The sequence below is a fragment of the Pelodiscus sinensis genome, chromosome 2, assembly GCF_052426305.1.
Source record: "Pelodiscus sinensis isolate ZL-2025 chromosome 2, ASM5242630v1, whole genome shotgun sequence".
Taxonomy (NCBI): domain Eukaryota; kingdom Metazoa; phylum Chordata; order Testudines; family Trionychidae; genus Pelodiscus; species Pelodiscus sinensis.
This window is the reverse complement of record NC_143053.1, coordinates 249,750,655-249,822,553: the sequence shown is the minus strand read 5'-3', so window position 1 is coordinate 249,822,553 and position 71,899 is coordinate 249,750,655. Positions and strand designations below refer to the sequence as shown.

At 48.3% G+C, this 71,899-nt stretch overlaps 1 long non-coding RNA gene across 1 annotated transcript; it reads right to left on the bottom strand.

Moving 5' to 3' along the window:
- Window positions 1-42,482: 42,482 nt before the first annotated feature.
- On the bottom strand, window positions 42,483-63,402 carry LOC142826864 (uncharacterized). Its single transcript, XR_012901133.2, has 3 exons — window positions 63,020-63,402; window positions 46,279-46,348; window positions 42,483-43,291 (listed from the first exon to the last, which is right to left on the bottom strand). It is a non-coding gene; the product is annotated as an uncharacterized LOC142826864 (long non-coding RNA).
- Between the last annotated feature and the right edge of the window lie 8,497 nt (window positions 63,403-71,899).

The following is a 71,899-nucleotide window of genomic DNA, read 5'->3' as shown; positions in this document are numbered from 1 at the left end:
CCAGAGTATGTAATTGCTAAAATCCAGTCCCTAACAGGACCAAGTGAATTTCTAATGGATGTCAAATAATCCTTATCCTCAGCATTTCTGATTTTGGTATGCTTGCATCTAATTCACTCACACAGACAGGCTGGGTCAGTGAGTTCTGTTTACTCCCATTCTACAGAAGGAGACATCGGGATTGTCAGTGCGTTTTTACCTTATGTAGTCACTTACACCAGTACACAGTGGTTGTAAAGTGCTACCTACCACTCTGAGCGGGTGCTACTCTACACGCGCTTGGCACAGTCTGTAAAATAAAAAGTAGCAGAGACTCAGAGGAGAAGCCATCAAAAGGAATTCCCATTGATTTCAGGGATCAAGACCTCAACTGGCCTATGCCTACCCAAACAGCACATCAGTCAAAAACTGGACACACATGTTTCTCTGTTTTCTGCTGAAAGACCTGACCATGCATGTAGGGGACTTGGATGGAGAAGTTTGATAGAAAAAAATCAGCATTTGGTTCCTTCCACATTGATCATGCTGACTCTAGCTTTGTCTACACTGCAGAATTTTACCAGAAAAACAGCCATTTTCCGGAAAATCTACACTTATATCCACCCTGCAATTGCGTTCTTTCGACAGAAAGTCTAAAGAACACAGGGCCGGCCGGTTCCTACAGCCGTAAACCTCTTTCTACCAGGAAGAAGCCTTTTTCTGAAAGAGCTTTTTCAGAAAAATGTGTGTGTGGACAGGGAAGAGGGTTTTTTTTTCCAAAAGAAGAGGCCTCCAGGAAAAACCACAGGTACCCTGGTGGCCACTCCATCCACTGCAATCAGAACTTAAATGTGAGATAGTGTCCAATGAATATGGATGCTATCTTTCGAAAAAGCACATTGCTTTTTTGTTGTGCTTTTGCTGTGTAAACAGTCTCTTTCAAAAGAAGTTTTTCTGGAAGATCTCTTCTGGAAAAGCTTCTTCTGAAAGAAGCCTGCAGTCTAGACATAGCCTCCCATTTTACCATGATCAAACTCATTTTCAAACATTCATATAAAGAGTTTAAAAAGTAATCAAAATTCAACAAACATTTGCATAACTCGTCCTCTGAATAGACAGGGGCTTTTAATCAGAGCTGGCTGGAGAAACATCGATACACCTGTATTTCAGTTCCATAGAAACAGAAATGCTTTGCAAAATAAGACCAGTTTTGCCAGCATTTTTGTTTTGGAACAAAGCAATTAAAATGTTTTTGACATTTTGACATTTTTGAAATGAAACACTTTGATTTTTCATTTTCAAACAGCTTTTTGTTTCAAAAGGTTTAAATGTTATATTATACAGCATAATGTGAAAAGAAAATTCAAAATGCATTTTGTTGAAACACTAAAAACTCAACCTACCTGAATCTAAAATAGTTTTCAGAATTTTCTTTCATAGTGGATTTCAAAATTTTCAGGCTTCATTCCAATTTGGGATAAAACCTAATTTTGAAATCTCAAAATCATTTGCAAAATAGATTTTTCATTATCCACAAACTCTAGCTTCTATTTTCAAATTGGTCAACACTGAACTTTTCAAGTGCATTAAATTCATAGCAACATTCTTCAAAAATAGTGTAGGGGGGTTTAAGTGGGTTTTTTTTAAGTGCTATTAAGTTGGAATCCGAGGCATACTAAACTAAATTAATAATCCTTATGTGCCATTGTACTTGCAATTACTGTTTTGTATGTGCAAAAGCACATTTAACTCATGAAGTTTCAGCATATGCCATTGAACATGTAGCCCAAAGCATTATTGGCCTTTTTTACAAAGTGGTTTCAACCCAACTTCCTTTCGAGTATGTGCAAATTTTGTATTTCCAAAGATTGAGTTTTTGCCAAGAACTAACTCGGGCACATGGGTAATCAGAACGTTAAGAGATGGTGAAATTCACCTCTGTGCAGAGTCCTAGCACAATTCTTTGTGTTAACCCTCTGCATGAATCCTGGGGTCGGCTCTTCATAGGATGAATTTCACCCACAGGAGATCATTTTCTAAACACCAGGGTTGATAACAATATGTAAACGAAAGTGCGGATGGTGAACTGTCATCAATGGGGTGTTTCTGGATGGGCCCTGCAGGGACCTATTCTTGGCCCAGTGCTATTTAACATTTCTTTATTAATGATTTGGATGAAAATACAAAACCATTCCTGGCAACATTTGTGGATGCCACAAAGACTGGAGAAGTGGTGAATGAGAAAAGGGGCAGGTTAATTGTACAGAATGATCTGGATCACTTGTTGTGTTGGATTCAGTTGAATGAGCATTTTAATAAAGCCGAATGCTAGATCACACATCTAGGTGCACAAATGGTGGGTCATGCAAAATTAGAACTGTGTCATAGAATTCACTGATTGTGAAAAGGACTTCAGAGTCATGGTGTTTACTCAGCTGAGTTTGCAATGTGATGCTTTGGCTAAGAGAGCTAGGCCTGCCAGCCAGGGAGGAAGGTGTAAAGAGGGCAACTGCCTCAGGGCCTGGCGATTCAAAAGAGCCCCAGATTTCCAGCTGCTGCCACAGCTAATGTGACAGTAGCAGCCACTGGAGCCCCAGGCCCTTTTAATCACCACCCGCATTCCACTGAAAGTGCTCTGAGCAGCTTTGAAGGGTACCTGGGGAGGGGGGACCTTAGCACAGCATGCTCCAGGCAGCACTGCCTGCTGACTGCCCCCAGCCTTGCTCCTTCTGCCCAAAGCCACGCCCTTTCCAGGAGGGCAGAGTTGCCTCCCCCACGCTTTGCCCGTGGGCCCCCTCCTGAAGAGGGCTAACATGAGCCTTCCACGTATAAGAAGGGGGATATCAAGGAGGAGGAGGGAAGTGGTATTACTTCTGTTTGAGGCATTAGGGAGCCCACTACTGGAATGCTGCGGCCAGTGGTAGTGGCCACACTTTTAAAGGTTATTATAACATTGGAAAGGGTTCAGAAAAGAGCCACAGAATAATTCGTGGTCTGAAAATCAGCATTGCAGGGAGAGATTAAAATAACCCGATCTGTTAGTTTATCTAAGAGATAGTAAAGAGATGACTTGGGGCTCTCTTTTCGAAAGAGGACATGCAAATTCCACGGGAATTCGCATATCTTCTTCCAATCTCACTTTTGAAAGTGGATGTTTCAAAAATGAAAGTAGTCTGGACAGTTTTTTCGGGAAAAAACCCTTTTTTGAAAAAACCGGGTAAAAAACTCATTTTTTAAGGAAGAGCATTTTTTTCCCGAAAAGGGTCCCCCCCCCCAAAATGCATCCAGACTACTTTCACTTTTGAAAGATCCGCTTTCAAAAGTGAGATTGGAAATATCCTCTTTTGAAAATAGAATGTAGTGTAGACATAGCCTTGGTGAGGGGTCTACCCATACCTATTCAGGGAGAAAACTTCAGATACTAAATGACTCTTTAATCTAGCACACAAACATATACTAAGATCCCATGGCTCAAAGCTATATATTTTTTTAAAAAGTGAAAACTTAATGGTGAAGGTAATTAACTGTTAGCTGATGAGTTACCTAGAGTTGCTGCGTTCTTTGATGTCTTTAAATCAAGGTGAGATATCTTTCTAAATGATGTGCTCTAGAGCAGGGGCGGCCCTAGACTTGCTGCCAGCAATTGGTGCCCTAGGTGAACCATGCAATCGGTGCCCCCACCTCCAAACCCCTCAATATTGCGCCACCATTTGGCTCCCCATTTAACTTGACTCCCTAGGCGACCACCTAGTTCGCCTATATGGATGGGCTGCCCCCTGCTCTAGAGTTATAAAATCATAGAGTCCCAGAACTGGAAGGGACCTTGAGAGGTCATTAAGTCCAGTCCCCTGCTCACGGCAGGACCAAGAACCTTGTGGCCATCTCTGACGGAGGTTTATCTAACCTGCTCTTAAATGTCTCCACTGATGGAGACATTGTTCAACCGGAACTTGTGGGGCTTCACTTAGGACTTCCTGGGTGAAATTCTGTGTCCTATGTTATGCAGGAAGCCAGACTACATGGTCGAAATAGTTCCTTCTGACCTTAAAAATCCACATACATATAAATAATGGGATGACCTATGTATGTTTTTCAGAAAAACAAGTGACAAAACCTTGATATATTATTACTCATGCTGACCCTAAAGAAATAAATCTCTGAATTGTCAGGAACAATCCAATATAAAAAAATCTACCACCTAGCATTATTTTATTAAACATTATTACCATGTATTATTTATTTATCGAGCACGGAACATATCAATAGTGCTTCACAGGCACATAAAAGACTGTCCCGAAGACTGTACCCACAAAACAGACATTAGACAGGATCACAAAGAAAAAACAGTTTTTTGCCATTTCAACCAGAAAGGACACTGTCTCAATGACCTAATCACATGAATCCTAATTCAGAAGACTTTCAAATCTGCACTTGAAAGGGAATCCTCTGAACTGGCATTCATGCTAAAATTCGACACTCTCCGCGGGGGGCTGAACAAAGACCCCAACTATCTTACCCATTACAAAGATAGCTTCCCCAATTATCACCTCTAATACCATTAACTCACAGACATCTACCCTTCCCCACCTCTAATATCATTAACTCACAGACATTTACCTTCCTTTCCCCTCCCCCTGCATCCCCCTTCTGTTCTGAAATGTGATTTGTCCTTTTCATATGTGTTCATTTTTTTAAATTGTATCCTTTGGTATATATGGTTGTGACTATTTTCTTCCACTATTTGATCTGAGGAAGTGGGTCTGGCCCACGAAAGCTCATCATCTAATAAACCATCTTGTTAGTCTTTAAAGTGCTACATAGTCCTGTATTTTGTTTCAGCTACACCAGACTAACACGGCTACATTTCTATCACTGTCCGGAAGAGTTCAGTTAAATTCAGGCAGACAAATCTGATACTCTGTAGCAGCACTATGGGTTAATGATCATATTTCCTTTTTTGTTTTCTTGCTTCCTTTTAGATTTTATTGCACTAAAGTCAAACACATTTTAAACTCTGGACTTCCAGTTAATCTATCTAAAGGACTTATATAGCCTCTATTATCATAGTAGCTTGAGAGCCTCACATTCTTTCATGCATTTATCTTCATCATATCCATCTTAGGTTTGGAATTGGCACTAAAATGAGTTAGAAATTTTCCACTGATATGTTTTCCTGATGGAAAATGACTTTTCAATTAAACAGATTTCTCAAAACATTTTCTATTCCCTGGGAAAAACACTCCTCCCCCCACCTTTTTGGTTTTTGTTTTGTTTGTTTTGTTTTACACTGACAACTTTTGGTTGCAGACATTGGAGGGGGGGGGGGGGCTAAAATGCAGGAAAATAAATATATTTTCCTGACCAGTTTTAATTGGCTGCCATCATTATAATGTGTGAGTACCTCCCAGGTAAACAGGTTGGTATGAGAAAGCCCTTAGTGGACTTTTTTATAAACCTCAATTCAACAGAGCACTTAGGCGTCTGCTTTACTTTATGCAGAAGTGAAATCCTGGATGAAGTTAATGCCTCCTGTGTCCTCTCCTGCCCAGCACAAAGGGAAAGGAAAGGAAAGGGGCAGGAGAAAGTTGTGCTCCACCATGCAGGTCCTTCATGGGGAGACCTTACCCCAGTGGCACATGGTAGAGCAGCGTCAAGGCTGTTCTAACAGAAGCTGGGCCCAACAGCACAGTCAGGGCCCTGTCAATGGCCTCCTGTGCTTAGAGCATCTATCCCAAGCATTTTTTACTTGCACTTTTGGGTGCAAATGAATGCAGAGATCCTGGTGATATGATAACAGATCCAGGATCCTTCTGGTACCAAATCCCCTCCTATTTAATTTCTCATCTTTCAACACATTGGTGGTCTCATAGGAATTGATCCTGTGCTGCCACAGAATACACCCAAAAGTGCTAAAATGCATATGGCATGTTGGGGAAGAGGACAGAGAGCAGCAAATGATTGTGATACGAGACATTCCAGTCCCAAGTATAGTGGGGGAAGGAGGCATCATAAAATGACAGTTTCAGGTAGTGATTGTTCCTCATTCAAATAAAGAACATTTCTCATCATCACCAGCAAAATCCAGAAACCTGATGTATTTTAACTAGAAGCAGCTTCTTTGCCACAGAAGACTGCATCTCTGGCTGGCATGTTCAGCAGAAGTGGACATTTGCCATCCTTCCCGTTTCATGATTACGAGGCTTCCCAACCACAAGAGATTCCATTCACACATCAACCTGTAAAGAGTGTTTCTTCTAATAATGGCAATTCGTGGGTAATATTAATTGATTATTAATTATTTCAGAGTACCAAAGTGTGCTCCACTCCTCCCTCCCATCCCTGCAGTATACTTAGAAAAACGGGTCCCGGACCCAAAGAGTTTCCAATTCAATTTCCAGTGGGACTCAGTGATATGGGAACAAAAGGATGGAGAAGGGAAAAAAAAAGGTTGCATCAATAAAGATGTGAAGCTACGTAGCAAAGGTTAGTGTACAGCATGGTGGAGCAAAGAGATTTTAAAAAAATAGCATAAATAAGCATTTTACCCAATTCATTTTTTGTAGCACCAAGGCAGAAGGGGGGTCTTGAAGAGGCATTGAGATAAGGGTGGGGGAAGGGTAACTGTCTGAAAGAGTAGGCCTAAAGGAAGCCTAGTGCAGGGGTGGGGAACCTTTTTTAAAATCAAGGGTCAGTAAGAAAAACAACAACAACAAAAACCCCAGACCCAAACCACCTGACTGACATGGCCTCCAACTTCCTCCCCACATTCCCCTCACACACCAGAGTCCAGGGGGGCCTGGGCTAGTAGGGGTTCAGTGTGTGGGAGGAGGCTGCTGGGAAGAGGGCTTTGGGTGGAAGGGTGCAGGAGCAGCCTGGGGATAAGAGGGGACCCTTACCTTGCACAGCTCCCCAGGGATGCACATGTCTCCGTGTCCCCTTCCGCTCCCAGGCACAGCCCCCTGCTGCTCCTATTGGCTGTGATTATGGCCAATAGGTGCAGCAGGGGAAAGCCTCCAGGCAGTGCTTTGCTGCAGTGCCAGTATCCCAGTGAGGGGGAAAGGAAGAGAGTGCGGCAGCGTGCAGAGCCACTCCCTTCCCCCACTGGTAGAGCCCATGGGTTAGATCCAGCTCTGGGCTTGCCTGACTCCAGCCCGTGAGGCTCGGAACTCACTCCCCCCACCCACACTGGTGATCTTGCTCCTCCCCCCCACTCTACCGTGGGGCTGGAGCACACAAAATCTACTAGTCTTGGCCCCGCTAGGCTCTGGTGAGTGTGGGAAATATCCTTCTCCTTTCAGTTGGGGACCATGACAATGAGGGTGGGTTTTTTAAATTTTATTTTATTTTTTTGCTTCTCACTAGAGTGTGCTCCCTGACTGATTTCTCTGTAGGTCAGCAGCCCCTGAGCCCAGAAAGGTTTCCCATCCCTGGTTTAACTGCATTAAATATTGTAGTGCATTCAGCTTCTTCACTAGTAGGAGCTAACTAAATGCTCGAGATAAATAAAATGTTCCATGTCTGAACTGTGGTGAAAATCTTGCATTTTCCTCATACTTGAAATACTGTTATTGCAACTATTATCTTAGCCCTGAGGACATAACACTACCAGTAACATAACCTGGGTTCTCCCTGAGCAGAGTGAGAATGCAAAAACGGTATCTGGAATCCACCCAGCTGCCTGTAAGTCATCCGATGAGTTGGTATTCTCCAGTGCCTTTTGATTTTGTTTGATTACTAGGATTGACCATATGATAAATTATCATTATTATTGTACGTGTTCCTGTAGCACCCAAAAGCCCCGAGAATGGGACTAGGGCCCTGTTGTGCCAGGTGCTGTACAAACAGAGCAAAAAAAGATAAAGAGATCACAAACTAAGTAATCACATGACCCTCGATAGGAATTTCTACTGGCTGCAGCAATAACACTCATTCCTGGAATTAGCCAGGCACAGCTGGTGGCCGTGCAGTTGCTCAGCTCTGCAACCAAGTCCCTCGAGATTCCAGGGAATGAATGTTCCCTATGGAACCTTAATTCCCACCTGCACTTCAGGATCTTATAACACATTGTACAATTCTGCAAAACTCCTTATTGTCTCTCCGTTCAGCTGGAGCTATGGGTGTTTCTGAGTTGGTGTTTCATTTGCAGGGCTCTTTAGACCCCCTTCCGCCCCTCCCCCCCAACCTCCTGGTTCATGTGTAATTTAATTAGCCTTTTTAAAAATAGGTCAGACAAATTGAACGTGGTATCTTGGATCACTGAGATGTGGATTACTGGATAAATGAACACTTGCCAGAAAACCCTGTTCAAACACTTTCTGTGCAGTGAATAGGAAACTCCTGCATCACCAGACCATGTAACCAAGTCTTTGCTCAGGCTTTGAAACAAGCAACTCAATGTGTGTGCTAGAGCCACAATTCTACAAAGACGTACACATGTGCTTCATTTTGTTCACATGAGCAGTCCCGTGGGTGTGTAAAGTTAGGCATGTGCCTAAATCTTTGCAGGATCAAAGACTAGGTTAGCATGTGCAGTCTCTTTGCTCTGGCAATAACTCAAGTGTAGACAGCAGGCAAGCATATGAGTTTAGGTACATGCTCTAGCAGGAGGATGCTGAGAAATATGCTGTCAAGCCAGGCTGATGCTGTATTGATTTTATAGTACTGTATTAAATAGGTAGTTGTGCTCTCACTAGCATCATCCTTTAGGAAGGAAGCATTCTGACTGCAGCACAGAGGAGTTGTGAGAGTGAGTGTGATTGCGTTAGAGAAAGGTTGATCTCGTGTTGCCTAGTGATCAGCACCCAAGAACAGAAACCAGGAACCCCCAGATTCTAATCCTCCCTCACACACCTGCTTGAGCAAATCAAGAAAGGCAAAACTCTCTCTTCTCAGCATGTTTCTGAAGTATCCAGCATAGGTGCTCTGATCAGAGCCTTTGGGTGCTACATAAATGACAATAAACCTCCCTGCCTAGGTCCCCTTCCTATCTGTAAACTGGGGGATAACAATGTTTACTAGCATACCATGCCATTGTATGTATTAAAGTTAAGTAATGATTCCAAAGTGCTAACAATCTCCAGAATACTAATATAAATGCTAAGGACTGGGCCAAATCCTAGAGTGCTTCAAGATTTAGTCCTGGGTTAGTAAAAAACAAATAGTTATGAGGGACTTTAGCACAACTAATGCAGGTGCAGCATGTAGCACTTTCAGCAACTCCTGTGCGATACTGCCCCAGGGAATGCCTTGCCTTGAAATACAGGGTTTTAAATTACTGAGATGATATCAGTGTCTTTTAGTAGCAATATTGACATTATTCTATCATGAGTCACCAAGTGCTACTGGCAGCTGGCACTCCAGAACCATTTACAGTAAGAATATTATACACCATTGAAGAGACATGACTGGACATATTTTAAGGACAGCACCACCATTATGTGGCAAATCAGACCCAAATTGTGTAGCTGGATCTTCTGAATTATGCCGTACGGCTCCTTCTTCCTCCTCTCCGTACAAGCCCCCTCCCCTCTTCCCAATCAGTGCAATGAGTCCAATGTCCCTTGTTATTTATTAAGTCTCAGAGCAGTAGCCATGATTGCCTGGAACTTTAAAAAGTGAGTCTCTCAGGTGCCACAGGACTACGTGTTTTCTTGTTATTTATGTTGCTGTTCAATGCTATTTGTATTACTCTGCCCACAATGTTCAGTTTTCAACATGCTGCATGTATTTTTATTTTGGCACCTGAATTATAGTGCACATGCTCCCATTTTGAGTGTTGAGAGGTAAAAAGCAGCCAGGAGGGGCAGTGGGCTGCACTCATCAGGGGTTAAATGCTGTGTGCTGTTTGAGTGTTATCAACACACCTACTTAGCATCCTAAATTTGCATGTCACTTTCCAAACAGGGAGGTGCCGTGCTGGGCCTCAGGCAGCACAGGACTTGCAGCCTGGTTGGAGGGTGGCTAAGCTGACGTTCAGCTACCATTGGTTGCATCAGGGACTTGAGCAGCCCATGATGTAGCTTTGGCAGCCTGGTGCTTGTACAAGTTACAACAACTTCCCAGTGTTGCAGCTTAAGGCCTTCCCCTGCTTTTACCTTAGTCCTGCCCTGCATCAGGGCTTGTGGGAAAGTCCAAGGAAGATCCCTGGCTTGCTTTCATAGTGTCTGAGTCAGGGAATCCTTCCTGATTGGTTAGGGAACTTTGAGAGTCTCTATGTTGCTCTAGCCCTTTAACCTCTCAGGGAGGGGATGAAGGTTACAGTCCAGGATCTGATTAAGCAAACACTTAGGCAAGTAGGTGTGAAGCCCCTTTAATATCAAAACTAAGAGTAAAGTTATGTGTATGCTTGCAGGATGAGATCCCTGGACATATGGAAAGACAGTATAAAACTCTGCCTGTGAAGTGCAACATTCATTTTGGAGCACTAATCAACTCCACCTTTCATTGTTTATCTTGAAACAGCTGAAAATGGTACGCTTTTTGCATATTATACTTGGGGAGAGATAGCTCAGTGGTTTGAGCCTGTTAAACTCAGGGTTGTGAGTTCAATCCTTGAGGAGGCCATTTAGGGATCTGGGGCAAATCTGTCAGGGATGATACTGGGTCCTGCCATGAGGGCAGGGGACTAAACTTGACAACCTCTCAAGGTCCCTTCCAGTTCTATGAGATAGGTATATCTCCATATGTTTATTTTATCTTGGGCATGCTGCATTTGAGCCAGTATAAATCAGAGGACATCTTACCCATGGCTCAACAAATACATCCTGAGCCAAAACAAAATGTAGAAATGTCTTATAATAAAGACCATGTTGTGAGAACCCAGCCTTTCCTGCAAGTGATATGTTACATTTAGGGATTTGGGCTTCCCACAGGTGTGCCAGCTCTCATGATTTTATTGTGAGCTTTGCCAGACTTGGTGTATTCCCTAAAGTCTCAGATCCTGAAATCATGTGATTATATGATTATCTCAGTTTTTAAAGGAAGTTTCTGACCCTGGTGGGGAAAACAAACCCAACACAGATTGGAAAGGTTTATCAACCCTGGCTAGTACAATCAGCCTCATCTGCTACACCCCTATCTAGTGTCAGGCCTGGGGGAAGGAGATGAAAAGGGAAGACTCAGGCATTTGGGACTAGTTAGGAAGGAGAGCAAATCAGAGGGTCTTGCTGGGGGAGAAAAACTTGACAGGAGCCAGAGAGGACTGTAGGCACATCAGAACCCGATTTCAGGGAAAGCAGGCCTGCTGCTAAAACTCTTCGGGTATTTCAGGGACCTGCTGATGATTGGTAACCCGGATCGTGTCAGGGGGTGCAATGGAAAGCAGGACCCACTTCAAGTAAGGGTGGGGACCAAGAACTAAGCCCAGCTGGTTTTATTTTATGTTGTTTGGTTTGCAATTGTGACTTTGGAACTGTGACTTCTGCTATCGCGGAAGGGGGTGAACGTTTGTCGTGACCTGGCCAGAAGGCTGAACTATGCCGGCTGTAAACCACTAGCATGGACTAGAAATCCTGGGGAAACTGAGGTAGAGCAACTACAGCACAGTGCTCAGCAACAAGGAGTCACATAGGGATCAGTGACCCAACAACAATATCTTTCCCAGTGGCAAAAAAAAAACTTGACAACATGTTCCTTAAAGAACCCTGATTTTTAAACCAATCTCTGATTTTTGGGGTGTCGGACTTGTAATTTTTTAATCTGCTGGGCTGGCAATACAGTGAATGAAGAAAGCACTTAGCATGTGTGTGGCTCATGAGCAGAGCCATGCAGGGAGCTGGAAGTCAATGAGATTATTCATTTAAATTTTTACACATACTTAAGTGGTTTGTTCAGTGGGGTTAACCCCCACGAGTAATGCTACCAAAATGGTCCAGGTAATAATGTTGATTAGCCACCATCCTTAACTCTGTTTCTGAGGACGATTTATTCCAAAGGAAGGATTCAGAAACCTGACAGCAACGATTAGAGAGTGAAACTTCTTATAGAACCACAACAAAGGGTTCCCATCAACATGTCTACTCTCAGCATTTTCTTCAACACATTTTAAGGTGACAGTTTTGATCTAGGATGCTTAAAGCAGATAAGCTTTGGAACAATCATTCCTTTGTATTCTGGGCACTGACCAATCAGCCGGTATCTTGACCCTTCTAAATTTAAATAAGGGATATTTGAAACATGGCTGGCTGTTCATGAGCTATCAAAGTCAATCTGGCTTAGCATTACTAAGCCACAGTGTGTACCTACAACACCCCAGAGAGGCCCAGCAGAGGAGCTTTAATGAGGTCCTGGTGAAGGTGGCACCAGGCACTAGGGTCAATGCTGTCCACTTTCCATGCCCCACAGTGGGAATTGTACCTGAGTCTGTTCATCTCACATATGTGAAGCAGTCTAGGCCCTACCCAAAATGCTTAATGAAGGCAGGTCGCAAACAACAGCAATATGTTCTTGCTCCATAGCCCCCCCAAAAGCCCTCCCCCCAAACCAGTTGTGAAAAATTCATGCTGGGTTTTGATCCTTTGCAGAGAAGATTGAAAAATGTGATTTTTTTTTTTCAGTGAAAGAAAATGGTTCTCTCACAGCTCTGTTAATGAAGCACATGGTCAGGAACCATGCAGCAAGTGGGAAACTCCAGGAGTTTCCACTTAGGAAATGGTATGGTAGAAAATCTGCAAGTGGGGACTTGTAAACCTTCCCTACTTCCTCCATGGGATTTTTCTCTACAGGATGTGTCCTGGTCTCTCATTCTTTAGCAGTCACAGGAGGAATAAAAAGAAGAGAAAATATCAGAATGGTTTCTACTTCCCCACTATCTGGGTGGAATTTGAAAGAGGCAATGAAATTGAAAGATACAAGAAGATGCTTTTAATGGAAGCCCTAAACCAGGGGTGTCCAACCCATTCTGGGCAAAGAGCCAAGATACCAGTGGATCCAGCGCAAAGAGCCAGGGCAAAGTTGTCGAAAAAAAAAAAAAAAAAAAAAAAAAGGCTCCGCCCCTTTAAGAAACTGCAGTTATACGCATTTTGCGGCTTTTTGGCCACAGCAGGTACCCACTGCCTGCCACCAGCTTTATTTCTGCAGCTTTCATGGGTGCCCCGGATGGCTCCCCTGCCCAGGTCAGCACAGGGAGCCGGGAGGAGAGGACCATTTTTGGGGACACAAGGGTGGCTTTCGAGCCATGGAGGATGGGGGGCTTCGCGAGCCGCACCCATGAGGGAAGGGGACGATCCGCATGCAGCTCGCTAGCCTCGGGTTGGCCATAGCTGCCCTAAACCAATAGCTAGCCACAAAATTCCACTTGCATTTCCCTCTGCCGCTGAAAATGATAGCAACAGGTGATTGCTATGTACAGAAAGACCATTTCAAAAGGCTGTCAAATAACGACACTATAAGGAGGACGGTATTCTAAATAATGCAAAATTATCGTCTATCATGAGCCCTAGGATTAACTGCAAGATTATCAGTGCTTGACGTTTGTTAAGATGCTTTCCTGCCTCCTTGTTCTTCTCTAAGATGAAAGCACCTGAAACATGAATAGCACATTAAGGTTGTTTGGTGAGTTGTAACCCCACGTGGCCTAGTTAAAGCGCTATATATGCTGTACCTGTAGCTCAGAAGAAACACTTTGTGCAGTTGATTTGAAGCGCCTGTGTTCAAGTGACCTACATACTCGACAAATGTGACACTGCATTGCTGAATCAATACATGTCGGGTTGCATTACCTATTATTGACAAATGTAGCTGTTTAATCCTAACATTTTGTATTGTCAGGTCTTTGACTGTCTCTCCTGGCCTTCTTGGGATGAGGTTTTGCTCCACTGACAATTTGTTAAAGGAGAGAGGTATCATTGAGAAATGTTCCTTGTAAACCGCTCTGAAAACGAGGCATTTCCCACGGGGTCTATCCCATGGGTCAGTCCCTGAAGCCCTTTCTCAGGGCTTAGCCAGATCCTGGGTGATCCTGGAGATTGTGGCGGCAGCGTGTGTGGCAGTGGTATGGGGAGAATGATAGCAACTTGGCCTTGAAGTCCATGAGTCCATGCATTCCGTGGCAGCATAGGCAGAACAAGCTACTATCTGTTCTCTTGTCACTTGGCTTTCCAACAGCTACCCTGCCTTTTTGGTGTGGAGCACTGTCCCGTGATGTGCACAGGGTGCTAGGTCCTCCAGCACAGCTGGGCAAGGTGTGTGTGTGGGGGGGCATGCTCCTGATAGGGGCGGGGCCTCTGAAAAAAGGGGCGGGGCTGGAGGCAAGCCTCTCCCCTGCCAGATCTTCAGCACTGGTGGTGATTTAAAAAGTCTGAGGGCTCTGGCCACCACCGCTGCTGCAGTAGCAGTGACGGCGGCCACGAGTCCCAAGCCCTTTTGAATTGCCAGGCCCCAGATGCCCCCTTTGCCTCCCTCTCCCCCTCCATCTGCAGGCCTGACTGCTCTCTTTGAATGGAATGCAGGGTGTGTGGATCATTGGCCCTATACAGAGGTGCGAGAAGGTGAGTTCTCACCTTTCTTTGAATTGATTATCCGCATACTGCTTACAGTCCAGACTCACTCTTTTCTATTGGGGATTGGCTTCACGGATAACTCCAGTAACAACAGAGTAGCTCAGATACCACCAGAGAACATAAATAGCAGCCTGAGCTTTCTCCCTAACCCTGGCTTTATGCCGGTTTCCTTCTAAGCCCTTCTTTGGCCCAGCCTCCAATTCCTTCTGCCTCTGAGATGTTCCTACCCTGCTTGAAATTAACACGATTCATTGGCCACTATGTTGGATTCAAGTATCTGGAACCAGATTCTAGCCCTTGCTGCGGTACTATGATGCCACAATGGCCCTCGAGGAGCGGGGTAGGGCTGCAGCTACTGTCCCAAGCACAACAGGATGAGGGAATGATTGTCTGCTGTCTGGCAGGCCTTGGCTGCAGAGTAACCTATAGGCAATGGTGGGGGAGCTGCCATAAGTCAGAGCAGCCCTGGCATCCTTGCAACTTGTACTGGGGCTGTTTCTCCCCCCACTCCTCACACCACCCCAGTGCAGCCCGATGCTAAGAAGCACAGAGGTGGCTTAAAATCAGCTTTGCCCTCATCCTGAGGGAGCTGCACACAGGCGATGCAGCCCAGAACTGAGTCTCTGTTCTCAGGATGCCTCAGTAGAGGACACCTGCCTCTCTACATAGGGGTTAGCCTCTCCTATCTGTTCAAACAGGATTTTCCTTTAGCTCAGGGGCTCCGGCCTTTGGAAGCAGAGGATCTCAGTTCTAGACACACACACCCCGCCCCGCCCTCAGCTCAAGGGCTTGGAGTGGTCCCAGCATGCCCAGTGCTCGGTGGTATCACAGCTGTTTGGTGGTGTAGTCTAGGCTCTCCTTTGACCACAGGGGACACTTTGCAGGCCTGGGTGGTTTCACCTTCTGTGCATGTTGACTGGAAAGAGGTAAGAGGCACTGCAGGTGGGAGTGTCTGGCTTAGCAGTTAAAGCTCTGGCCAGGTTTCTGTTGCAGCTGCTTTGAAGGATTCCTTGGTTGCCATCTGTTCTCAGTCAAGGGTGAAGCTATGTGTGGTTTCGAAACAGATGCACTGACATTAAAAGGCAAAAACCACCCCAAACCACTTCAGAAAGAGAGGCAGCAGCCGCCCTATTTAAAATGATGCAGCATTCAGGGTGATTCATGTTGCTTGGTGCCATCAGAGTCTCATTCGGTTTGGGGGCTGATAGTTAATGTAAACTTGTTTCTAACAGTTGTCCTCTTATGAGTAAAAATGTCCAGCAAAGCACATCAGGTGGCTGATCCCATTTCCAACTGAAATCAGACCCTGGTCGGATTTTGCAGACTATGCCCTGGCTCATGTGGGGATGGAATCAGAACAGCTCATGGGTGGGTGGGTGTGTCACAAAGTAAGTGAAGTAAAGCTTAAGCTCAAATCGAAGGGGACCTGTGCTTTTGGTGCAGGAGGAGCTATGGCCATATCGTGGTCAATGGCGATGGCTTAGGAGAATCGGATCCACTTTATATAAAGAGGAAGCAGGAGGGAGTCTCTCACTGAAATAGTAACATTTACATAGCACCCTCCTTTCTTGCTGAGATCCCTCCCCAAAGGGATGCTGTATAGGCTGAAGCATCTTCTCCCAGGAGTCCAAGACACACAGCATCTTGGAGGGTCAGGGTCTGGGTTAGATGAATCAGCCTGGTAAGCAGGGGTGACTGGGGGCGGCACCTGGGGGCCCATTGGCCACATGACACCCCTCCCCAGCTCAGGGGAGGGCCAGACAACCCTCCTCTGCCCCAGGCTCCACCTCTTCTTACCCTTGCTCCGCCCATTTCCCCATCCTTACTCCACCCTTTCCCTGCTTCTTCCTTGCCCTTGCTCCACCCCACCCTGCCTCATCCCCAAATCAAGGCAGCTGGGGGAATAGCAGGGCCAGGGGGCCAGCAGCAGGGGTCTGGCACCCATGCACTCGCCAGCAGCGGCAGGGGAAGCAGAGCAACGCGGCTCCAGCTCGCTCTGCTCCTCTGGCGGCAACACTCTACTTCCCTCCAGTGAGAGCAGGGGCAGTCCCTCCTCCCCCCCGTGTGAGGTGTTGGGAGAGCAGAGTGAGCTGGGGCTGCATTGCTCTGCTTGCCCCACCACTGCCGGTGAGTGTGGGCGGGCTGGACCCCTGCTGCAGGTGCTGGACCCTCCCCCCACGAGTCTCCCCACCAGCTGCTGGCTGGCTCCTCCCACCCATGGTGCCCCTGCTTGGCAATTTTTGTGTGTGTGGCTCTATAGTTAATTAGTACAGATATGGCCACTGCCTTGCCCCGGCATAGCCAGCGGAACTCACGCAGAGCGCTACCAGATCAGGAGGGCAGTGACTTATTTGGCACAAGGTGATCAGCTCAAATCATGCCCAGCCGCTTGAGAGCCCCACCTCCACCCCAGTGATATTTCTGATGTCTCAGAGGGCTGACTCAGAGCAATCCCTTTGTCTGGTGCTGCCGCTCCTCTGACACAATCAGCCTGAGCTGCCCAGAGGAGGAAGGAACAAAAAGGGACAGTCACTTGGGCATCGGCGGAAGCTGGAATGGGAAGCATCTTTAATGCAACTCACTCATTCACTCCGCATTTCTAACACACCAGCATTGCCTGGCGAACGGAGTCTTCTGAATGACACTCCATCCCTGAGAAGAAGGAATGGAATAGCCACCTGCTGGGCTAAGCACCCAGGAGGTGGAAGTGGGATGGAATTAGGGGAGCTCCAGGATAGTTTTGCTACGTGTAATAGGCTAAAACTAAAGGGAAATTGAAGTTCGAATATCAGGGCAATCTTCCTAATGGTGAAATCTACTAGGTCAGAGTTTGTTGAAGTGGGGGGGCTTGCAGAACTAGGCAGGATTTGTGCATATGCATGGGGACAGAAGGGCAGAAACAGCTCTCCCGGTCATGCTCCAGAGTTGGTTTTCATAGTCAGAAGTAATAAGTCCCTATCTGTTATGGCTGTGGAGAAAGCTTGCATGTGACCCTGGTGTAACCAACGCAGTGACATCTGCTTGAGATTGCAGAGAGCCTGCAACAAGAGCTCTGAGGTGTGAACTCGGACATTCATCTCAATATTAGTGCGCTAGCTCCATGACTCTTCTGCCTTCTCCAGCATGAGGTTGCTAGGGGAGGCAAAGCGGGGGGAATGGGGGGAAACCAAAGGAAAACCAGCTAGGATTCAGCCTGTCGGTCCGCTGGGTACTGATCTGAGTGGCACTTCTGAGAGCACTGCTGTCTCAGCCCGTCACATCAAAGAAGTGAGGTAGGGGCTTTTTTGTTTTAGCTCCCATCCGCAGGCTGCAAACAAATGGGCTGCCCTGGTCTACACTATGGCCTAAGGTTGAATTAAGATATGGAATTTCAGCTACGTAAATTGCGTAGCTGAGGTTGAAGTAGCTTAACTTGGCTTTTGGCGCTGTCTACACTGCAGCAAGTCAAAGGAAGAACACTCTCCCTTTGACTTTCCTTACTCCTCGTCAAAGCAGGACTACCGGCATCAACCGGCATGCCCCTCTCCCTTGGAATTAGATGTCTTAACTAGATCTGCTAATTCAAGCCCTGGAAGATCGACAATGGTGGCTTCAGACTTCCTCCGTAGCATAGAAATACCCAAAGAGATCAGTGCCATCTCTTGCAGCTGCAGTCAGAGGAATCCTGGAACTGGCAAATGCATCTTTCTGTCCCAAACCACATTCTAACCCAACAATATTCTTTATTAATCCTCAATTGCCAATTGCCAGTTAATAAACACTGAGCCAAAAATCCTAGTCCCAGGACACCCTTGGCCTCTGCAGAAGTTCATATAGCACCAAACTGCTTCAGTTCACAATCTGACCTACATGGCTGGATCCCTTATTTTTATAATGGGCCCATCCAAGACCCCAGGAACTCTGGCTGGTTTATTTGGATCTGCACTTTGTTATTGTTCACTGTGGCATGGTTCATTTCACATAGCGGATGCTGAGTGGGAGAGGACAGGCAATGCAAGCATGTGAAAGTGCAGCAGGAGAGTGGAAGCTCTAAAACATTTACCTGCAGGCGATCGAGAGCCAGGGTTGGAGAAACATCTCAGCAGCCTGATACTAGAAGGCTAATCCAGACTTATTTAACAATCAAGAAGCTGGTGACACTCACCAGCCATAGTGACCAAGTGTCTCTCATTGCTCCAGCTGAGTTTGTTTCCAATCTCTTCCACAGCTCTCTCTGTGATTGTACCTCCTAATAAGACAATTACACCAAGCTGGGCTTGTCTATATGTAATCCACACTTTTCTCCACCATTTTTAACCACCAGCAGGCAGTTTTGAACCTGCAAGCTCAGAAGCTTAGTGGAGGACCCACTACATTTTGAGCAATGAAGCCAGCTGCTACTCATCTTAGGCTGTAGAGCTCACTCTTTTTTAGCTCTTGCTGTATGTGGTCTAAGTGCCACTACATAGGGCAGTGAACCCGATCCACTAGGTGTATGGGTTACATGAACACATGGCTGGACTCCTGGTTAATGCTCGGAAGGAGCCCCAGCACTTGTTAAACTCGTCCTCTTGGCCTTTCCCTGCCAACAACATGGCACAGTCACTTCCTGTTGTCATAGTGTCAGGACAGAGAAACGTCAGCGGCCAAATTATTCCTACTGACGGGACTGAGCAAGGTTGTCCTCTCCCTGTCTGACACCATCACAGCTGATGCCAGCTAATACTTTCCCATGGTGACGGTCACCAATGAAATCTCTTTGGCAGCTCCCCTGCTTCCCAGGAATGCCTAGGAGGGGATAGAGTAGGAGGCAGAAGCAAATTGCATTCACTTTCTATCCTGGACGAGGGGATAATTCATTGCCATCAATGTTACAATTAGTGTTTCAGAAATGGATTTTTGGAAATGAATATGAAAGAGAGACCATGTTCCTTGTTTGAAAGCCATCACGGCTATCCTTTGTGTCAAGAGGAACTAAGTATTTTCCTTTTAAGTGTCTTCCTCTCTCAGTTCTCTCTAATACCTGTTAGGGTTCTCAGCCTTTGGCCATACTGGATCTCCGCCACAATCTTCCTTCCATCTAACTGGGCTCTATCTAGGACTCCTCTTCCATTCAGCAACATGGAAAGGGTCGGGGTGGGGGAAGATCATGACTCCCAAGCTGAGAACCCATGATCTAGTATAGACACAGCGGGAATGGAATGGAGTAAAGCATTTAATGTTAGAACCCTAGAATCATTAGAGGGAGGTACCGTGGTCTATAAAATAGTCATAACATAAAATCATTGACAAGCAGGGCTAAAAGGGCCCTCAAAAGGCCATATCGCCTGGCCTCCTGAAGCAAGACTGGACTAAGTATACATAGAACATCCCAGACAGATGTTTGTCTAACTCAGTGGTGGGCGACCTACAGCCTATGGCCGCACACAGCCCACCAGGGTAATCTGATTGTGGGCCAGGAGACATTTTGCTAACTTTGACTGTCCAGAATCTGGGACCAGAAAAACCACGAGAGAACTAGATCTCACCCTAACCATCTCCCATAGACACTCGCTACAGAGATGAGAGAGGTTTTCCCATTGCTGTAGTAAATCCATGTCCCCTGATGCAGCCGCTCTCTACACCGCAAGCTAGCGTTGTGCACATCAGGGGTATGGTCTGCATAGCTACGTCTCTCAAGCGTGTGGAGTCTGCGCCCTTCTGAGTGATGTAGCTATACCAATGCGAGCACTGGTGACGTGTGAGGGGGGTCTGAGGGACCACAGCCTCCCAAATGCCACAAGCAGAAGGGGCAAGGGGCCAGCGCCTCTGGGCAGCCCAGGACACTAGTGGAGGAAGGGCCTACCGTCCACAGAAGGGGCCCAGCCCCGCCACACTCGTTGACTAATGTGGGGAGAAGCAGAGCAACCTGGCTCCACTCCGTGGCTGCCAGTATGTCACTCAGGGAAGGGGAGGGACCACCATCCCACAGCAGCAGGAAGCAGAGTGACACGGCCTGCAACTGGGGAGCGAAGCCACATTGCTCCACCTCCCCCTGCCACTCGTGGTGGTGCCAGACCCTCACTCGTTTCCCGGGCCGCATCGTTAGGGAGGGTGCTTGGGGAAGAGACAGGGCAGGAGGCGGAGCAGAGGTAGGAAGAGGTGAAGCAGGGGCAGAGCCAGGGGCAGAGAGGGTGCCCCAGTTCTCCCCTGGTGGCGCTGGGAGGAATAATGGGGGGGTAGTCACATGGCTGGTGCTCCGCTCTCCCCCCCCCCCCCCCGGCATCCTTCTTCACCAGTGGCACCTGAACGTACATTCCCAATGTAGACCAGCCCTTAGTAACGCTGTGAGTCATACTGTGCTCGTTTCTCCTGGGGTTCTGAAAGCGCTTTGCAAATGCTCACCAACTGGCATTGCCTACGCTTGGAATCAGCCTGGAGAGCAGCCATCGCCGTGTCAAACCAAATGCAAACAAGGAAAGCTGCTGCTTCCACTCGCGAATCTCACTCCTGTGGCAACCAGCACAGGCTCCACCCAGGCTTCGGCTCCCCTTGGTGATAGCATTAGTCCGATTACAACAGTGATGCTTGCCAGGGTAAATTTCAGAGGCAGACAAGACCGTAAGCCTTCCAACATCCACCTGGAGTGCCTGTTGTTACCTTCATTGGATAGGGGAGAAAATTGAGGCCCAGAAGACAAGACAAGAAAGACAGGAGGGAATACAGGAGTTTTGGCTTCCAGGGTAACCAGTAGCGTATGGTGTGTGGAGGGGGGAGGCCTGTCTGTCCCTATGGAGACGTCACAGCCTTCTTCTGAAAACGGGTTTATTTATCACACTGGAATTATTCAGACCCACGCTCCAGACATAACATGCCTTTGGAAAAAACCCTTCCCTTTTAATTACTCGCTTTATTATCCACAGGCCCCTTTTGTGGCACTGTCATTCCCAATCACGAGCAACACCTCCTGACAAGGACATCGCATAGGGGGACCCAAATATTGTGACACCACAGCCAAGGCTCCCCTGGCAACTTAATGGAAGCCCTGGGCTGCATGAAATTGACAGCAGGGTTTCCATCCGAAAGAAAAGCGCCCGCCATAATATTTCTTTGTGCTGGGATGAGGGCAGGAATTCTTCAGTGGCTAGAGTTCCCCGGCAATAATCAGGGCTGCCTCTAGCCTGGAGCTACAGGGAGAAGGGGATTCCCAGGCTGCATGCTAGGGTGCTGCAGGCTGTATTTTGCACCCTGGGCATCCCACATCTCAGTGCAGGTGCCTGCTGCCAGAATTGACTCACACCACCCGAATGCAAGATCAAGCTAGTTGCAGCCGAAAGGGACATTTCCATGAGACGCAGCTGTGAGGTGGGGGTGGAGGAAAGTTCTTGAGGAATTCTTGCAGAATGTCTCTGGAATAGATAATGGGTGAGTGAGGCCAGCCCCCTATGGAACAGTGCTCGCCCCCCACCACGAATCCCCAGTAGAACCACAGGAGGCCTGGGTATCCACAAGGAGACTGACTGCCCCGCTGCCAGGTCTGGGGCTCTCTCAGCCCTGTGCTCAGGGGCGTAGCGAGGGATGGGGGGCAAAGGGGCAGTTGCCCCCGGGTGCCTCGCTGGGGCGAGTGCAGGGAGAATGGCGTGGGCGGGGCTGCTGTGGCCATGGCTGTGGCTGTTGCAGCCGAGCGGGGCGGTCCCAGACCTGCCCGTGCCATTCTCTCTGCACTCACCCTAGTGTGGTGCCTGGAGCAGCTGCCCTCCTGCCCCCCTCGCTACGCCCCTGCCTGTGCTAACCAGAGCAATCCCAGTTCCAGTTCTTGGGTAGAACACCTCTATTGGAGCAGAGCTGCCACTGAATCCTGAGCCCTGAAGATCCAGGGAGGTTAGCAGGTGGTTTAGGAGAGTCCTGTAGAAATTAATGGAGTCTGTTCAACCTAACCAAATTGCTTGTCCTATTGAGCACTGCAGGCGCTAAAACACTCAGGTGCACTTATGTTCTAGTAGGCCAGGCCTTCAGAAAATTCAGCAGATTGGCCTCAGTACCTTGAAGTCCAAATGATGTTCTGGACCAGAATTAATCCCAGACCAAATAACGGCATGATTTAAAATTGGTAGATGATTTCATTGGCAGCTAGTATAAGAGCCATGATGTGCTCTAAAAGCTGGTCCCGGGACTAATTAGCCAGACTTTACGTTATGGAGATATTGTCCCAGGTGTAATGCTCTCCAGGCTTCTGTTGAGTGAGTTTAATATTCCTGCTAAATCATCCCCACCAAAGTGTGCTTCCAAGGATCATTGTACAGACATGAATCGATCAGAGCACATGCACACAACTGCTCTCTGCTGGATGGGATCAGAACTACTCATGTATGTGTCATAAAGCCTATAATGCTAAGAATGATTCTCCTTTAGCTCACATAACACTCGTACTGTGATATTTGGAGCAGCCATGGTGTGCAGAATAGTGACAACCAGGAAGTCCTGGAATTTTGGAGAGATTTGGCCAAGAAAACAGCTACAGCAGAGGAGGGGAGGGATAGACCAGTGGTTTGAACATGGGCATGCTAAGCTCAGGCTTGTGAGTTCAATCTTTGAGGAGGCCATTTAGGGATCTGGAGCAAAATCTGTCAGGGTTGGTACTTGGTCCTGCTATGAAGCCAGGGGCCTGGACTCAATGACCTTTAAGGTCCCTTCCAGCTCTAGGAGATAGGAATATCATACACTGGTCCTGCCATAGGGTTTTCAGAGACCCACACAAAGGAACTGCATTGCCAAAAGAAGAAGAGGCTAACATCTGCAACAATCCTAAATACAAGGCACTCTCCAGAACATCCTGTTTCTCATTGCCCCCACAAATGGATAGGGGGCAAATCCTTCCCCTGGATCTTTGCAGCCATCTGTGGCAACAGGGATTATGTACATGGCTCTGCAAGGAGAGTGTGGTTCAAGGATCCCATCCAGTTGGTGGAACAAAAACTCAGACCCCCTATAGATATACAGTGCCAGTTTAAGCCCATTTCTTCTTGTGCTAACATTGTCCTTCAGCTCAACTAGCTCTTCATTCTCCCTGGTGTTTACCCGCTCCCCTCCACCAATGTATTTATAGATGTACGATTGCACAAACATAGCCGATGGCAGAAATTGGACCTCCTTGTCCTATTGCACTGTTTACTTATATCATGCATTTCGCATAGTACTCTTGTATAGAGAACAGCACTGTTAACACGCGGCTGTGCGTGAGGAAAAAAGCTGGACACTTTGCTGGTAACAGGAGAGGGAAGGGGGGCAGGAGATGCATTTTATACCATAATTGCGGTATCTGGGTCAGAAGCATGTGCGTCCCAGAGCGCAGACCAACTGAGAGATTCTAGACAGGGGCTGCAGAGAGAGCCAGCTCGGGTCAGCATAGGTCACTTCAGTTTAGATCAGCCACTCTGACATGAAGCCAAGCTTTGGAAGCCAAAAGGCACATGTGCCATTATCTTGACAGCTTTCCAAATAGAGGCTTTAATTTAAACAGAACTTGGGGGAAAAAACCTCCAGGTGAGCCATTTCCTTCTTCCAAACCAAGCCAAAGCAAAACACAGGCATGAGCAGGGCTGGCTCTAAACTGGGGGGCAAAGAATCACAGGCCCCCTCATGCAAAAGGCAGGAAGGGCTCCCCTGAAAGAGTGTCTATGCAGTAAGTTTCTGAAACCTATGACGCTAACTGCCAGGCTTTGACCCCCTTGGCCAGTTTGGGGCTGGCACTCAGAAAGGAGCTAGGAGGGTGACGCTCTAGCGGGATGCTCCTGCGGTTAGGGCTCTGATCTATGTGTTGGGAGACTAGCTTTCAAGTCCTTATTCTGCATTCCAGGCCCTCAGCTGTGCATATAGAGAAGGGATAATAGTCCTCCTCTTTCTCCCAGGGGTGCTCAGAGGCTACACACGTTAAAGAGTGTGGGTGCTCAGAGACTGCAGTTCAGCAGAAAAGGACCTGGGGGTTACAGTGGAGGAGAAACTGAATATGAGTCAACTGTGTGCCCTTGTAGCCAAGAAGGCTAATGGCACATTAGGTTGCATTAGGAGGAGCATTGCCAGCAGATCCAGAGATGTCATTATTCCCCTTTATTCGGCTCTGGTGAGGCCACACCTGGAGTATTGTGTCCAGTTCTGCATTCCCACTACAGAAAGGATGTGTATGTATTGGAGAAAGACCAGTGGAGGCAGGGCCGGATTAAGACCTTTAGAGGTCCTAAGCACTGAAAAGATTATGGTGCCCCCTATATGTAATTCAAAATAAAAACAACACCATACTGTAAAATCTCATTTTTTTGGTGCCCCTGCTTTGCGGGTGCCTTAAGCACGTGCTTAGTCTGCCTATTGGGTAATCCAGCACTGAGTGGAGGGCAACAAAAATGATTAGGAGGTTGGACACATGACCTATGAGGAGAGGCTGAGGGACTTGGGCTGATTCAGTCTACAGAAGAGAAGTGTGAGAGGGGATTTGCTTGCAGCCTTCAACTACCTGAAGGGAGGTTCCAAAGAGCAAGAAGGGAGGCTGTTTTCAGTGGTGACAAATGCCAAAATGAGGACCGATGTCTCAAGTTACAATGGGGGAGGTCTAGGTTGGATATTAGGAAAAACTATTTTCCTACGAGGGTGGTGAAGCACTGGAACGGGTTACCTAAGGAAGTGGTAGAATCTCCATCGCCAGAGGTTTTTAAGTCCCACCTTGACAAAGCCCTGGCTGGGATGATGTAGTTGGGGTTGGTCCTGCTTTGGACAGGGGGTTGGACTCAATGGCCTCCTGAGGTCTCGTCCACCCCTAGGTTTCTATGATTCTATTGCAGTGATGTCATTAGTACCTAAGACAGACCAAGCAATGGCCCCTGGGTTCCCATCCCAGCTCTGACATGGAGTCTTGCCGTGACTTTGGATATTTTTAAATGGGGGTGTCTAAAGTTGGGCACCTAATTAGCAGCCATCAGCTCTTTTGGGGGTGCTGAGCAACCACAATTCCTACTCCCTTCAGTGGGGACAGGACTGGGCCCTTGATCTTTGAGCTCAGCCCTTCCATCTAGGCAGCCAGCAGCTGAGCTATGGGTGGGGAGCGAGCTTGGAGCACAGGTTTCCAGGGAGCGGGCCAGTATTTCCACCCACTTCCAGGGTGAGGCCATGCAAAGCAGGAGCAGTGGCCTGACAAAACCCACAGCCTGTGATTTTAGAAGTCTCAGGTTCTCCCCCACAAACTGCAGACCTGCACCACATCACCCCGCTCTTTGGCAGTCTCTGCTGGAGCTTCCAGAGGACAGAAGGGTGACACTGAGCAGTGATGGCACCCAGGGGATGCAGAAGGAGACACATTTGTAAGAGAGATGCCCACGCTTGCCTGGAAAGACTTATCTTCTTCATGCAACAGGGCCCTGTTAAAATGCACAGCCACCCTATCTCGCTGAGAAGTGCAGAACATCTTTCCAATGATAATAACATTCTCCTATTTGGTCTTTTAACCTCCTGCTCCCGATGAGGGAGGTAAGTATCATTATCCTCATTTCACAAATGAGGAAACTGGGACACAGATAGGTTAAGTGACATGCTCAAGGCCACACAATTAGTCAGTGGCAGAAGTGGGATCAGCACTCAGGCTTTACATCTGCTTCTGGCTGCTTTGTTCCTGGGTTGTGTCAGAAAATGTTATCTCCCTCTCTGATGCACCCAGATTTTCCTGACGTAAACTGCTGAAATTGCAGAGGGAGGCATTTATTTCAAAGTTCAGCACATTATGCACAGGCAGAGCGGTTGAGTAACTGGAAAAATCAACTTAGAATTGCATCACTGGGAGTTAGAATGTTTGCTCAGTCTTCATGTGAGATGTAGCAAGCGCCTGCCTGTCCTCATCCAAGCGTGACTGGTCAAGAGATAAGGAAGGGTTTCTAAAGTGATCCCTTAGAGGTAGGGATTTCAGGCATGGCTGTTCTTCAGCAAAATATCCCTCACAATTCAGAGCAAAAAAGGCCTCTCTATACTGATAATTATTCACAAAGATACAAGGCCCTCAGAGGGACAGATCCTCAGCTGTGGAAATTGACAAGCCTATCATGAAATCAAAGGATTTGGCCCAAAATCTTTCCTCATAAAATGTAAAGCCACTGATGTCAAGGCCCAGCTCTGTAAGATGTAGCACCTTCCTCCCCCATTCCCTGAGGTTAAAACCTTGAGAAACTGATTATCCTCCTGAGATTTCCAAATGCATTTGGGGGCAGCGAGGCTGAACAAGTGCAGGTCCATTAGCTCCTTCCCACACGACTCTCCAATATGAGCCAGCCTTTTTTGTCATGTATCTCCTCACTCTGGACAGGGAGATTGAGGAGATGGAAAGTGTTTTCCCTGCCTCAAAAATTTCATCCTGTATGCAAGATTTAGAGCTGGCATAGGTAGGATTCATTTTCATTCCTTGCTCAGATTCAGTTAAAGTCTTGTTAGTTGGACACTAACACATACTGCTCTGCAGTAGCTGCCACCTTCAGCCTCTGTCATGTGTACAAAACTGCAGAAGTGAAAATACAGCTGCGGAATCTGGGATGTTATAGGATTTATTTAGTGATGCCCTTTTGCCAGTCTCTACAGAATCCAGATTCCCCTTTACTCCTCCACCCCAGGTCAGCTTTGCCAAAGGGATGCTGCATCTCAGAGCATTCATCTGCAAACACATAAGCTACATCTACGTTCCAAGGTTTTTGCGCAAAAACCCATGGAGCAACCACACCTCAAATGCACTTTTGCTCAAGTAAATCAACAGTTAAACGGCAGAAGAGAGGGCTTTTGCCGGCATAGGTATACCCCCTTTTACAAGGCATAACTCCCTTTTGCTCCACAGTTCTTGCACAAAAAGGCAAGTGTGGACGGTCCAGAGGGGTTTCTTGTGCAAGAAACCTCTATGGGAAAAAGCACAGGTGCTCTAATGGCCATCAGAGCTTTCTTGCGCAAGAGTGTCCATGCATTGTAGACGCTCTCCTGAAAAAGCACATCGCTTTTGCCATGTGCTTTGAGGTGTGGCCGTGCTCTTGTGCAAGAAGTTTTTGTGCAAAAACTCTTGCGCAAAAGGCTTCTTGCACAAGAAGCATGTAGTGAAGACGTAACCCTAAAAAACAATGAATAGTTCTGCAGCACCGAAGGTTGCGTCTACACAGCAGCGTTATTTCGGAATAACTAACATAGTACATGTCTACACTACAGGCCTTTATTTTGAAATAATATCAAGCTGGAAGACGTCTTACTTCAACTCATGGTAACCCTCATTTCATGAGGAGTAAGGGAAGTTGAAGTTCTTCCTTCGACTTCCTGCTTTGTAAACAGTGCCAAAGCCAAATTAAGCATTTCAACGTCAGCTACACAATTGATGTAGCTAAAGTTGCGTAGCTTAATTTGACTTTAGCCCTGCTGTATGGATGTTTCTTTAGGGTGCATCTACACAGCAGGGCTTAACTTGAAATAAGGTACGCAAATTGAGCTATGTCAATTGTGGAGCTTATTTCGAAATAGCTTATTTTGAAAAAGGGAGCGTCTACACAGCACTTATTTTGAAACAGAGCGCTCTTCCTCTGACTTCCCTTACTCCTCCTATAGGGTGTGTCCAGATTACAGGGTTTTTTCGAAAAAACTTCACCTGCGTCTAGACTGCCGCTGCGTTCTTTCGAAAGTAAATCAAAAGAATGCAGCAGTTTTTTCGATCACGGTAAACCTCATTCTACGAGGAATAATGCCTTTTTTTCTAAAGTACTCTTTCCAAAAAAGGCACTATTGAATGCAAACTGTGCTTTTTTGAAAGAGAGTGTCTAGACTCTCGAAAAAGCGTCTCACTTTTTTGAAAAGTCTTCTTGTAGTCTAGACACTCTCTTTTGAAAGAGGCTTTTTCAAAAGATTCTTTTGAAAAAGCCTCTTTCAAAAGAGGCTTGTAGTCTAGACGTAGCCACTATGAGAGTTACAGGAGTCAGAGTAAGAAGTCCTCCAGCTTGACAGTATTTTGACACTATTTTGAAATAGTGTTGCAGTGTAGATGTACCCTAAGGGTGTGTCTAGCCTACTGAGTTTTGTCGACAAAAATGGACTTTTATCGACAAAACTATACCAGCGTCTACACTATCGCTGAGTTCTGTCGACATAACGTCGACAGAACTCAGCAGTTTTGTCGACGCTGGTAAACCTCATTTTACGAGGCATAACACCTTCTGTCGACAGAGTTCTGTCGACAGAAGGTGTTATTGCCTGTAGGGTTGCGTCTAGACTACAGGGTTCTGTCGACAAGGCAGCTTGCTTTGTTGACAGAACTCAATGTGTCTGGACGCTCTTTGTTGACAGAAGTTTTGTAGACAGATACTGTCGACAAAACTTCTGTCGACAAAACGCGGTAGTCTAGACATACACTGAGAGACTAACAAAAATGTAGATGGTATCATGAGCTTTCGTGGGCAAAACCCACCTCTTCAGATTAAGTGAGTTGTGCCCATGAAAGCTCATGATTCCATCTACATTTTTTGTTAGTCTATAAGGTGCTGCAAAACTATTCATTGTTTTTTAAGTTTTTTCAGTTGCGGACTAACAAACTACTCCTCTGAGACCTCATCTGCAAAGGATTTTAAAGGGAGTTGAGGTCCAAGCTGCTGCAGTTCACAACCAGGTTAGAGTCACACTTGCTTTTAGTTTTAAAAATACACGTAGAGAAACTACTTGCTGCCACTAACCTGGGCTAGAGTGAAAACCGAAAGGCTCAGATGTTTGGCTCAGATACATAATCAGAACTGCAGATGTGTCTCAAAACTGTTTAACCCTTTGGAGTCTGCAGCTTTGAGTTATAAAAAAAGGGTTTCTTCATTAATGTGGTCCAGAATTGCTGACCATCAAGAAACACAATTTTAAAAAACCATTTGAACTGCAAACTAGATTTAGCTTGAATCTTAGAGGAAAGTGCAAGACAGTTTGATTTTTGTTTTTCTTTTGTTTTCTTTTTTTTTTAAATTCAGACTGGCTCAGCCCTCTCTAATTTTGCAATCCAGTAGTCAGATCACACGTCTGAGAGCCAGGAACAATGCACCTGCTAATCCCAGCTCTGACACTGTTTTTTTCTTTGAATGTAGGTAAATGATGTAGAGTTTGTTCAGGAACAGCTAGCTCTGAATCACTTCACGTGGACACGCTTATTCTGGAAAGGGAGTGCCTTGTTTTTGTTTAGGCAGACAAACTGGGTGAGGTAATATCTTTACTGAACCATCTTGTGTTGGTGAGAGAGACAAGCTTTTGAAATGATAGAAAGTTCTTCCTCAGGTCTGAGAAACTCACTCAGGCTATGTCTACACTCAAGGCTTCTTGCATGAGTAATATGCATATGAGGTTAAGCATGGAATATCGCTGAGCCTCATTTGCATACCTAATGAGTCACCATTTTTTTCAGAAGAGACTCTTGCACAAGGAGGCTGTGTCTACACTGGCAAGTTATTCCAGAAAATCAGCCGCTTTTCCGGAAAAACTTGCCAGCTGTCTACACTGGCCGCTTAATTTCCAGAAAAGCACTGATGATCTAATGTAAAATCATCAGTGCTTTTCCGGAAAAACTATGCTGCTCCCGTTTGGGCAAAAGTCTTTTTCCGGAAAGCTGTTCCGGAAAAGGGCCAGTGTAGACAGTACAGTAGTGTTTTCCGCAAAAAAGCCCCGATCAGGCTTTTTTGCAGAAATGACAATCAGGGCTTTTTTGCAGAAAAGCGCGTGTAGACTGGCCACAGACGCTTTTCCGGAAAATGTGCTTTTCTGGAAAAGCATCCTGCCAATCTAGACGCGCTTTTCCGAAAATGCTTTTAACGGAAAACTTTTCCGTTAAAAGCATTTCTGGAAAATCATGCCAGTGTAGATGTAGCCGGAGTGTCTACACTGCTCCTTCTTGCGCAAGAAAAACCCTTTTGCGCAATGCCGTTCTTCCTGAAAAGTAATAGGTGTATCATTGCCATCCGCTTAGAGCATCTTCATCAACGCGCTACAGCAGAGTAACTGTATCATTGCAGCTGTGCCAATGCAGCGCGTATAGTGTAGACCTGCCCCTCGTTAAGCCAATCCGGCTCTCTGTGTAGACAGTGCTAGGTTAATGGAGCAATTCTTCAGTCAGCGTAGCTGCTGCCGCTCAGGCAGGTGGATTACCCACCCCGATGGGAGAACCCCTCCCGTTGGCATGAGTAGTGTCTACGCCCGGGTCGGCAACATTGGGCACATGGGCATGCAAGGTGATTTTCAGTGGCATGTGCAATGAATGGGCTGTTCCTCACTCCCCCCACCTGCAACAGGGATCCCGTGCTGGTGATCCCGCATTGCGCCCCCTGCAAGATTGGAGCCAGCTCAGGCTTCCTGCACGGGGAGGGTGGGGGAATGAGAGGGGGGGCCATTCATTACACGTGCACCTCAGAAGTGAGACTGAGCTGGGGTGGGGGAAGGGTTGCTCGCCGCCGCTGCGGCAGGGCACGTAACGCAGCATGCGGAAGCGGAAATGATGTAGGTCGGCCGAGCCAAACCCCGCAGCAGTTTGGCCCTGTCCCTTTCTCCATCTGGAGTGGTGACATCACAGTGCGTTCCTGGCTCCGTCACAGCCCCCGGGGACAGGAGCCAATCACAGCCAGCGTGCAGTGGGGGAGAAGGAGGTTTGCACGTGCACTGAAGGCCAAAATCTGGCAGCTCAGGCTGGCCTGGGAAGCCCCAAGGCTCCGTGCCGGATCTGGCTTGCGGGGAAGTGCACACACGCTGCTCCTTCCCTCCCCACAGGAAAAGCCGGAGCGGAGCCCAGGGCAGGACACCACGCAGGGTATGCAGTGGAGAGAGCCCCTCCCCCCCATCCAGGAGATCATCATGGACAGGGCAGGAGGGTTAAATCTTGGCACGCCAATCCAGAAAGGTTGCTGACCCCTGGTCTACACTGAAGCGCCACAGCAGCGTAGCTGGAGCACTGCCACGGCGCCACTATGGCATCTCAAGTGCAAACAAGCCCTTAAAAGTCAGATAATCGCTTTGTCTTCCTGTTTAGCACAGCGGTGATAACGAAAGAGGACAAACTCTGAGGCTAAAATTCAGGCATCCAAATCCCTCCCTAGGCATCCTGAGACGGATCTTGATAATCACCCCCTCCGTTCATTCCCTCTGAAGTCCCAGGCACTGGCCACAGTGGGAAGACAGGATACCTGGCTAGATGGACATTTGGTCTGACCCAGTATGGTTGTTCTTATCATAACAAAATGCTCTGATTCTTGGAAGTTTCGCGCATCCACAGCTCAGGCTAATCTCAATGGAGTTACTCTTGTTTTAAGCGAGAAGAGGCTCCGGCCTTTAGCCTCATTATTAGAGGTACGGAAAATCCCCTTTACTGGATACATCTCGGACCAAACGTCTACCTAGAAGGAAATAGAACTTTCCAAATGGGCCCAGGGATGTTGTGTTGTTTTTATGGATTGGGAATCAGACCCATAGACTGAGATGAGGCAGTCAAAGGGCAAGACCAGGCCAAAGTTTCTCAGCTCTTGCTTTTCCTCAGCTACAGTTCAGAAGCTGAGCTTGACAGTTAACCAAAGAAAAGGATTGCTAAGGAGAGGCTCAGCTCCCCTTCACTTGCAGTTCATTCTGCTGCTTTCCACACATGTTAACTCAGCCTCAGGGCTGAATGGATTCAACATCTCTGAGACCTCCTGGGATCCACTGGGTGCTCAGTCACTCCCTCCCATGCAAATGACTCCAGGACGGAGCTAGTGTCCGGGCTGAGTTTTCTGAGGACTGCTCCAGCACGGGGCAGGATAGCTGGGATAAAGCTCATTCACTGATCAGAGTGTCCAGTGTTGTTCAGGGCTGTGCTTTCATCACATCACCCATCTGAGAGTGCCATGCTGGTGGCTATATTAGAACCGACAACTCTGCACATCTGTGCTGGGGGTTCCCCTCTTTAGGGGTTAGTTCCAAACTCCCACTTCTACCCTGAGGCTGGAGAACCCTCCTATTGCCTTTGGGGAGGCAGGATTTCACCAGAACTCACTCCAGCATTCATCAGTCCAAATGCCCTCTCCAGCCTCAGACACCCGTCAGGGCTTGGGGTTCTGGGAGAGTCTCACGTGCAACGCAAGCAGCAGAACCAGGGCCATGTAGCCAAGCTTCCCCCTGGCCCATTCCAAACCTGGACTTCAGACTCCTCAGCCTGCTGTGACCTGCAGCACCACTGCCATGTGCCCTCCCTATCCGCCTGTCCGCGTCCTTTTCAAACCACAGTCTTTGACTCCAGCCAGAGGCAGCCAGGAGGGGAAATTCCTGCTACCTCTCTGGCCAGCCACAGCTCCCACCAAAGAGGGTGTAGACAGGTCAGCTTTTCTAGCTGCCCATCCTCAGGGAGGGACTCCAAGGATAGGACCAGCCTTCACAGCCCCTGGTCTACTCCCTTTATTGGGTATGTCTACACAGCAGTTTAACACCCATGCTTGGTTTAGCCCAGATTAGTTGACTCAGGCTTGCAAGGCTCAGGCTGCAGGACTGTAAACTTGCAGTGTAGAAGTTCAGGCTCAGGCCAGAGCCTGAGTTCTGGGAGCATGTGAGGCGGGAGAGTTCCAGAGTCTGGGCACCAACAAATGCTTGAATGTCTTCACAGCAAATCTTAGCTCCACAGCCCGTGGCTCATGAGCCTGACTCAGCTGACCTGGGCCCTGCACAGATGTACACATTATTTCTTCTCTTGCTCACACTTCAGTGGGGAAGAGCCAAGACTGGCTCATGCTGTAGTCCTGGGGACCGTTCATTACATCGTACGAGCGATCACACCGTGTGTGTGGGTCGTCACCATGCTCGTACAGCAGGTGGGAGCTGTGAAACTAAACTAAAAAACAACCGAAGCTGGTCCAGTTGCCGCAAAAAAATACTGGACTGTACACCGGAGCCATGTCTTTGGATGGGCTGGTGTGATGCCTAAGGAATGGGGCCCCAAATCTGATTAGAGATCCTGGCTCTGGTGCCATCGAAATAGTAAGCCACAGAACTGAGCTGAATTTTTCAAAATTCCAAAAGGGGTGAGTGAGAGACATGGCACTTTCCTTTGTCTCCATCCACTCTAAAGCTGGCCAAACTAATTTCAATTTTGCGGGCTGGAAATGTCATTTCTGATAATGTCCACCCTGTTTGGTATTTAAAACAGATTTTAAAAAAAACAATCACCATAACGCTGTGGCCTAGTGGGCAGAATTGCTTCTGCACAAGCCTCAATAAATAGTCACCTTCAGACTGACCAATTTCTGCCCCCAAAAGAATTTGGCGACTGATGACTGCTGCTGGGTGCAGTTGTTGTAGGCAGGTCTGTCCTGGGATAGCAGAGAGGTGAGGGGGGTGAGGTGATATCTTTGATTGGCTCAACTTCTGGGACTGTCTTTGGTCCAGTAAAAGATATTCTGTCACCCACCTTGACTGCTGTTAGACCAAGTTTAGCTTGGAAGTTTGGGAGCCAGGCCTCTCTGTTCCTAGCACAAGGAAGTTCCCATGCATGACGTTGGTTGCTAGATTCTACCCTAATACAAATCCTATTAACACAGCAGTATGCTGTCCCTTCTTTCAGGCTAGCTTGCTGATTGTGATCAGTGAAGATGCTGGCTTAAGGACTGTCTGGAGGATCACGGCCGCTGTATCATTATTATCAGGACTATGGTCGTAGTTAAGGGGCCCCACAGGAATCAGGGACGGATTGCCAGGCCCGCTGATGGGAGGGGGCAAAAGGGACAGTTGCCCACAGATAAAGAAAGAAGCAGCAACTGTAGCCCCAGGCCCTTTCAATCGCTGCTGGAGTGCCACGCAACACACTCCGGGCAACTCTTGGGGCTGGCCGGGGGGTGGGAGGGCCAGTGTGGCATGCTCCAGGCAGCACGGAGAACTGGCTGCCTCCCATCCTGCCCATTCCTCCCAAGGCTCTGCCCCTTCTGAGAGCATGGAGATGGTTCCACCCACACCTTGCCCAGGGGCCTAGCAAGTGTGTCAGCACCCCTGTCCATAGGGATGCATAGGACTGTATGTAGGGCCACGTGCACCGCCAAGGTGCTGGGGTGGTCCTGCCCATCTCCTGGAGAGGTGTGGGCAGAGAACGTCACAGTGTGAGCTGGAGCCTCATGGTCTGAGCCCTCCTCTCCACTGCTGGTGAGTGCAGGGGGGGCAGGATGCAGACCCCCCTCACCGGCACCAGCCTCACAGCCCTGGCAGTAAAGCAAGCGTGGGGTGGGGACAGAGCTAGCAGAGAAGCAGGAGTGGGGAAAGGCGGGACCTGGGACAGAAGGGGGTTAACCCAGCCCTTTCCCAGGTGCCCCCTTTCTTTCCCCTGTCACCAGTTGCCACTGCCCCTGCCTATTGCAGTAACTTTCATACATGTACCTTGCTAGACACAGTTCTTGCCTCGGAGCGCTCGCAGCCTTTCAATGGACGCACGTGGAAAAATACTTGTTCCAGACCATTTAAAAATCACCCGCTTTGTTCTGTTGTTTAAAATCCAGTGTCATAGTAAAAGTCCCCAGCCTGTGTGAACAGAGATCAGGCAGCCAAGGACAGGGCATTGTTATGAAAAGGGAGCTGTGGAAGTGAAATATTTGTCATCTTGACTTTGGGAGACCTCATTACCTACATTACTCACTCAGACCTGAATTTGCACCATAACAACACAGGGCTGTACAATTACATTTATACCTCCCAGCTATTTCTGGTTTACAGACGCTCTTGCTTTTTCAGTCTAACCTAGTTTTTCAGTGGAGCCTTCCTTGGATCTACAAAGAGATGTCCCAGTTTTCCTCCCTATGTAATTATATAAAGACAGGCCTATATTAGTGGCCTTTTGCTGCTTCTCTTGTCAGTTAAGGATGCTATTCCCTCTGAAATAGTAAGGGGCTGGAAAGTCATTGACTTCTGACTCCTGGCTTCTGCCCCAAAAGCAAGATGGACGTAGCTTTCATCTGCTTTTCATGGAATATAAGAGTTTCCTATTAAGCATGTTATTAGATGCTGTTTGCTGTGTCAAAGACAAACCTCATTCTGCCACTCCTCAGGAGACCTTGTGTAGGGCAACTGCCCCAGCCTCTCTGCACTGAGGGGCTGGCTGTGACAGGCCAAGCAAGACGACTGAAGCCTCAGACAGATGCTCGGGTGGTGAAGGCTCTGGAGGGGGGACCTGCCTTCACTATGTGTGCTCTAACAGTGACTGTTCAAAGGAAGACAAGGAAGTTGAATGTGAAAACTACAGTTAACAAACCAGGGGGCCTCGTCAAACTCATGGGAAAACAACAAACTGCTTTGTAGGACTCTAACTTGAGCTTCTCAGAACTCACTCTTTTTTCTCAGGGGTGTAATCACACTACCTCTGAACCCTGTGCTGGGGTGCAGCACTCCTCAACTGGGTCCCTCTGCAGCAGCACAGAGGAGAAGACAGAATGTTTGGGTCTGGAGGAAGCAGAAGAGGACCTGGAGGGAAGATCAGTTTGTACATATGTAACCCGCACACCTAGGCTATGTCTACACTGGCGGCTTCTTGCGCAAGAACATCTTGCGCAAGGGTTCTTGTGCAAGAAGTCTGGCACAAGAACACGTCCACACTGCTATGCGCGAGCTGTGCTTTTGCGCAAGAGCGCCCATGGCAGTGTGGACGCTCTCTTGTGCAAGAAAGCTCTGATGGCCATTTTAGCCATAGGGCTTTCTTGTGCAAGAAACCCCTGCCGCGTGTCCACACTGCCCTCTTGCACAAGAGCGCCTGCGCAAGATGGCTTACACCTGTTAAAAAAGAGCGTAGCTCTTGCGCAAGAAACCCTCTCTTTCCACGCCCTACTGTAAATTTCCCCGTGCAAGAGTGGGCTGGCAGTTTGGACACTCTGTGGATTCTTGCACAAGAACGGCCATTCTTGCACAAGAAGCTGCGAGTGTAGACATAGCCCTAGTGTGGTTCACTGTCCCGTGTAGTGGCACTTGGACCAATTACAGCCAGAGATAAGAACAAGGGAGCTCTACAGCCTACATTGACACTGACAGTCAGCTGGCTTTATAGCTTGAGCTAGCTATAGAGGCTCCTAATCTCTTGAGGTCTCAGGTTCAAATCCACTATGGCTGTCATGGTCTGGGGCAGAGCAACCCTTTCCATGACATATTCCCTTAAGGGCCATATGGGTTCCTTGCTAGGACCCTGCAGACATCCCTCTGGGGACAACGCATCACTGGACACTTGGTTTTGTAAAACCAGAATCCAATGGGTTCAGACTTGGGTTCCATTTTATTGAAAGCTCCAGTGCTAGGAGGAAGGGGGTGGGGAGGTGGATGAATGGTTCCAGTTCTGACTCATCTTTACAAAAAAGCCCTTTCTAGCTGCAGTGTGGAACCACTTGGCCAGTGTGTTCCCATTCTTTGGAATGGCCCTTGGATAAGGCCTTATTGCAATGCACCATTGAATTCTGCAGATGGGGGGGAGTGAGGGGTGCGCATGAAGAAGTGGGGTTGAGTTGAAAGACCACCTCGCAGGATATGCCTAAGCCCCATGCAGTGTGTGTGAGATCCAGGAAACGTGCCATCCCTAAGGCCCATGCAGTGTGTGAGAGATACAGGAAACGGGCTGCTCACAGAAAAGCAGCTTGGAAAGAAGATTTAGCAAGTTTTGGAGGCTGCTGGTGGGCTCCCCCTGACTGGGCGGTAGGTCTTGGATTGGAAGCTTGGGAACAGAAGTGAGACAAGCTGTGGGTCAGGAAGTGGAAGCAGGCGGTGGTGGGGTAGGGGAGAAATGCTTCCTGGACAGCTCTGGCAATGCCTCTGGGATATGGGAGGCTTTTCTGGCTCGGAGGTCTCCTGACTCATTCTGTATGAATGTCATCAGTAATAACAACATTGAATTGAAACCACATCCCGACAGACCTTCCCTGCCTCCAGAAGCTTGGAGTTAAACTAACCGTTGGAACAACCCCACTGAAGTCAGTGCATTTATACAGGGGGATGAAAATGGCCCCCCTTCTTAGTACTGCCAACCCCCAGAGCTCAAAATCCTGAGTCAGATGCTCCCTCCCCTCAAAAATCCTGAGATCATCCCCTAATCATGGGTGAAACAAGGTTATCAGGCCTGCTGATGGGGGCTGTTAGTCAAAGGAGGCAGTTGCCCCTGGACCCAACAGTTGAGAAGGGTCCTGGGCTCCCAGCTGCTGTCACCTGGAGCCCTGGGCCTTTTAGGTGTCACCGGAGCACCACCTGGCATGCTCCAGGTGGCTCTCAGGGGTGGCTGGGGGGAAAGAGGAGTGTGTGGCACACACTGGGTGGTGCTAAAGGCTCCACCCCTTCTGGGAGCACGGAGTCACCCCTCCCCACCTTGCCCAGGGACCCGGCAAGTCTGTCCCCCCTCCCCCCCCCAAAATGTTATATTGTGTTTTTTTATGTGCCAACTGATTTTCAACATACACCCCCAGCCTCATGGGGCGGCTGATAATTAGCGTGGCCAACTGTTTCATAGTGAGGTGATTTGGGTCTGTGGCTGGAGGACCCACCTGAAATCAAATATACAGGTGAGTGCTGCCTGACGATACAGCGCGTCCAGCTTTCCCCCAGCCCTCAAGCTTGAAATTTATTCTCTGTCCCCACACCCCCAGCCTCATATCGGCCTATCCCTCGATAACGTTTACTGCTCACCCCACCTCTGCCCACTCCCTCCGTGCAACACTGCTCCTCTGGCAGATCCTCCCCTTCCTCTCTCAGGCCTAATAGGTGGGGAAACTCCAGAGCTAGTCACCCCTGGTTCCCCACCCCAGATCTGCTCTTGCACAAATGGGGGAACAGGGAGCAGACTGGCCCATTTTTTCAGAGGAGGGGAAGTTGGCAGCAGAGCCACCCTGAGCTGCTGGGCTCTTCTGCCTCCTCTCCTCTCCTTTTCTCTGGAACACAAGAAGGTTTTTTTGGGGGGGGGGGGGAAGGAAGGAGAGCTCTGCCTGCCTCCTGAAATAGCTGATTGGCTGCTCTTCCCCAGGAAGTAAGAAAGTCGCAGCCAATCAGATGGGGTCTCTGCCCCCACTGAAGGATGAAAATTCTGTAAAAGCTGGAGTGTCCGGCATCCTTGTAAGGCCGAACCTGTAGGCTGGGCCAAGCTGAGACCTCCTGTGAAGCAGTACAAGGAGGGAAAAGATGAGCCCCTGGCCATGGGGGAGGCCACCCTCCTGTGGATTATCCCATATCCCACCTGTCTGAATAAAATCCATGCCCCCCCCCGCCCCCACAATTAGGGTATATAATATTCCACATTGTTCTTCTTTAGCCGGTGAGCACCTTGGGGCATGGCCTATCTTATATTAAATTAGCAGATGTGCCTGGCGCTGCTCAGCCCTTTAAGTGAAGTAATGGAGTTTTGGGGGTTGTTTGGGGGCCGGGGCTGGGGGAGCCAACCCTGGCCTCCAGTTTGTCTGGAGGTAGCAGAGCTCCATGGGCCAGCCCCAGCATCCACTGCCCCCCCCGCCCACTGCCCTGCAGCTGGTCCCAGGAGGATGGAGTTCTAGGGGCCAGCCCCAAGCTCTAGTGGCTTCCCTTGGCCTGCAGCTGGTCCAGCAAAGGGGCAAGGCTGTGGGGGCTGGCTCTAAGCTCTGGCCCTGGGCTCTAGCACACCACATCTCATCTGCATGTGGGCTGGCAGTCGGGGCTCCGGGGGCCAGCCCTGGCCTCCAACACTTACCCCTCCCCTCCCACCCTTCAGCTGATCCTGGAGGGGGCTGGGACTCTGGCTCTAGCAGCCTCCATTGGCCTGCAGCTGGGACAGGCCGAGCCACTGTTCCCAACCCTGACATCTCCTGGGGGGGGGGGGGTGTTTGGGTCGGGGCAGAGTCCCTATTCCTCTCATCTAGCACTGTTTGGGGCAGTGGGGACACTAATCCTGTGCAAAAACACCAGATTTCCCCCTGCAGAGGCTTATATTTTGGCAAAGAATTCAAAGGATGAACATGAAAGCTTTGCCTCTTTGTGACCCTGAGAAACATGACACTTGGCCAAGGTGAGAGCCTGTTCACAGGGCTCTCTGCGGGTCTGTCACCTTCCTGGCCTCCTCGAGTTTTAATGAACTCTATAAACTTGACTAATGGTGGCAGCTGTCAAAGCTGAAGCCACCCAAGAAAAGGATATTGGCTTGGAAGAGCAAACATCCCTTGCTTGAGAACCCTTATGGCCTCCCAACTCCCGGTAATCTTCCTGTAGGCACTGAGTTTCAATGGGAGGTGGGCATTTATCTTTCCAAGGCACCTTCCAATGGGGAGAATAAATCCACTGGTTCCTTTTAGATCCATATGCTATTGGAGGAGCAAAGAAGAATGTCTTTGTTGTTACAACCTGGGTCGCTGGTTGTTCTACTGGTACGGGGAGTCAGAAAGACGGGAGAACCAGAGGAGTTACTTGAAAGGAAAGACAATTAACAAAAATAATAGCGAACAAGAGAAGCTGAAATGGGCTCACAGCTCTGGCTGACCAAAAGCTGAGGTCTGTCTTTTTTGAACACAGGGGCTGTGTCTAGACTGGCCAGTTTTTCCGGAAAATCAGCAGCTTTTCTGGAAAAACTTGCCAGCTGTCTACACTGGCCGCTTGAATTTCCACAAAAGCACTGATTTCCTACTGTAAGAAATCAGTGCTTTTTGTGGAAATACTATGCTGCTCCCGTTCAGGCAAAAGTCCCTTTTGTGCAAAACTTTTGCGCAAAAGGGCCAGTGTAGACAGCTGAGATTTGTTTTGCACAAAAAAGCCCCGATCACAAAAATGGCGATCAGGGCTTTTTTGCACAAAAGCACGTCTAGATTGGCCACAGACGCTTTTCTGCAAAAAGTGCTTTTGTGGAAAAGCGTCCATGCCAATCTAGGTGCTCTTTTCCGAAAATGCTTTCAACAGAAAACTTTTCCTTTAAAAGCATTTCCGGAAAATCATGCCAGTCTAGACGTAGCCAGGAAGTGTATTTTGCCGTAACTCTTTCAGATAGGGCAACTCAATGTGTAGCTTTGCCAGTGCGCTACTTATATCCACAGATATTCATCACTAGTTTACTGGCTTTAAATTCTTCTTGTCCTGCACAATATATTTTTTTAAGACAGCCTTTTGTGACCCATTGGAAATCACCCCACATGATGTGGAACCGTCAACAGCACAAGTGAAATTTTATATTTCCAGGAGTATTCTGTAGAGCAGTCAAAAATTTCCCCTGTAGAACACTGAGTCTTTTTATCATTTGTTTTCAGTCTGTGACTGAAAACCGAAAAAAAAAAACCTTTCAGCCAAATGAAAATTTTGCTAAGAAAGCAGACACTTCTTGCAACATTTTCCATTTTGTCAAAAGCCCAGTCTTTCGCAGAACAAACTTACAACGGAAACTTTTTGAGCAGACTTACTAGTCTGTCTATCTGTCATTTCCAAGATTATGGTTTAGGGTTCACCTTTAATTTAGGAAGAAGAACTTTCCACTAAACTGTGCATTTCTGAATTACTGTCAGGGTACATCTACACTGCAGCGTTTTTCCGAAATGACGGCCGTTATTCCAGAAAAACAATACTTGCGTTCACACTGCAATTGCATTCTTTCAACAAAACGTGGAAAGAATGCAGGGGTTTTTCCAACGGTGGTAATCCTCTTTCTACGAGGAAGAACACCTTTTCAGAAAAAGCTTTTTCAGAAAAAGGGATGTGTGGACACGGAAGAGGGAGTTCTGGTGAAAAAATAAGCCTCCAGGAAATAACACAGGTGCCCTGGTGGCCACCCCATCCAAACTCATCACAACTCTATAGTTCCTGTCTCCTGCCAGCTCTTAAAGCTGCAGGCACCTGAGACCTGGCCCTGGGAGCTGCAACTCACCGTGCGGCTGCCGCTTCCACATTTACCTGGACCCATGGCTCAGCCTCAAGCCCCCTGACAACTCACTGGTTCTCACAGGGAGCACGCATAGGGCTCCCAGGATCCTGCATGGGGCACAAAAAGATGTGCACTGCCCTGGTTTGGGGCGGAGATGCTGGCCCTCCTGGAAGTCTAGGGCAAAGTGGAGATCCCGCTTTGCATACCCGCACACAGACTGACAAGTGCTGCACACGGGCACGCCTGCCCACTCAAGACACCACCCACTCCTGCGGTCAGCACTGCCAGGCACAGGTGTTTGTGCAGCCCCCATAGAAGGCCAGGCTGCTCCAGGCCCCTCTCCTGCCCATGGGATCCCATTGTGGCCGGACACTTCCCTTGCCTGCTTGTCCGTGGGATTGGAGTGGGGAGCATGGTCCACTCAGCACCTCTGGGCCCCTGTGAGGCAGGGCCCGCTGTCCAGGCCACATATGGCCTTGCTCCTGGGACATGACGGTCTTCTGTCCCGAGGACTGTAGCTTGCAACTCAGAGAGGAAAGCCAGGGCGCAGGGGCAGTGTCTGCATGGATGACTGACCGCCTCTCCTCTTTATTCTCCACAGCCGGAGCAGCAGTGACTGAGGGGTGATCATGACCCCGGGGGAGCTGCAAGTGCCAGAGGGTCCATGAGGTTCACATGGGCATCCTCTGGGACATGCAGCAGACCCTGGCCCAGAAGGTCTGGGAAGACACACAGTGGCAGAGCCAAGTGTGGCCCGAGCTTGTGCAGTGGGGCCATAACATGTGTGCCACCATACAGGAGATGATGGCATACTTGGCTCCTAGCCCTTCTCCTGTCCCTCCCCCCGCCTCCCCCACCATGCCTGTCCCTGCTCCTGCCCCTGTTCCCTCTGCCGTGCCTGCCCCTCCCCCTGCCATGCCTATGCCTGCCCCCTCTTACCCCTGCCATGCCTGATCCCGCTCCAGCCTCCCCTCCTGCTTATCCCCCTGTTGTCCCTGCCCCCCCCCCCACTCCTGAGGTCGCCAAGGTCCCCGGACCCGAGGCGGAACTTCCGACCGCACCACTCCAAGCCCCATCTCTGAGCCCTCCACCTCCCTCCCCCATCCAGGTTCTCAGCTCCCCTCTTCCCCAGTTACTTTTATTGAAAAACAAAATACAAAGTCATATTTTGAAAACAAAACCATTCTTTTTATTGCGATTACAGGGAAGGGGTTGTGGTGGGAAAGGCATAGGGGGGAAGGCACAGGCCTCCAGTGGGGAGGCCCGGGGAAGAGTTATTGGGGTCCTTCAGATAAACTCTCCCTGAGGGCCTCCCGGATGCGCACCCCCATCTGATGGGCCTGGTGGATGGCAGCTTTGTATGGCTGCTCAAGGGCCCTCCTTCCCTCCCAGCTGGCCTCTGCCCTCCACCCCAGTCGGAAGGCCTCCCCCTTGCTCTCCACAATGTTGTGGAGAACACAACATTCAGAGATCATCTAGAGGATGTTGTGCTCCCTCACATTGAGAAGGGTCAGGAAGCACCTGAACCATCCTTCAAGCACCCAAAGGTGCATTCCACCTGAATGCGGGCCCTGCCCAGGCGGGCATTGAATTAGTCCCTTTTGGGGTCCAGGTAGCCGGTGTATGGCTTGATGAGCTATGGCATGAGGGGTAGGCCATGTCCCCCATGATGCACAGTGGCGTCTGCACGTCCCCAACTCAAAATTCACTCTGGAGGGAACAACGTGCCAGCCTCCAGCTTCTGGTAAAGGCTGGAGTTTCTAAACCTGACAAAAATGTCTGTAAACTGTCCGTTGTGGTTGACCAGGGCCTGCAGGACTATGGAAAAATAGCCCTTTGAGTTGATATACTGGGCGGCTCAATGTTCTGGTGCTTGGATGGGGATGTGGGTTCCATCTATGGCCCCCCTGCAATTGGGGAATCCCAGGATGGCAAATCCAGCCTTGATGAGGTCCAAGTCTCCCAGGCAGATGACCCTGTTCAGCAAGATGGTGCTGATGGACCTCACCACCTGCAGAAGGAGACAAAGAAAGACACAAAACAGAGAATCAAAAGGGGGCCTGAGCCATCTGGAGGTCACCGTCTCCCTTCCTCCCCCTTCCCGAAAACACCCCAGGACAATTCCTCCCCTGCCCCCCACCCCCCCGGCCATAGGGCTGTTTGAGGGCGGGATTGCAGAACCCCCCGGAGAAGGGCTTCCCCTCCCAGCCTACCCCCTGCACCCCCACCCCCTTTCCCTAGGGTCCCCCTTTCCAGTATTCCCCACCTCTCCAGGGACTGCAGCCCAAGAGTGCCTTGCCTCCATGAGGAGGGCCCCGATGGTGGACTTCCCCACACTAAACTGGTTGCCCACAGACTGGTAGCTGTCTGGGGTGGCAAGCTTCCAGATGGCGATGGAGACCCACTTCTCCAGGGGGTGGCGGATTGCATCTGGGTGTCCCGTCCACGGAGGACATGGGCGAGCCAGGCACATAGCTCCATGAAGGTGGCTTTCCTCAACTTGACGTTCTGCAGCCACTGCTGGTCGTCCCACTGCTCCATCACCAGCAGGTCCCACCAAGGGCCTTGCTCCTGCAGCCATGCAGAAGGTCTTGCTGATGAGGTTGGTGTCAAACTCCTGCAGGACCATGACGGCAGCCTGCACAAAGTGCTGCAGAAACTGCAGCAAGGCCGTGTGGGGCCACCACATGCCTAGAGGCAGCTCCAGCTCCATAGCAAGTAGTCCCGTGGCTTCCAAAAGCTGGGCAACCAGAGCACACACTGCCAATGCTTTCCTGTCCCTTGGAGAGGTAGGTAAGCTGAGAAACGGCTGTCCAGGGGGGTCCCTTTAAGCACGCATCTTGGACAGACTTAGGCAACGGCATATGGAAGCAACTGCTGACCTAATGCCCTGCCTGGACTAGTTCTGGGTGGCCTTAAATGCGAGATAGTGTCCAATCAGTGTGGACGTTATTTTTCGAAATAGCACATTTGTATTTCATTGCACTTTTTCTGTGTGGACTCTCTCTTTCAAAATAAGCTTTTCCAGAAGACCTCTTCTGGAAAAGCTTATTCCAAAAGAAGCTTGCAGTCTAGACATAGCCACATTTAAAAATGGCCACTTTTCCTCCAGAAGCCAGCAAAGATCTCACACCCAATGACATAGCCAATTTTCCAACACAACAATTTAATTTTGTATGAAAAATCTACCATAGTCTGTTTAAAGGTGTGCCATGGCATTTTGCTATAAATAATTATAATGAAAGTTATGTCTGGGAAAATAAACTCATCAAGCTACAATTTCCTTGATTATTTTAATTGTGTTTGCTTACGGGTTCACCAATCCAGTCTGAGAATTAACAAGCTCCTACTGTACTTTGGAGACTTTATCTGAGTTGTAAAACTAAACAGCAACCAGAGCCGTAATGACAATTCATCTCATAACTGTGACTTTTCCCCCTCACCGTTTTGCCCTTTTTAACACACTTCACTTCTAACATGCACTGAGCTGGCAAAACGGTTGTCTTACTGTCTTTGCTCCAGTTCTTAAATTTCCTAGGCAATGAATTCACATGTATTTGTCGTGTTACAAAAATACAATATTTTTTTGTCAATTAATAGGAGAGAAAATCACACTATGTCCATTTGTCGACTCTTGTCTTACACTACAATGGTCTCAGGACGAGGAGAATATTCATTGTGGCTTTGTCTGCATTGGTACCCTTTTCCGGAAAAGGGATGCTAATGAGACCAGTCAGAATTGCAAATGCCGCGGGGATTTAAATATCCCCCGCGGCATTTGCATGAACATGGCTGCCGCTTTTTTCCAGCTCGGGGTTTTGCCGGAGAAAAGCGCCAGTCTAGACAGGATCTTTCGGAAAATAAACCCTTTTCCGGAAGATCCCTTATTCCTACTTGCTTTTCTCCGGCAAAACCCCAAGCCGGAAAAAAGCGGCAGCCATGTTCATGCAAATGCCGCGGGGGATATTTAAATCCCCCGCGGCATTTGCAATTCTGACTGGTCTCATTAGCATCCCTTTTCCGGAAAAGGGTGCCAATGTAGACACAGCGGCTACGTCTACACTGGCACCCTTTTCCGGAAATGCTTAAAACGGAACAGTTTTCCGTTATAAGTATTTCCGGAAACAGCGCATCTACATTGGCAGGATGCTTTTCCGGAAAAGCACTTTTCCCGGAAAAGCGTCCGTGGCCAATGTAGATGCGCTTTTCCGGAAAAAAGCCCCGATCGTCATTTTCGCAATCGGGGCTTTTTTGCGGAAAAGACTACTCGGCTGTCTACACTGGTCCTTTTCTGGAACAATTTTTCCGGAAAAGGACTTTTGCCCAAACGGGAGCAGCAGTTTTTCCAGAAAAACACTGACAATTTTACAGTAGATCGTCATTGCTTTTCCGGAAAAGCAAGCAACCAGTGTGGACAGCTGGCAAATTATTCCGGAAAAGCGGCTGCTTTTCCGGAATAAGTGGTCCAGTGTGTAGACAGCCAGCCTGTGTGTTTGTATAGCATCAAGGGTGATGTCTGTATTGGCACCTCTAGGACAGCAGTTTTCAACCTGTGGTACACAGGTGCCTGGTGGCCCACAGACTATGCCTAAGGTTTTCACAGCGGTCCGCACTGCTATTTGAAAATGTTTAGGGGTCTGCAAATGACAACCACTGCTCCAGGAGCTACCATAATACAAATAACCAAAAAAGAAATTCTTACAACAGTTTAGAGCAATCCACTGCAGTAGTAATCCATAGCAGCTAGGGCACTGGGCTTATTTTTAGAAACATTAGTCTCCTCTTCCTCATGACTGTGAACAAATAGCAAGTTCTTAGTCCCTGACTGTATTGAGGGGCATATAGACTGCCTCTAAAATACATGTTTTTAATACTCTTTCCTCCTGCAAGCTCCCCAGAAGCAGCCCAGCTAGAGGTGTGAGAGCCAGATTCTATTTTGTCTCATGCATCCACAGAAGCATTAATTAAGTTGCCAGTTGAAGAAACTTTGCTCTGTACCTAAGTTGCTCAGTCAGGGTTATTGGGGCAAACTCAGCTTGGCTTGGAAATCCAGCTGCAGCCTGAAGCCCTATTTGTAACAAAGAAAACATTTTTTTACTCATAAGATGAGCAAAGTCATTAAGGAACAGTACACATGGGACTTGACCATATCACATCTTTAGTGTTACTTCTCAGGGCAGAACTCAGCTTGGCGTCCCCTTCCCCTGCTAGCAGGAAATGAAGCTCCATCAACATTGTTTCCTCACCGTTCTTCCAGAAAATAGAGCCTTTTGCCTTTTTCTCACTTGGAGGAAGATGAGGACTCCTCCCCTCAGTCTACAGATCCAAATAACCATGTAGATGTCAGTGTAATGCCAACAGGCAGCACCAAACCTGGGACCTTTGGAAGTTGGTGTTTGAACTTCTACCACATGAGCTAAAAGCCAGCTGCCTATCAGCTAATGTTGCAGAGCAGGTTTATTATTCTCTCTGCAAGTGGTCTTGGTGCCACTACATGGGACAGTCCACCACACCCAGCAGGTGTGTGGATTACACCAGGCTGTCTACAGCCAGTAAGGGACATCTTTCTGGATGCCCCATGCCTCACTCTGCCACAAGCACCCACTTACAGAAGGTGACCTTCCAGGGACAGCTTGTACTATGGCTGCCCCTGGAGACCGTTACGCAGCATGGAGGAGATGGCAGCACAAGTTAACTGGCTGGGTTAATTTGTACTGAACTCCTCTGTGGGTTTTGGGAGGAGGCTCGGTAAGAACCCAGCCCAGCCAACCCTACAGAGCTGTAACCCCACCATGGAGGGACTTCCTGAGAGGAGCAGCTTCCAAAACAGAATCCCTGTTCTTCAGCCCCTCTGCACTGGCAATACGCAAGCCAAAGAGCTGGTGGGGACCTGCCATGGCTCAAGAGGCCCTCAGATTGAACTGTAGAGCCAGTTCTGTGTATCCAGAGTGGAAAATGGCTAGGCCAGTCTTGTGACTCTGCTGAATCTCCACCAACACCGTGGCCCACAAAGGTTCCCTCTTCCCTTGCATCCCTGCCTTAGGGAAGGATTGAAGGATGTGTCTGTCCTGGGAAGGGAAATTCCCAATACAAGCAGACACACCTGTGCTCGCTATGTGCAAGTGTGGCAGCAGGAGGGACTAGCCACACCAGGGTCTAGAGCCATGCTCGGGGCAGCTAGCCCCTCCCACTGCAGTGGCTACTCTTCTAGTTTGAGCTCCATCCAACCTACCCAAGGTATTCCAGCTGGAATCACACCTCCTGAGCACAATATTGCTCTTGCCTCCCTATCAGAAGATCCAAGCACCTTACAATCTAATGTATTATCCACACAACACCCTGGGGAGGTAGGGAAGTGCTGTTAGGCAAAAGACACAACACGGCTTGTTTAAAAAAATCACACAGGAAGTCTCCTGCAGAGGAGGAAACTGATCCCAGATTCCCCAAGTTAGCACCATAACCGCTGCACTGTCCTTCCTCTCTTGAAAAAGTACCATACCTGTCCCTTCAGGCAGCCTTGCTGAGGGGATACATTATAACTAGGCAACCGAGGTACCCTTAAAAATCTTGTTGTAGGGTTCCTCCATGTGGCTTCGAATCCCCACCTTCTTATAATTATAAGAAGCAGGAGGACATTATGTGCAAAGAGCAGCACCATCACTTTTGATTGTCTGAACCCAATAAACAGGGACCAGAGAAAAAATAATTATTTGTAAGTCACGTTATTCCTTCTCAGGGGAACCATTCTTGCCTTGCAACCTTTTGCTGATGCAGGAGAAAACAAAAAACCGCCTGAGGGGAGAAACAACCCTCGCAGCTCCTTTTTCCAACCCAGAGAAAGCTCCGAGTGAGAACAGCTGCTGAACAGAAGTCTCTCCAAATAAGGACAGTTTAAATCAGGATTCTGGCTAATTAAAAGACCATAAAGACATCATTAAAAGAATGGAGACCAAGTTATATTAAATTAGTCCACCAGCCAGCTTCCAAGCCATTGCGGTAAAGTGCAAATCATCACCTTCACCTACCATAGCCAAACCACCGACACTCTTTGAATACAGGAGCAGAAACAAGATTTCATCACTGGGTGGATTTAGATGGACGAGGTGGGGGGGAGGGGAGGGGGAGAAAGACTCTTCATTCAGATGTGAAAAGGAATCCCCCACAGGGCAAGAGAAAGCACAGGGAGGCTTTCTCCTGGAATTTCCCTCCAACAATCGTGTGGGAGGTGAGCCTCTCTAGGAAGGTGTGAAATTTAGCAGGCTGTTCACTCCCCTGGCTAATTTCTTTTCTCACACCTCACTGCTCCCCTTGTGCTGCTCTGTTCCCACAAGGCAAGGAGCCGCAATGGCCATGTGGAGTCCTCAATTAAAATGCCCTGGTGTTTGCAAATGAGCTCACAGGACTGGGCCTAGCAGTAGGCCCTATCCAAAGCCAACTGAAGTCACCATGCAGGGCAGTGGGCTTTGCCGCGGGCTTCTAGTTAGGGAGTGTGAGGTAACATAGGGAGTGTGAGGCAACAGCAGAACCGCAGGATAGTTCCACTGCTTACAAGCCGTCGATTCCTGACTTCCCGGCGCACCGTTTTCAAGGGCTGCCTTTCTATTCAATAGTCCTGAGGTGAAGTAATGGCAGACCTGTGGTGGGACCATGATTCAGAAGCCTTCTGAACAGGTGCTTGCAGAGATGAATGCTAAAAGCTGCCTCTAGATACCATGTGCCACAAAAGCAGCATTGCCACCTTTGTGCAGGTAGGACTCTGGATTTGTTCTGTCCCGACGAATAAAGAAGTGGACCAACACAGCCGTAAGTACAAAATGCAAAGCATGGCTCCCAGCAGAGATCAGCTTAGCATGGCATGTGTGGGTTTGGCCAGGGGGAAGTGCCCTTCCAGGCTATGTCTACACTGCGGATTTTTGCAGAAGAAGATATGCAAATGGAATGCTCATTTGCATATCTTGCATGCTCATTTGCATATATTCTTCCAATCCTTTTTGTGGAAGAGGTTTTGCCATTAAAAAGCCCCATATAGATGGGGCCATTTGTCGGGAAAAAAAACCCTTTTGCGCAAGATCCCTTATTCCTCAAAAATTGCGATTTACAGGATCTTGTGCAAAAGGGTTTTTTTTCCCCCAACAAATGGCCCCATCTACATGGGGCTTTTTAAAGGCAAATCCTCTTCTGCAAAAAGGATTGGAAGAAGGTATGGAAATGAGCATGCAAGATATGCAAATGAGCATACTACTTGCATATCCTCTTCTGCAAAAAACCCGCAGTGTAGACGTAGTCCCAGAGTGCACCTGGCAGAGCTACTGTTCACAGACAGTAACAGACCATAAAATGCAAGACCCATCTCTTGCTACAGATTCCTCATAACTATAGTCATAAAGAGCACCCTGGGAGGCAGGAGGAGAGAAGGAGAGGGAGCTGCTCTACCTTACAGCTGCCGCACACAGCCCAGAATAGCTGGAACATCAGTCACACACTTCCCTGCCCTCAGTATCCCCCCAGCATGCAGGGTGGTAGACTAGGGCTGTCTAGGTTGTCCTTACATCATGCCTGGGCTTGACATTTGGAATCTGCCTCCCTTTCTGCCAGAGTAGCATAAACCAGGCCAACCCCTGCTCAAGACAGCCCCTCGTCAAGACAAAAGGAAATGTGTGTGTTTGTGTATGCACACACACTTGCAGGGGCTCGCTGTCTTTCTTCCATTCCATATGTGTCTGGCTGGCAGCTTGTCAGCAAACTTCCTCCCCACCAGTGAAATGTGTTGCAAGGTAGGGACCTGCATAACAGATGCTTAAGCACCATCTGGTGTAAGTCTACCTTCCAGATGCTGCTCCTACCCATTCAGGCTGCTTTCTCCTGGTGCCTGATAGGAAGAGTTCTTAGGACAGCCCGGGGATACCTTACACTTTGCTCCCTCCACATCATCATTTATTTTTGTTTGTTCGGAGAATTTTTTTTTAAGGGATTTCATGCTGCAGAATTATTCAAGTGAATGATCCGTGGTTCAGAAATGCAGGCCCAGCCTTTGGGCAAGGCGAGTGAGGCGGTTGCATTCAGGGCCCCGCAGCCCCACACATTCAGGCCCCAGTGTTGCCCAGTGCCTGGCCCCGCCCCCCCAGTCGCTCACTCGCTGCTCTGACTGGGAGCCATGCGGCCGTGAGGCTCAGCCAAACACAGCCTGCTGCCTTGGGCCCCGCGAACTCTTTACCTGGGTCTGCAGAAATGGTCGCTGCTATAACCCATTTCCGTCTCATTCACGCTAGGTCCAACCCTGGCAAGGACAGCAGAAGACAAGCAGCGTATGCTAGCCCAGTGGTTTTCAAACTTTTTTTTCTCATGACCCAGTTGAAGAAAATTGATATCTGTGGCCCAACATAATTTGACTAGAGTGTGGGCTCCTGGGCGGAGCTGAGGATGAGAGATTTGGGATATAGGAGGGGGATCTGGCTTTGGAGGGGGTCAGGGCTGGGGCAGGAGGAGCTTACCTTGAGCGGCTCCCAGTCAGTGGTGCTGCTGAGGTGCTGAGGCAGGATTCCTGCCTCTCCTGGCACCGCAGACCGTGCTGCACCCCAGAAGCAGCCATCAGCAGGTTCTCGGCCAATGGGAGTGTGGAGCTAGTGCTCAGCCCTGTGCACTCTCCTCTCACTCCCCGAGGAGCCTGACCTGTTGACAGCTGCTTCTGGGGCGCAGCACAGTCTGCAGTGCCAGGTCAGGCAGGTAGCTGCCTTAGCACCCCCACTGGTCACCTGATCCCCCTACAGCAATGAGACCCAGTGCCCAACATTCCACGCCCCAGTACTGGGTCATGACCCGAGGTTTGAAAATCGCAGTGCTAGCCAATCAGTGGAATGGTGGGATGCTCGGAATGACTCAAAGAGACACAGTCAAGTATTTTAGGGACAACACAGAAGTTTCTTTACAAACAAAAGGGAGGGGGACCTGGAGCACAAGGATAGCCTGACTCACATGCCTTACCAGCCCTCCTATGACTTGACTGGTTTGGTGCAGCACATGATTTGTGATAATGGTCAATACCCTTGTCATATGACAGCAGATACTGACCTTGCTGGGTGCTGGTTACCCTGCATGATTATGCCTGTAACACACTCATTAAAACCCTCGGTACAGTGTTCAAAATTACCCAATGTGCATTATTTATATTACAGTAGCACTTTAGAGGTGCCAGTTGAGATCGGGGTCCATTGGGTACAAATATATCACAAGAGACAGTCCTTGCTCTAAGGGGCTCAAATGCTGTTCAGCATTTGCCCACGGTCCCTCAGGAAACCTGTGACAAAACCAGGTGCTCTTCTAAGTCTTAGATCAATACCTGAACTATGAGACCATCCAGTCTTTCTAGGGTAGATTTGAAATGATTGCCATGCTAAACATGTCACAGCCCATTGAACCGCAACTAACTGGTGCAGTCAGAAACTAGCCAGAGAGCTACGTTCGTTGAGGGTAGGCTGTGCCAGCCCTAGTGGCAGCTGGACAATGCGGGGAGCCAGGGGGGAGGGGGCGAAGGAGGCGGGGAGTGAGGGGAAACGGAAGGAAGCAGATGGGAGGATGTGTTTCTGTGGACACAGACTCCTCAGTTTGCATTCTCAGAGCTGACTTACTGCATCATGCAAAGCTACTGAACGATTCTATGTTCTATGGTCAGATATTACCTCCGATATTTCAGGGATGAAGGAACTGACTGCAGTGACAGAGCTCCATGGGAGGCACCCACTGACTTTTAGAGCTATAAGCATGCTGGGAAGACCAAAAAGTCATGGAATTCCTGAATGCTGATGGTGGGGGGGGGGGGCAACATTTGGTTTATATTAATGAAATTATGGACCAGCTCCTTAACTGACAGCAATCTGTATAACTCCTTCAGGTTTGGAGAAAGAAGCCGACACACCCCAATTGAGGAACTACATACAGTGCCTCCATAACCTTATGCCCAACCCGTGAATCAAAATGGCAAATGAAGTTGAATGATGATAAATGTAAAGCAATGCACATTGGAAAAAATAATCCCAACTGTACATACAAGACGAGGGGGACTAATTTAGCTACAACTACTCAAAAGAGAGATTTTTGGAGTCACTGTGGATAGTTTGCTGAAAACATCCACACAGTGTGCAGCAGCAGTCAAAAAAGCAAATAGAATGTTGGGAGTCATTAAAAGAGGGATAGAGAATATCTTATTGCCTCTCTATAAATCCATGGTACGCCCACATCTTGAATATAGCCTACAGATGTGGTCCTCTCATCTCAAAAAAGATATATTGGCATTGGAAAAGGTTCAGAAAAAGGCAACAAAAATTATTAGGAGTTTGGAATGGGTATCATATGAAGAGAGATTAAAAAGACTGGGACTTTTCATCTTAGAAAAGAGGAGACTAAGGGGGGATATGATAGAGGTCTATAAAATCATGACTGGCATGGAAAAAGTGAGTAAATAAAAGTTATTTACTTGTTCCCACAATATAAGAACTAGGGGTCACCAGATGAAATTAATAGGCAGCAGGTTTAAAACATACAAAAGGAATTTTTTCTTCATGCAGCGCACAGTCAACCTTTGGAACTCCTTGCCCGAGGATGTTATAAAGACTAGGACTTTAATAGGGTTCAAAAAAGAACTAGATACATTCATGGAGGTTAGGACCATCAATGGCAATTAGCCAGGCTGGGTAGGAATGCTGTCCCTACCCTCTGTTTGTCAGAGGCGGGAAATGGATGACAGGAGAGGGATCATTTGATAATTCCCTGTTCTGTTCACTCCCTCTGGGACATCTGGTATTGGCCACTGTCGGCAGACAGGATACTGGGTTAGATGGACCTTTGGTCTGACCCAGTAGGGCCATTCCTATGTCCTTATCAGTCTCATGTTCAAAAAAACAATGTATCTTAGCTAGGGATTGGTGTGTAGATTTGAATAAAACAAAAAGTGACTCAGCCATACATCCTAAATACAAACTGAGCTGGAGTGTAATCTGATATTAATGTTTTAGAGAGCATGGTTAATTAAAAAAACCACCCTCTATCATGCCGCATCACTTCCTTATCTCATCCAAAAGCAGAAGCACCAAAGTGCTGTGAGAAAAGCTGGAACGGTAGAATCGGGAAGGACCAAAAATCATGCTAGACAGCCTAATACTCTTTCTAGTATGATACTCAATACTCTTCCTAGTATCATTTCAAGGCCAAAGAGTTGTGGCTAAAGTTTTAATGAATCATCTGAATTCTTAGATTCTTCTCCAAGCTAAACCTCTCAAGCTTTTGAGGGTCACCTATCAGAAGCAATAAGCTTCTCTTGCTGCCTATCTCACTTGATGATTATGCAAATGCACGCCACTTAACACCAACCCTTCACAAAATTCTCAGAAGCCATGCTACAGACAACCTGAGGATGCTGACCTTAAATGAAAGCAGAAAAAAGTCTCTGGTTCAATGCTATCAGCAGACAACTGCAGTGAAAATTCCAACCACAAAGATCTCACCCACAGCTGGACATATCACCAAGTTGATGGAAATGATCAGGGAGAGAGATATCTTCTGAAACCCAGCCTGCAGATGAAAAAAACGTATTTGGGAAGTGACACTGCCTAATGTCTACAGAGAAGTCTGAGCACAGTAGTGTGTTGTGTTTTGAAAAAGAGGAAATAGGAGTAGGAAATGTTGATTGTTTTTAAGGTCAGAAGCCTCAACTAAAAGCAAAACAGACCCAGACGCACAAAGAAGCGTAAAGACAGTCTGAAGGTAGGAAAGGATGGTGTGGATATGCAATGAGGAGCCTGAGAAATAAAAAAAGGGCTATTCCTTGAAAACTGAGAAAGCCCAGACTGTGTAAAGACCCGTATCCACGGAAGTCAACCCTATGTGGCCAGCCAGTCAGCTTGTGTGCTTGGTGGGCTTTTACTTCTCAATGCTTTGTTCAAATCCTGGTTTTGATTTTCAATCTATGTAGGTTTATATTAATCTTTGCTTCCTCCAGCACAAATTTCACTTGGAACAGACCCAAAAAATTCCTAGCAAACCAAGGGCAAGATGGCTGTCCCCCATCTCTATTCTGGCCAAAGCTGTGTAAAACCACCAGTTTCAAATCATTGGCAAGCAGCAGCTTAAGCTGGGATGGATGAATGAGATTCTAGGCCCCAGTTTGTTCACAAACCTCAGTGAATCTTTGGAGCAATGCTTGCTTTGTAACAAACCCCCACACGAGGAGAATTTAACATGGCATCAGGTTTCTTTGTGGCCAAGCTCTCTTCCACTATTTGATCTGAGGAAGTGGGTCTGGCCCACGAAAGCTCATCACCGAATAAACCATCTTGCTAGTCTTTTAAGTGCTACATAGTCCTGTTTTTTGTTTCTGTTAAGTGGAGAGTTTGCTTCAGGATCCCAGGTTTGCCACAGACAGAGGCTGCTCCATGGGATGCTGGCACAGCCTCTGTCCACAGTGAGCCCGGACCCCCTGCGGACAGGGTCTGTTTCATGGCAGCCGCCCCCCACATGCTATTGCCTCTGATAGAGGCAGCAGTGCGCGGGTGAAAGACGGGCAGGTGGATCTGGTGCTCATGGGGAGCTTGCTTAAAACCAGCTCCTCATTGACACCAGCTCCTGCCTCTCTCCCACTTTTGCTGCCTCTGTATCAGAGGCAGCAAGAGGAGGCTGTGCGTAGTTGACAGGATTAACCAATAAATCCACACTTATTGGTTAATCGTGAGGTTGTCTACATGTTGACATCCCTACTTAAAACCGGACAGGACTCCAACTGAGGCCTCAGCAGTGTTGGGCAGAGCAGGACAGTTACCTCCCATGTCTTGTTGCTATTAGTACATCCAGAATGTGTGTCTTTTTTTGCAACAGCATCATATTGTTGACTCAGACGCAATCGTTATTGCTGGGGATAAGGCCATCTCCTTTCTTAATTTGTTGAGTTGCTTTGCCTTGTTGGAAACTGTGGGTCTAATTCTGACTTCTCTTCTTCTGGGCTGGAATGGTGTTTTCCTTTGTATTTGTACAGCACCTTGCACATCAAGGACCTGCGCTTAATTGGGGTCTCCAAGGGAAATGTAAACAGGATGATAATCTTACACTAGTTTTACATTACTGTAACCCAGTGGATTTCCATGGTGTTTGCCCTGATATATACCAGTTTAAGCAAGAACAGACTCAGGCCCATAGACTTTCTAGCATCCACTCCAAAAGGGGGTAGTTTACGGTGATCAGAACTGATTAGCCAATTTGAAATGCAAAAAGCCGCAAAAGCGCCAAGTTTAATCATTTCACTTAGAGGAAATAGCTCATCAATTTGTAATGCAAATCCACTTAAATCAACCCTGGAACCAAAGCTCAGGACAGCTTTCTCCAGGAAAACAACAGGGAAGAAATTCCCACACGCAACCTTAGCAGCTGCCACTAGCTTTGGAGATAAATTAACACTCCATAATACAAGAGGCATTATGGGGATATAATGTCAAAGTGCCATCAGGGGACAGCAAACTATTTTAATAGGAAAAATTTTAAAACCCACCAACTAGCTTTATTAATGTAATATACAAGGTCACGGCACAGCATGATGTAGCCTTTAGCCTATTTTGTATAATTCCATGAGGCTGGAACCTGGATTTCTACACCACCATCTCGGCTACAGCCATGACTGGCGTGAGACGTTGCATCTCGTCAACCCCATAACGGCAAATTGCATTTAATGCTCTGCCATTGGGAGCTGCTGGTTTGTGCCTGCTTCCCAGCACAGAAGTGCCAAACTCCTTCTGAGGAGCCAGCCGGATTCCATGTTTAATTATGGTTGTGGGTGGGGGTATGAATTCAAGCTGGCATAATCCCTTGGATGCACAGTGAAAGCCCTGCTGCTGTCGGTGGGAGGTTAGCACAGAGATCAAAGGGGCAATGCCGCCTTGATGTAGTGACTAAACTCTTACTAATCCCTGTATTTCCTTCTTTGCAGCAACTCTCAATTCAGAGTTTTCCTCCCACTCTCTGCCTCAGTCCAGCCACTGGCACAATCAGCAGTAGAAAAGTGAACACTAGGCACTGGGATCAGAACTGGCCTTTATAGCTAATGCCTCGATGTTTCAGGCTGTCTGCAAACTCAGACAGACACCATGATCTGATCCCAGGGGCTACATGTTTGAGACTCCTGCTTTTCAAGTGCAGTGCTTGGTCACCATCAGGGCAGCTAATCGTAGGCCTGATTCTCTGCAGTCTTGCCACTCTCACCTGTGCAAAGTGGATGTAAAAAATGCTGCCAGATGAACACGGTAGCCTCTTGTGCTTGCTGTGCAGTCACCAATGGCTGCCCAAGGTGGGAAAGAACAGAGAATGGGGCTCCAGAACTAGATCGGATGCTCCTCTCACACGAGGATACATTAAACCACAAGTATTTGCAAAGGCCAAATGGAGTTACCCCAATGCAAAACTGGTGAGAATAATCACATTTGGCTCTTGCATACTGTGCGTGTTTCACCCATTGTTCTCAAAACCCATCTTTCAAAGAGCAGTGAGTGTCACAACCCCACTTTACACATGGGGAAACTGAGGAACAGCCGGGTGAAACAGTTTACCTGCAGTCACAGCGCAGATCAAGGGTGGAGCCAGGGATAGAAGCCAGGTCACCTAACACACAGTGTAAGGGCCACACTGCCTTGCTTGAAGAGAATGGGTTTCAAAGGGCTTCCACTCATGCACCAAATTGAGGAGCGTGAGTTTTATACTTGAGTCAAGGGACGCTGCTGAGTGCTTAGCGCCTCTGAAAATCAGGCCAGTTACCCAGGTGCCTCAGTACGGATTGAGATGCCTACATTTAGGCACCCATGCTCAAACATTTTGTCTTAAGTGAAGCTGTTCTCAGGAAGTCTGTGACGGGGACAGAAATAGATCAGAGAGAGTTTGGTTCCCGTACCTTCACCACAAGCCTGTCCTTCCCCCTTTCCCTATGTCTCTCACATCCTTTTTTGCAGCCCCCCCAGAGGTGGGAGGGTCCATAAATCTCTCCCTCCCCGCGCCTGGTCTGGGTCACGAGCATGGATATGAAGGGGCCAGCAGGATTTGTGGAATCAGGATGGGGAGCAAGAAGGTAGAATGAGGCTTTGCTTGGCTCCCTCCTGCTCCAAGCACAGCCAGTAGCAGTGGAAAGTGTGCTGGGCCTTGTAAATACAGGAGCTGCAGAGGCTTATTTCCCCTGGGAATAGGGTGACCACATAGCAAGTGAAAAAGATCGGGATGGGCAGTGATTGGCAATAGGTGTCCATGTAAGAAAAAAAGCCCAAACTATTGGGCTTGTCCCTATAAAATCAGGATATCTGGTCACTCTATCCTGGGAGCAAGTGCGGAGTAAAGAAGGAATTGTAACTCAAGCCAGCTCTACACTAGACCTGGATGGTTGGCTTAAGGCAGGGGTGTTCAAACTTTTTTCAAAGAGGGCCAGATTTGATGAAGTGAACATGTGTGAGGGCCGACCATTTTGCCTGACATTCTTTGAACCATTAAAATTAAATGCAAATTAACTATTTTATGCAAAGTTTATTGCAAACGGCAAACGACATAACACCAACTATACATGTTGTGTCCAAATATATTTATAACTGATTTAGACCAACTGACATTAACTGAGATTTTACAATGTATTCATCTCAATTGAAAAAAAAACTTGCCTACACTAATGTGAAGGGTGAAACTGAGATCTGGACTGCAGTACATAGGCTAGGTCTGGTTCAAAGGCAGTCCCTGATCTCAGCAGCTGCGGAGTCCGTCCCTGCACTCTCAGCCCCAAGGTAGAGGGCTTGCAGGGTCAGAGGCGGGTGGAGAGCGCAGGGCACGCTGGCCTCACGGCGGCCCAGGGGCAGGGCAAACCCGTAGCCAAGCGGGGGAGCGGGGCTGCGGACGTGCCCTACATGGTGGACTTTAGGACCGCAGTGGCCGCCATGGATGGCGGCGGCGCGGCTGGAAGCGGCGCCAGTCAGAGGAGCGCCGGGGAGCCAGGAGAGGGGGAGGAAGCGGGGGCTGTCCCTGCACTCTCAGCCCCAAAGCGGAGTGCAGGGGCAGGGTTTGGGACCACGGCGGAGGCGGTGGCGGCCCGAAGCGGCGCGCTGAGCGCGCCAGTTAAAAAAAGCACCGGGGAGCCGGGAGAAGCGGGGGGCCGTATTAAATCCGACCGCGGGCCGCATTTGGCCCGCGGGCCGGACTTTGGACATTCCTGGCTTAAGGTCACTCCAGCAATGTAGAATATGTAGCTGGAGTAGGCTTACCTTAAGCTGAGCTTGGCAGCATCCACTCAGCGGGAGGCCGATGGAAGCAAACGCTCCCTTTGGCTTCCCTTACTCATTGTGACTGCCAGCTGGAGCTGCCCTCAGTGTTCGATTTACGGGTCTATACTAGACCTGCTAAATCAAATGCCAAGACGTCGATCTCCGATGTGGTGAGCGCAGACATGCCCTCAGGGATTTTAAAGTATATCAGTGCAGCTACACAGCAGCCCTCCCTGAGGACTGTCAGGTCCCAATCTTGCCACCAGTTCCAGTCAGACAGGAGACCAAAGTCACTTCTTCATACTTCGGAACAAGCCTCCCCTTTAAAGTGGCACATGGAGAAAGATACCGTTGAGGACACAAACCTCTATTCTCCTTCAGCTTGAGGGCAGTTTAGGTGGGGAGGGGAGAAATCTGCATGTATTTATACAATATCTGATATTGCCCAGCTAACGAATGCTATGTGGGATAAATGCATTTAGAAGGCAATATCTGAAAAAGCCATTACGTTGCAGGAAAACAACCCCAACCATTATCCATCTCTATGTGCCTGAGGAAATAATTTAAGACAGACAGTATTCCCAAAGAGTTAAATCAGTCAGAGCACATTGCAAGATGGTGCTTAAGTCATTTTAATAGATAATGGCTAGGTCACATCGTGAGGCTGGGTTTTCATGATGCCATCCAACAATCTATAATTTAATGTTTAAAATGCAACCTTGGCAATACAATTAATAGCATTTTATTAGCCTTCAGAGGCTTCATGTAACTACTTAGAGCCATATAACCCCATCCGGTATCACAGTGCCATATAAATTCATCCAGCAAGATAAACTTTTAGGTCTGCACTCACAGGCATTGGAAATCTGCAGAGCCAGCAGAAAGTAAATGGCTTTCACGTTTGATAGAATATCACTTTGTAGGCTCACACCTGTGACTCCTCTGCTGAGAAATGTGATGGTGCCAAGACCTTGGAGGAGAGACTAGTACAGGACATGCCAAGTAAGTTGGCTTAAATCATCCTCCCTCTCTATCTCTCTCCCCTCTTCCTATCCTGGCACCAGTAATCATGGCTCACTAGAGCATCCTACTCGTGGGATAAAATGTATGTCGGCTCAGGCTCTGCAATCAGTCTGTGAAAAGCACAGTATGTCAGACACAGGGCCTATTCCCTGACTGTGGAATTAATTCCCCTAGGAATGTCGGACCATCCAAAACCTTGCCACCACCCACTCTATGTGCCAGGTACATTTCTTTGACTGGGCCACCTGCAATGTGCACAAGTAGTGACAGCTCTACATCTTTTAAAAAGTTCCAAAACAAGGCACTGCCCTGCACACATTTCTCCTCCAGGAAAGAAAATGAGTGAACAAGCAGGTGCCACGTTACTAATGTTACTTAATGTGTCACTGGACAGAGCTCAGTTATGAAAGGGGTAGATCACAGTAAAACAGCCTAAATAGCATAAGATAAGCCGTCTCTGCTCAGACATCTACAAATCCCTCCCTTCTTGCACAGGTTATGTCTAAGGTGAGCCAGACTTCCTTTACTCTGGTAAAAAGTCTCAGAGGGGTAGCCATGTTACTCTGTAACTTTAAAAACAATGAGTAGCCTTGTGACACATGAGCGGCTAACACAAATATATAGGACAGGGTGGGCAAGAGGCTGCCTCGTGGGAACCCTTCCATAGAGAGCAGCTCACACATTTTAAAAAGCCAGCTGCTCTCTGTTCTGGATGGCTGGGGAGGAAGGAGGGAGTCTTTGCATGCTCCCCCGCCCAACAAAATCTCTCAGCTTCCATTGGCTAGTTTCCAGCCAATAGGAGCTAAGAAATTTTGCTGGGGGCAGGGCAGTGTGGGAAGCCTTCTCCTTCCCTTTCCGCACCATGCCCGGAGCGGAGCCACATGGAGCAGCAAGTAGTCTGCAACAGACATTCTGTCTCATGTTTCTGCAGGGCTGCTGGCTGGGAGCTACCTAGGTAAGCGCATCTCAGCCAGAGCCCGCCTCTGGTACCCTACTCCCTCTCTCCCCTCTGACTACCTGCCTCAGGCCACCACCCAAACCTTCTGTACCTCTTTCCCCCCCTTCTCCCAGGTCACAACTCCCTCCCAGTCCCTGCTCCCCCTCCTACATCCCGCCCAAAGACCAGAATTCTCTCTTGCACCCATACTCCCTCCCTGATCCTGCACCCATTCTCTTGCCCCAGGCCACCACTCAAAGCCTCTGCACCCCCTTCACAACTCCCTCCCGGAACTTGCACCCCCTCCAAGAGCCCCTCCCCCAGGACAGAATCCTCTCCTGCACCCATACCCCTTCCTGGACTCTGCACCCCAAGCCTCTGCCTCAGATCCCAGCCTCCTCCTTCACCTAAACTCCCTCTCAGATCCCTCACCCTCTCCTGCACCCCAGTCCCCTACCCCACGCTCCCTTCTGCCAGACAGCACACCCCCTCCATAGAAGTGCGGCCCATGACCACTTGTCAAAATTTTGGCATGTGTCCCCCCCCCCATTACAAATATTGCCTGTCCTGATATAGGATCATGAGCTTTCATGGGTAAAACCCACTTCATCAGATGAGTTGGAATGGAAATAACAGAATCCAAGATATACATAACAGCAAAAGCAGTTACCTGTCAATTGTAGGACCCATGTTTATGAAACTAATTAAATGGGCTGGATGTGTCCCATTCATAGCTTTTGAAGTGAAAATGCAAATGTCAAAGGCAGGGGAAATTGGCTTTGTAGTCCGTTAACCAATTAATATCTTCATTCAAGCCCAGGTTGACAGTGTCAAATTTGTAAATGAATTTCAGTCCAGCTTTTGCTTTAACATTCTCATTTTATTCTGGTAAATGTTCCTTTTGTGACCACCCCCTCCTTGCCACTTGTGTGTTTTGTCCACCTGCCGCCTCCTCTCGGATACCTAGTGTATAAACTCTCTTACATTATGTGCCTGGAATACTGGGGCCCTGGTCTTTGATTGGGGTTCCTACCTGCTGCCATAATAAGTAATGTTTCAGTGCTTTTTGCTTTGCTCGCAAACCAGTAACAAAGAATAGGCACCTCAGTCGGGCTCTGTTACTATTATTTAACATATGTGCACAGAGCCAGTGGGGTGTGAGAAGTGGCAGAGAGAGATTACATGAGTCTTACACCAGTCTGACTCAGCTGGGCCCATGGTAACAGGCAGAAGAGTCTGAGGTAATTGTGAGAAAGCTGTGTTCCAAGGGTCTGGATCCAAAGGCCATTCATTCAAGTTAGGGGGGTTCTTTCCATTGACTGAACTGGGCTATCAATCAGGCCTGTAACCCCTAAACCAGGGGTGAAGAACCTGAGGCCTGGAGGCCAAATGTGGCCCCCAGTCTGCCTGGATCCGGACCCTGAGGCTCAGGGCTCTTCCCAGCACTAGAGAGCTTCACTGGCACTCCAGCTCCCCTGTTGCTCCACCGCAGGGCTGGAGCACACAAAATCTACTAGGCTGGGTCCCCCCAGGCTCTGGTGTGTGAGGAGAATGTGGGGAGCGTCCTTCTCCTTCTCAGTCGGGGGCCACATCCGTGAGCATTGTTCTTTGGGTTTTTGGGGTTTTCTTTTCCTTGCTTCTCACTTGTGTGCGGCCCCCGATTGATTTTTCGGTGGGTCAGTGTCCCCCGACCCTAAAAAGGTTCCTCGCCCCTGCTCTAAGCCATAACCAAGCTGCCTGGGCTTCAGGTTTCTTTATAACTTGCATCTCAGCGCAGTGTGTCTGCAGAGCTTTGAGGAGAATCGGTTCCAGTTGTGTGTGAAGCGGTGCACCCTGGGCCCATGTGAAATTGGTGAAGAACTTGAATGAAATGTCTGGAGATGCGCTCAGTTTGGGCTTTGATTTTGGAGGAGGGGGCATTTAATTCAGCTCAAACAGCTTAAGCGGTGCAAAGCTTCCGGGACACAGATCACAAGAGAGAGCAGCCTTATTTGATGCCTTGTGAAAGGAAATGGCTGAGCTTTCCCACAGTTCAGCAGCCTCAGCACCTAGAGGCCTCAAGCAGGGCCCCTTTATGCTCGGTGCCATACCTACATACAGAAAGGACAATACTTGCCCTGCAGCACATACAATCTATATAAACCAGGTAGGCAAAGGCTGTGAGAAAAGTAGCATTAACCACGTTGGACAGATAAGGATGCAGAGATTAGGTGACTTGCCCTTGATCACAGAGGAAGTCTGTGGCGGAGTTAAGATTACAACCCAGAATTCTTGAGTCTTCATCTGGTGCCTCAACCACAAGATCATCTGTTCTTCTCTTAAGTCACCTATTCCTACTACCATTGACGTCAGTGGCACAGGATCAGCCTGACTGCTTGACCACTGGCTTCATATCTGGACACCCTGCCGCCCAGCACACAACCCCTTGCTTCCTAGCAGCAATAATGAGCTGTCAAATCCACAAAGGAAGAAAAAACAAAACACCAAAACAAGGCCCAGCGCTGTCAACACTTACAGTTTGACCTCAAGTCTCTCCATATGTTTTCCTTAAAGCCCCAGGGTTATTGAGTTCTTTCGTCTGGCAGTAGTACAGTGCAGACATCCATGCTGTCTGACCTTAACCCACTGCAACATGCAAAGTCATTGGTGCAAACAGAGTAAGGAAACGTGTGCACTGAGCTGTGGCCCTTGCGAGTCCAGAAATGAAGAGGCTAGTTGAGAAGTGACTAGCGGCTGTAACTCTGAATTTCCTGACTGTGATGGGTGTAGGATGACTTACTAGCATTTTTTGGACCTAGATTTGTGTGTGAGGGCACATGCTCGCATGCTGTTGTCTTGGAGCTTATGAATATGCACATGACCCTGAGGGCACAGGCTCCTGAATAGATTTACTGAACACCCGAGTCTGAGACGTTTGTCTTTCAGCATGACTGGGAGGAGTCAGCAAGCAGAGTTCTAGGTTAGCTCCCCAAGAAGCTGGACGACCCTAGAGATATGAAAAAGCAGAGGCGTCCATAAGAAGCAGTGGGAAGAAAGATAATTGCAGCAGAGGTAACAAGTGAAAAGCTCAGGGCAGACCGCACTTTGAGGAGAGGAGTCAGGAGGAGTTAATAGACTAAATACATGCATCTGACGAAGTGGGTCTTTGCCCACGAAAGCTTATGCTCCAACACTTCGGTTAGTCTATAACAGGGGCAGATGACCGTTTTGTGGGGCCCCGGGCAGCATAATTCCGCGGGGGCCCCCCCTTTGCCATGGCGCATGCATGGGGCTTTCTGAAGCGCGGGGCCCGGGGCAGCCGCCCCATTTGCCCTGCCCTATATCCGCCCCTGGTCTATAAGGTGCCACAGGACTCCTTGCCACTAAATCTACCCTGTGAGCCACCAGACTTACCCAGCACCTGCACCACAGCAAGAACATGGCTGCTCTTCGACGTGGGCAACTAGTGGGGAAAAAGCCTTCGGAGGGACCCTTCCTTGTTCCCAAGCTCAGATGCTGGGAGAACCCCTCCCCTGCCCTTCAAGTATTCTCCCCGTCTTCCCTTTCTCTCCCGCAGGAATCATCCCTGGAGAGGCTGGTGCGGAAGCCCCCACATTCTGAGCAGATGGCAGCACTGGTGGTTTCTCACGAGGGTGTCCCCTGCTGAAGTTAAGGGTGAACCAGGGCAGGATCCTCCCTAGCTAGACCGAGTTCCTATCTTGTGAGGTACTGAACCTCCCCAGCTCTCACGGACTCGGGGGGAGTCACAGGGCACCCCCAGCCTGGCCACCAGCATTGCTTGGCGCACAGTCATCGTTCCCCGTGCCCGGCATCACACGCTCCAGCATTCATGAGCTGTGGGCTATATTAAGCACTCCACTCTCACTCTGAGAATTGCTGCCAGCCAGACAACACATACTCTGTTTGATGGAGCACGTTCCACAGGGGAATCTATCTCCCTGGAGGAGCCCCTGCCAGCAAGGGGGAAATCCTCAGGCAAGTGTTTATCTCCAAAGTGCCTTCTAGTTTTCCCCGGCTGGTGTCCAGCTAGTCCTGGCAGAGCACGTCATAGCTGCATGGCAGGTGGCCCATGACGCCAGCAGAGGTGCCTCTGTGCAGCTGCCTGTTTTATTTTTTTGCTTGTTAAAACAGGCAGCTCGTCTCAGCCTTCGCTCCAGTGGGGCTGCCGCTCCTTGGAGACTCTCCTAGTCTAGCAGCCCCACTGGTGCCCTGGGTATTATAGTAGCACCTAGAAAGCCCAGCCTAGTTCATGGGCCCAGTGTGCTGTACAAACCCATCGCAGGAAACGGTCACTGGCCTTTCAATAACTCTGTGCTCCCTTCAGCACACGGCTGTTGGCAGGTCTGTGTTTAATACAGCAGCTTCCATGCCAGAGAGTGAGAGCAAGGGGCCGAAGGGGTAAGTCACCACCTGCTACCGTTAACTGCAATTCGAATAGCAACTGCAGGCCTCCCCAGTGGGCTAGGTGCTGTTTAAATACGAAATACTGGAACAATCCCTGTCCCATGGCGGTAACCGTCTAAGTCCGCCAGAGAGACAGAATTGGAGGAACTGAGGCACGAGGAGTCCCAGCCGTGGGCAAGGCCCCAAGGTGCTAGGGGCTGCACAAACACAGATCAAAAAGACAGACCCTGCTCCAAAGCCATTGCAATCATGGGCAGTGGATAATGTAGGCAAGGGAAGGCATTGCCCATGTTCCGACTGCCTGGGAGGACTGGGGCTGTGACCTGGCTGCCTGGCCAGGAAGGATCAGGCTGCAGCACGGGAGCCTAGGTCTCCAGCTGCCAGGCACGCCAGCGGGCCAGGAAGGATGGGACCACACCACCTGCTGGGAGGGGGAGACGAAGGGGACTGAGGATGTTCAAAGGGTGGGGCAGTAATATGGGGTGTGGTCCAGACACTGCAATGGGGGCTGGGCGTAGGTCCACAGGGTGGGTGCAGGGGAGGGTCTTGCCTTCCCCAGCTGTGCATTTACCCATTGCCCATGCTTACAGGCTAGGGCACAGTGCAATTCTGTGCCACGCCAAAAGTCCCACAGCCACGGCCTTAGCCAGCAGATCACCCTCCTTCCTCAGCCCAGCTTAGGCTGGATTCTCAGTAGCCCTTCATAAAAGTAGTGCTTGAAATGGCAAAAGGGGGCTTCCTGCCACCTTTGCATCCTCTGCAGTGAAGCCTCTGGTGTAAATGAGGCCTTTCTAATTTATGGCACTTTCCCAGAGCTGCCCAGCCACCCAGAAACCTCCATAAAGTTGAGCCCCAGCAATTCCGCCCTTTGTCCCAATGTGCCCTCCACACCAGGCACCACCAGGTGGTGTGTGCCGGGCTATTTACACCAGCCCAGCAGCAGGGAATTTCTCCTCACTCATGTGCACTGCCCCATATGTTTCAGAACACCAGACAGGAGTGGGATCAGCCCCTTCATCTGCAAATGCGGACACCAGATCAGACCCTCAGCGAGGGTAAACAGGTGTAGCTCCAACCTGGATCTGGCCCAGCAAGTGGCCCTGATTCTTCTTGCAACCAGAGAGCAGGAGGACACCCTCTATTCAGACTAATGGAGTCACTCAGGAATCAACCCAGTGTGAATGAAGAGTTAGGCACCAATCATTCCTTTCCTCTTGTGGCACTTTGATAAGAGGAGGCAGCTTCCTTGTATGGTGCATGACCATAAAGTGCTTTTGCGGAAAAGCGTCCGTGCCAATCTAGATGCTCTTTTCCGAAAATGCTTTTAATGGAAAATTTTTCCATTAAAAGCATTTCCGGAAAATCATGCCAGTGTAGACGTAGCCACAGTGTATAATGATGCAACATGTGACAACTCCAAAGCACCGTCCAGATACTATAAATCCAGTATCCCAGCTCTGCTCTCAAATGCTGTACACCAGCACTGCCACTGGGGCAAAAATCATGCTCCAAGCCAGGGCTTAGGGTCAGTGAGAGACTGTTAGGGGCAGTCAGAAAGTCCTCTGAGGTTACTAGGTATAGCTGGTTCTCCTACATATCGTGGAGGGGTATTTAATTACATCATGCTCAATATGTATCTCTAAACATGTAGGCTACGTCTACACTGGCCCCTTCTTCGGAAGTAGGAATAAGAGATCCTCCGGAATAGGGCTTTATTCCGGAGGATCGGGCCAGTCTAGACGCTTTTTTCCGGCTTTTCCCCAAGCCGGAAAAAAAGCGGCGGCCATGTTTATTTAAATCCCCCGGGGGATATTTAAATCCCCCGTGGATTTCCCTATTCCCACTTTCAAAATTAGCATGCCCCTTCCGAAGAAGGGGCCAGTGTAGACGTAGCCGTAAGGTAATACTGAAGTGGTACACAACATGCACCATAACCAATGTACAGGGCAAGAATATACTATATGTCTTGCAAAGTCTTCACCACACATACTCAGTCATTTTTGCTTTAAATCCTCACCTATTATTTTCCCATCTTTCACTACAGGTTGAACCTCTCTAGTCTGGCACTCTCTGCCCCAGCAACATCTGTGATACGGCATGATTTTCGTTAGCCAGATGTTCACATCTCATGGGTGTCAACAAGTTTCCAGCAGCCCCATAAAGTTTGTTTACCGCCCCCAGTCCTGGCTCTCAGTGTTCTGTGCTGTTATTTAGCTCTAATTTACCCCTATCTGTCTTCTAAAAGCCCTGTAAGCAATGGAAATGTAGGTAATGCTGCTAGACAATATTGACTTCCCATGGTTCAGCAAATTCTCTGGTTTGGCACCAGTCAGGTCCTGAGGGTACAAGACTAGAAAGGTTCTGTACTTCTCTTTGCCCCAGACACACATCAGCTCCATAAATTCAGTGAATGACTGATTTGTGCAGCCATCCTTTTATTAGTAACTTTTTACCAGATCTTGGTCAATATAGATTTGGGAGCAAATTCTGGTCTCATAGCAACCCTCTGAGAGGACTCTGCAAACAGCTGGAACTGCTGTGAGTCTTCTGCATAAGTGTGAGGGGAAAGCTGTGCAGAGCTCATGAAAGGAGAGCAGGCACTGTGTGTGCAGTGCTGATCCCAGGTTTGCCATGCAGTGGTTGGCTCCAACTCGTATTATGGATTCCAAGGTCAGAAGGGACCTTGTGGTCAGCTCTTCTGAACCACTGTGTGGCACAGGCCAGAGAAGATCCTCCAAACAATTCCCTTTGAACTAGAGCAGATGTTTTTCAACCTTCTCCTATCTTGATTTCCCAATGCCCAGTGATGGACAATCTACCATGATCCTTGGGCAATTGTTCCGAAGGTTAGTGACTCTCCCTTTTTAAAAACACGTGCCTTATTTCCAGTCTGAATTTATCTAGTTTCAACGTCCAGCCATTGAATTGTATTGCAGAGGCCAGAAGCTGGACCTACAGCAGTGTAAATCCCCTGTGTGCTTTCCTCCACAGACAGAAATTTTAGAAGTAGGGCCAGCAGAGATTATCTAGTCAAGGGGTTCTTAAGCTTCATTTAACTGCGAACACAATCCCAGGAAGGGGGACTGAAGCCTGAGCCCACCCCAGCCCCACTGATCCAGGTGAGGGGAAGGAAAGCTGAAGCCAAAAGGCAGGCAGGGGGCCTGTAACCTGAGTCCCAGCACGCTGGGCTAATACATTCAGGCTTTGGCCTCATACCAGTTAGAGAACCACTGATCTAGTGTGACCTATACATTGTAGGCCAACTGCTGCATCCAGGGACCACACACGTAGCCCAGCAACCAAAATGAGACCAAAGTCTCACAGCCCACAGGAGACTCGACTGCTATGTGCCCCAGGCAGAGTAGGAGGAGCTGAAGTGCACCAGTTCCCAAGGCCCGGACAACAGTAGGGAAATAAACGAGTCCAGAGCAGGAAGGGGAGGCTAGTGCAGAGGAATGTATTCCATGAGCAGGGGGAAGCAGCAGCACTTTGGCAGCACGATCACCTCTACCCAGCTTCAGGGAGAGCCAGAGGAGCTGAAAGCCTTGCCAGCAGGTGGGGGCAGGTTTGTGCTCCCAGAAGGAGAAGGGCCTCAGGTCGAAGAGCCAATGCCAGGGGCAGCCATCTCTCAGCGCTGCCTGGACCATGGCGTGCCCTTCTTCCCCTCCCCCAGCCCTCAGTGCTGTTTGGAGCGTGTCATGTGATTTAAAGGACCCAAGGCTCTGGTCGTCACCACTGCTGCAGCAGTGATGGCAGAAGTCGGGACCCCTGGGCCCTTTTGAATCACCAGGTCCTGGGGTATCTGCCTCCTTTGCCCTTTGATTCCTCCACCCTTCTCCCTGTGACAACCCCCAGCACCGGGTTCATTTACTAGAGCTGGATGCAAAGCAGAGGGTTTGTTCCTCTTGTGGTGAAGCTCAGCTGGATGCTAACCAGGATTCATATGAGTCACTGTGCAAAAGCAGAGCTTGTTCCAGCTGATTCTTGTTGTCCCAGCTCAGGATTTCAATCTTTTCCTTGTGTCTGTTCTTGTCCCTTCTCCCAGACACTCCAACTTCACCTTACATGTGAAACAATGAAGTCTAAATGAGCTCTTACCACTCAAGCAAGAGATTTTGGAGATTTTGTTGTGGATAGTTCTCTGAAAATATCTGCTCAATGTTCAGCATTGGTCAAAAAAAAAAAAAAAAAAAAGAAAGCTAACTGGACATGGGAATCATTAGGAGAGGGATAGATAGCAAGTCAAAAAATATCATAATACCACTAGAGAAATCCATGGACCTGGAATACTGCCTGCAGGTCTGGGCACCCCATCTCAAAACACATACATTCGAATTGGAAAAGATACAGACAAGGGCAATAAAAATGTGTAGAGGTATGAATAGGGTTGCCAGGTATCTGGATTTGAACCGGACAGTCCAGTATTTGCATATCTTACACTCTCATTTCCAATCTTTTTTGTGGAAGAGGTTTTTGTGATAAAAAGCCCTGTGTAGGTGGGGCCATTTGTCAGAAAAAAACTCTTTTGCGCAAGTACCCTTATTCCTCAAAACATGAGGTTTACAGGCTCTTGCGCAAAAGGGGTGTTTCTGACAAATGGCCCTGTCTACACAGGGCTTTTTATCACAAAAAAACTCTTCTGCAAAAAGGATCGGAAGAGGATATGCAAATGAGAGTGTGAGATATGCAAATGCACACTTCATTTGCATATCGTCTTTCGGAAGAAAACCCACGCAGTGTAGACCTAGCCTCTGTGAGGGAACCCCACTGCTAGTGCAGGCTGGGCTGTCTCTTCCACAGAAATGCTGCCTCACAGCAGGTGTTACCTCAGAGACCAGATTATTAGTGATTTCAACTACAGCAGACACTTAACAAAACAGACTCTTTATAGAACTCAATCTTTCTGCCTTTAAACAGTGGAAATGGGCAGGTCAAATAGTGCCTGAGACTCTTAGGGCTTGTCTCCACTTACCAGGAGAGCTATGCAGTGGAGATCAATTTCCCAGGTTCGGTTTAGTGGGCGTAGTAAGGACCCTTTGATGGTGCCCCTGTTGACTCTGTTGGGTTGTGAAGAATAAGGGAAGTCGATAGGAGAGTTTATCCTATCAACCCCCTGCAGTGGGGATATCAACTCCAGCTATGCTACTTATGTAGCTGAAGTTATATATCTTAGGTAGATTTTCTCCCTTAGTGTAGACCTGACCGTAGGCAGATCATCAAGCAAAACACCTAGCTCCAACTTTCTCTCCCTGGGATCTGGCATCAGAATCCCCTACACAGCTAGTGCATTTCAATTGAAGGAGACCACATTGATTAGGACAGGCTGAGTACAATTCTGCTATCCTGTACTCACAATAAGGATAACAACATTTCATTATGCAGCATTCTAGTGATTTGTAACACCAGCCAAGCTTGATCACTTGGGCAGCACAGTGATGTATCTTGTTGACAACTGGGGAAGGAAGTGTTGGGAAGATTCAAGGTGGGGGTGGGGAATTCCCTGCTTGAAATCCCAGTTGGATGATATAATACATCCGGTACACAGAGAAGCAATGGAAGATCACTTTTTCCTGGTACACCTGGCACAATACGGACAAACAGGAGGTTAATTCCTTTGACATGGTATGCACTGTACCATACTGGTCCGCATTTGATGCTTTGGAAAAGATGTACTAGATACAATTATGGCGCTTATTAATTGCATAATGCTGTATATTAGGAAGGGCAATTACTTCCTGTCCCCTGAAGATAAGAAATGATTGAAGAGATATATACTGATGTCAATGTAGGACTGTGTTAATGTAGTTTTGGTGGGTCATTTCTTTGAGCATGCTAGATGATGGATGGGTTGCATGGTACCGGCTCAAGACTTTGCTGTCTCTAGAGTACCGTCGACTGGTTGTTGGGTGACAAGTTTAACATAACCAGATTTCTTATTATTTTCACATTTGGGTTGGTGGTTGTAATTAAGCAATCTTAACACTTACACAACTGTATTTGGTGCTAGGGTTGTTTTGCATCTGCAAATGCTACTGAAGCTGTGAGGGATCATATTCTGGCTAGCGCTGTGCTTCTCAAAACCCTGCTCTTAAGTGGATCAATATAGTATTTCTCATTTTAAATCCCATCTTTTAGTAGGACAATGTCAGAGGAATCTCCAAAGGTTCAGAAATTTGATTCCAATTGAATGAGTCTCCTACAGTTTGGACTCTTATCTGCCACTCAAATCTACCCCTTTGCTATTCAAACACAGGAGACTGATTTCTCTGGCATCCCGCTTTTAGCTAAGGTGGGAATGCCCTGGCGGTGGCCTTTTTAGCTTGGTATTTCAGTACTTCTGCTTCCAGCTAAAAGGAGGAAATAGGGGAAGAGCACAAACATTTTACAGCACAAAGGGAATGTAATTTTTGCTAACCTCAGAAAAGCCAGGGACAGTTTGGTCTGAGCCACATTTTGACATTGACTCAAAGCAGGTGGCACCTTGTTCCATGAATAGCCTAATGAAAAAAAGTGAAATGACTCAGACGAAAAGTCGCAGAGGGGCAGTTGTGTTAGTCTGTAACTTAAAAACGCTTACAAACCAAGTGGTCTGCCAGGTGCTACAGGATCACTCATTGTTTTTTAAGTTTTTTCACAGGAAAAGGTATTAGTCAGTGTGAATGAGAGTACCAGCATCTGGCCCCTTGTGATTCAAGTAAAGGCTTCAGTCAGTGCTTGGTTTAATCTGAACCAGTTGCCTACCTGAGAGTTGTAGTCGGTGAGAACTGAAACTAACAGTAAGGGTATGTCTACACTACAATGTTAGTTCGAACTAACAGACGTTAGTTCGAACTAACATTCATAGCCGCTACACTAGCGCTCCGCTAGTTCGAATTTGAATCGAACTAGCGGAGCGCTTAGTTCGAACTAGGAAAACCTCATTTTACGAGGATTAAGCCTAGTTCGAACTTACTAGTTCGAATTAAGGGGTGTGTAGCCCCTTAATTCGAAC